We start from the raw sequence: 72089 nt of genomic DNA on the forward strand, positions 1-72089 counted from the left end.
TTATCAGTTTTGCTAATTCTTTCAAAGAACAGGCTTCTAGTTTCGTTGATCTGTTCTACCTTTTATGTTGTTGTTGTTTGGTTGGGTTTTTTTTGTTTCTTTATTATTTATTTCTGCCCTAATCTTTATTATTTCCCATGTTCTGCTGGTTTTAGGCTTCACTTGCTGTTATTTTTCTAGTTCCTTTAGGTGTAAGGTGTGTACTTGAGACTTTTATTGCTTCTTGACAAGGCTGTAGTGCTATATACTTCCCTCTTATGGACCGCCTTTGCTCCATAGGTTTTTTGGACTGTCATGTTTTCATTTTCATTTGCTTCCACATTTTTTTTTGTTTCTTCCTTAATTTCCTGGTTAACCCATTCATTGTTTAGTAGCATGTTCTCTAACCTCCATGTATTTGTGGTCTTTCCAAATTTTTTCTTGTGGTTGGCTTCAAGTTTTATAGCCTTGTGGTCTGAAAATATGCGTGGTATGGCTTAAATCTTTTTGTAGTGGTTGAGGCTTGATTTGTGGCTCAGTATGTGTTCTGGAGACTGTTTCATATGAAGTCAAAAAGAATATGTATTCTGCTGCTTTAGGATGAAATGCCCTGAATATAACTGTTAAGTCCATCTGGTCCAGTGTGTCATTCAAAATAATTATTTCCTTGTTTATCTTCTGCTTAGATGATCTGTCCATTGCTCTGATTGAGATATTAAAGTCCCCTACTGTTATTGTATTATTATCAGTGAGTGTCTTTGTTATTAATTGATTTATATATTTGAGTTCTTCCAAGTGGGGGCATAAATATTTACAATTGTTAGATCTTCTAGTTGGGTAGATTCCTTTATTATGATACAGTGTTTTTCTTCATCTCTTATTACAGTCTTTGTTTTAAAATCTAGTTTGTCTGATATAAGTATGGCTACTCCAGCTTCTTTTGATGCCCATTAGCATGATAAATGGCTCTCCATCCCCTCACTTTCAATCTTTGGGTCTAAAATGAATCTCTTGTAAGCAGTATATCGATGAGTCTTGTTTTATTTTTTTAATCCATTTTGATACCCTTTATCTTTTTATTGGACCATTCAGTCCATGTACATTCAGAGTAATTATTGACAGGAATTTAGTGCCATTGTATTACATGTAAAGTCACTTTTCTGTGGATTGTCTGTTCCTTTCTAGTCCTTGTGGTTTTTGGTCTCTCTTTCCCCTTCAAAGTGTCCCTTTAATAAGTCTTCCAGAGCTGGTTTAGTGTTCACAAACTCCTTTAGTTTTTGCTTGTCTTGAAAACTTTTTATCTCTCCTTCTATTCTGAATGACAGCCTTTCTGGATGAAGTGTTCTTGGTTGCATATTTTTTCCAATAGCACATTGAACATATCATGCCACTCCCTTTTGGCCTGCCAAATTTCTGTGGACAGGTATGCTGCTAACCTTATGTGTCTACCCTTGTGGGTTAAGGACCTTTTGTCCTTAGCTGCTTTCAGAATTTTTTCCTTATCTTTGCATTTTGCAAGTCTTACTATATGTTTTGGTGTTGACCTGTTTTTGTTGATTTTGAGAGGAGTTCTCTGTGCCCCTTGGACCTGAATTCCTGTTTCCTTCTCAAGATTAGGGAAGTTCTCAGCTATAATGTGTTCAAATAAACCTTCTGCCCCTTTTCCCTGCTCTTCTTCTGGGACTCCTATGACACAGATATTATTGCACTTTATGGAGTCTCTGAGTTTCCTATGTCTACATTTGTTATCTAATAGTTTTATTTCCCTCTTCTTTTCAGTTTTATTATTTTCCATAATTTTATCTTCTATATAACCTATTCTTTCCTCTGCTTCTTCCATTCTCATTGTGATTGTAGTAATCAGTTTTGCATCTCAGTTATGGCATTTTCCATTTCAGCCTGATTAGTTCTTAGGTCTTTTGTCTCTGCAGCAAGGGTTTCTCTGGTGCTTTCTACACTTCTTTCAAACCCAGCTAGAATCCTTATGATAGCTGCTCTAAATTCTTACTCAGATACATTACGTACATCCGTTTTGAGCAAGTGCCTGGCTGTGATTTCTTCTTGATCTTTCTTTTGGGGAGAATTCCTCTGTTTTGTCATTTTGTCTAGGTTTCGGTCTTCTGCATGTTGTGAAACTTGTTATGTTTCCTGCTCCTGAGACTAATGCTATATTAAGAAGGGGTCATACACTGTCCAGGGCTAGCACTTCAGGAACTGTTTCCAGTGTATGCCATGTGCACAGTGCTCTTGTGTTTTAGCTGCTCTCTGCCACAGGTCAGTCCTCTAAAGAGCTCCTCCTTGCTTGCAGTCGGGAGTGTTTGAAATTTTAGCTAGGTATGCTTGGATTCATTTGTTAAAATAAGTGTTATACCTGCTATGTTCTCCTCCTCCAATTGTGCAGATTGTTCCTTAATTCTCAGATCGATTTCCTAGGTGTTCAAAATGATGTGATGTGTATCTAGATATGTTCAAGGGACAAGGCAAGCTCAGGGTCCCCCTACAACTCTGCCATCTTAACTCCGTCTCCATTCCATTTTCCAGAGCGTCTGCACCAGTTTGCTTTCCCATCAACTGTGCAAGAGGATTCCCCTTTCTCCATATCTTTGCCAACACTTGTTGTTTCTTGTGTTGTTGATTTTAGCTGTTCTCACAGGTGTGAGGTGATATCTCATTCCAGTTTAAATTTGAATTTCCCTGATGACCAGTGATATTGAACCTTTTCACGTATGTGTCTATTGGCCATCTGGAAGTCTTTTTTGGAAAAATGTCTATTCATGTTTTCTACCCATTTTTTAAATTAGATTATTCATTTTTGGTTGTTGAGATTTAAATTAGATAATTAATACAAAGTTTTTAACATTTATGTGAGATATCCAATATCCAATAATTATTACATTGTTATATGTAATTATTGCATTGTTACATATTATTACATGTAATAATTATTACATTATTATTACATTGTTAGTAGCTGTTACTGTAGAATAAAACACAAAATGTGCATGACTGAGAAATAATTGAATAAATAAATTTCATGTGCATTTATTCTATCTGTAACTATGGTCACACTCTCTTTTGCTTTTCAACTTTATTCCACCCTTATTTTGACTTCCCTATGAACAGATCAGTGATTTTCTTTATCATTGTGTATCATATCAAGAGTTATTTCTGTAATGATTAGTTTGGATTTATAGTAATTTTGGGTTCACAGAAAAAAAATCTATCTTCAATGGTTGCACTAATTCATATCACTGTACTCTTATTCTGGCCTGTGAGGGATTTCGAGAAAAGTAACTCACCTCTAGGCAAAGGAAAATGAAGAAGATTAAGGCAACAGGAAAACAGAAAACAAAACAAAACAAAACATAATCTGTATCACATAATCTTTTCCTGCCTGTCATTTAAATCAAAGCCTGACTATGGATTGGTGACGATGTCTTTAAATTTTTCACGTTTTTGACAGTTTGTTTATTATATCCAGCTCTTAATTTTGTTAAACTCATTTAAATGATTTGGGGAGGTGGGGTTTCTGAGGTGAAGTTAGTTCAAACGGCGGAAAGACCAAAGGTACATGTAAGGATAAGACTGAAATTCAAAAATATTCCCCCAAATCCTAATTCATCCATTAGTTTCATTTATCTGCTGTTTCTTCTCTCGTTAGCTTGTTATGAGTAAGTGACGTGCTTTACCAATAGAACTCTGTGTGTTTCCTCTTTTCCCTTACCAGCCTGTACAGGCCTTTGCATAAGATGCTGGGCTAACAGGAGGGTTTTGGACTCACGATTTGTGAAGTATTTTACTTCCAGCTGGGAGCGAATGTCTCATATCTTGTGGCATACAATTACATTTATAAGAATGATTTATCTTCTTTCATTTAGACAGTAAGAATCATGACATCATTGTGTTCATACCAAAGCTCACGGAATTCAGTAAGGGTGTCTGGAGATGTTACAGTTTCAGCTGTGATCGTTCTTGTGCACAGAGATGGAGAAAGCCTGTGAAGCAGTTGATGTGCCTTCATGCGGACTCTGTGGGGCTGAGCTTTGGAGCGACTGCAAGCCCCCACGGGAATGGCATTAGTAAGTCTCTGCGCACTCCCAAGAAGGTGAGATGGCGGCCTGCCATCGCCTCTGTGCTCACTTTCCACTGAGCCGCTCTGATCTCTCCTGAACTCACCCACTCTCCCCTAAAATCCTGCATCTCAAAATACGGGGCACACTGTGGAGCATTCCCTGAGTGAAATAAATAGGCATCTGCAAACTAAAAATAATAGATAATATGGCATGGTAATTGTCAGCCTACTCCATCTTCTCTGTTCTCCATGGCTCGTGTGTGTGTGTGTGTGTGTGTGTGTGTGTGTGTGTGTGTGAGATGGTTTTTCTTTCTGCTATCTGCGCTAGTCCAGTAAGAGCGTTTCCTGCTGTGCTTCTCCTGCTCCTGCAAGTCCTCCCATGCCGGCTCTCTGACATTCTTTCAGATCCTTCGGCATAGCTCCTTTTTGTTCTCCGGTGCATCTTCTCTCCTCTTTCACGGCTTAGCATCACCAACCCACGCTCCCCGCGTTGCAGAGGTGTCCAGTGTTTTCAGGATTTGCTACTGGCATAATCCGATAGTTACACCACCAAGCTGGTACGTTGTTGATAATAAAATAGGATTATCAGGCAAAAAAAAAAAAAAAAAGCAAAACAGCAAACGAGAGTTGAAAGTAAGATTCCAAACCAAAAAATGAAAGTAAAATTGTAAATTGTATTAGTCACAAAGGCGGTAGAAAGCATTGGCCTGTGTAATTGCTCTTCTGGAAAAGTTTTCTGGTCTCCCCACTCATGGGCTCAGGTGTCCCTGGTTTTTTTCTTTTTTTCTTTTTTTTAATGAAATTTATTGTCAAATTGGTTTCCATACAACACCCAAGGCTCATCCCAACAGGTGCCCTTCCCAATGCCCATCACCCACTTTCTCCTCTCCCCACCCCCCCTCAACCCTCATTTTGTTCTCAGTTTTTGAGTCTCTTATGATTTGGCTCCCTCCTTCTCTACCTTTTTTTTCCCCCATTAGACTCCCTGTACACATATCTGTTATAATATTTATCACACGGACATGTTCTTGAAGGTTTATTTATATCTCTCTTTCATTAGAGTGCAAGTTTACTGTGAGTAGAATCCCTTTATTCATCGTTGGTGCTGGTACATAATACATATCCAGTATATGTTTTTACAATGAAATAAATTACAGGAGACTATTTAATTCTTCTTTAAATTTTTTTTAATGTTCATTTATTTTTGAGAAAGAGAGAGACAGAGCATGGGCGGAGGAGGGGCATAGAGAGAGGGAGACACAGAATCCGAAGCAGGCTCCAGGCTCTGAGCTGTCAGCACAGAACAGAGCCCAACGCGGGGTTCAGACCCACAAACTATGAGATCATGTCCTGAACTGTCCGATAAGTCGGACGCTTAACCAACTGAGCCACCCAGATGCCCAAGGAGACTATTTCATTCTTGATGTAATGTGTGGAAGAAGAGAAGTATATAATACAAGTTAACTTTATCTCAGGTTTAAAAATTCTACTACTGATATAAAAAGGGTTAATAAACTTATGAGGTAAAAAAGTAAATAAGAATTTTTTTCCCATTATATGTACTAGCACATAACAAGTCTACCACCTGCCACTTACATCTTTCCTGGAACCTGATAAATTTAGATGCCTGTTCTTGGTAAAAAGGAATTATATAGAAATTATCGCAGGGTTGATTTCTTAGTTCCAAAATACTTACTGCCAATTGACTAAACTGAGGTATGTCCTCAACTTGATTGCTCTCTGATATGAAAGTCTTTTGTACTTAAATTTTACTATCTTAGATGTCAAGTTGTCTCATTTTGTGAAAATAGAATTAACAGGGTAAGTTTTGTATAGGATAAATTCTTAGTTGATTTTTAAATGACAAGTATGAAATGACCTATTTTCTTAAAAATAATTAGTAGTTTTAGTAACAAGTTTTTTTTTAAAGTTCAAAAACTACAAAGGGTATACAAAGAAAAGTATGACTTCTCACTTCAGAAAGGTCCTATTCTCTCTTCAGAGATACCCACCCTCTTTTATTTATTGTATTTATATCAGAGATGTTCTACACACATTAAAGCATATATTTATGTGCAATACTATGTTTGTTAGCCATTGTTAAATAACACATAAATTTGCAGCTTAAAACAATCCACATTTATTATTTCACAGTTTCTATGTGTCAGGAATATGGAGATGGCTTAGCTGAACCTGCTGATGTAAGACTTCCCACAAGGCTTCCATCAGTGTGTAGGTCAGGGTTGAGGTCTCATCTGAAGACTCAAATGGTAAAGGACATTTCTTTTTTTTTTTTTTAAGTTTATTTATTTTGAGAGAGAGAAAGAGAGAGCATGCACAAGTGGGGGCGGGGGGCAGAGAGAGAACCTCAAGCAGGTTTCACACTCAGGGCAGAGCCCAATGTGGGGCTTGATCCCACCACCATGATATCACCACCTGAGCCCAAAATCAAAAGTCAGATGCTTAACAGGCTGAGCCACACAGGCGCCCCTGGTGAAGGACATTTCTAACCTCACATCTGTTGGTTGGATTTAGTTTCTTAAGGGCTATGGGACTGAGAGTATCAGTCCCTCGATGGTAGTATTGAGAAGCCACCCTCAGTTCCTTGTCACATGGACATCTCTAAGACAGCAATAGGGAGAGTCTGTGACTACAATAGAAGTTGAAATCTTATGAAATTCTAATCTTGTTATAACCCCTGAAGTCTGTGGCACTCTATTGGTTAGAAACAAGTTACTTAAGGGCAGGGGTTTCCACAAGTGTATGAGCAGCTGTCATAGAAACCTGTCAAAGTCTGTACCCTGACTCTGAAGTATGCACATCACTTTCCCATGCCAAACACATTAACCTGCCCATCCCAAAAAAGTCCTTAAGGCCTATTACAGAATTTGCTCCAAGTCTAAAATCTCATCTTAGGGATCAGATTCAGGTGCAGACGAGTGTAGTCTGTTAAGTAGAGCTCTTGGAACACGATTTCTCTTGATCTGACTTGTGAAATCAAAGCGACAAGTAATCTCCTGCCTGTCTTACCAGTATACAGTGGTGAGAGAGGTGAAAGGGAGCAGCTACACAGCCCTTTTCCAAAAGGTGCAAATTGGGGAGGAAATAAGAATCCATAAAAATTTGGAAATCCAGCTGACCAAACGTTGGAAGGTCCTTGATTATATTCAAGGCTTGGGAGTAATCCTTTGAAACTGGGTTCTTAGTTTTGTTGTTGTTGTTCTGTTTGTTTGTTTTTCATTATTTTTTAGCAATTGATGCATCCAGTTTTGAATTTATTTTTTTTCCCAGGAGTTGTTCAAAGATGTTAATTGCTGTACTACATTTAGTACCTTTCAAAATCCCAATAGCAAATTTAGAAGGGGGAAAAATAACTGCTAGTGAATGGCTTTTTGGCTTTCAATTGGCCATCTCTTTAAGATATATCCCCAAAGCTAAGACAGCTTATGGGATACACACACCTTTGCAGTTTTGAAGCTAGTCAAAGACTTCATTTCTGGCTCTAAAAACTTCCATCTGTGCCAGTAGGAGAAGTGACAGTCATTTACAGGCCACCTTCTTCTTGAATCCTTTTACATCCATTCTAGACTAGATGAGTATATACTTGTGAGTATGTACTTTAACACAGTGTTAAATACTGCTCTTACGATGATGGGTATATGGGGCCCAAGTGCAGAATGCAAGTCTTCCCTAGGTGTGTTTATTTCTTCTGGTCTTAGTTTTGAGGGCTCCTGGTTCTGTGTTCTGCACTCCTGTTTTGGTCCTTCAAATCTCCCTGCTTTTCTTTGTGAAAAATAGCATGTGTTTTTCACTGTGTGAGAACTCACAGTTCTCTCAGTGTGCTCACTGCCAGTAGAAATTTAGGGGAGACCAGCAGTGTCTTTTCATTTTATATTCTTTTTGTTTCTTTTAGTTAAAACTGCCAGTGTTTTTGGTGCCAAGATTTTCTTAAAAGTTTGTGGGCCTTCTGTGACTTTAATTGGGATTCAATCCATTAGACAAAAGCCGCACCCCAAATGTCTTCTAGATAAGCCCTCTTCTACCTTGGGCTCCTGTAGAGGCTGAAGAACAATGCTCTGAAGGTCCCAAATGCCTTATGGTCAGGCATACCATTAATCTCTCTAAATGACTCATGTTTGATCACCAACTACTCTGATAATTTATCTTTTGAAGTTTTAACAAAGACACTCAACTTTACCTCTAGACCAGGCCTTACTTCTAGAATACATCCTTCTGAGAGTGCCTAGAAGTCATTTCTCAATGTTAGCATCTTTTACCATCTGAAGAGGCTGAAGACTTTGCAAATCATCAGTTCTGGTTCCTTTTTTGTCTGGCAATTCATCCTCAGTTTTTTCCTCTTGCACTTTACTATAAATAGCACAAAGGAATGAGGTGGCATATTCAATAGCTTGCTTGGACATTTTCTTAGCTAGATAACCAAGTTTATCATGTAAATGCTTTCCACATAACTGAGATAAACATTTTGTTAAGCTTTCTACCACTACATAATAAGGATTCTCCTTCTTCCAGTCTCCAGTAACATATCACTCACTTCTTTTTAGCCATCATCAGCAGTGTCCTTAATGTTTACATTTCTACTAACAGCCTGGTCAAGAGAGTTTAGGTTTTCTCTATCTTTCTTTTCCAAATCCTTTAGCCTTCAACTACTGTCTGGTTGCAAAACCACTTCTTCCCTTTGTCATGGGTGCATCCCACTACCAGGTGTCAAAATATGTATCGGTTATCTATTGCTGGATAACAAAACATCACTTATTAAGCAGCTTAAAACAATGCATATTCAGTACCTTAGTTTTTCTTGGTCAGGTGCTCAGACATAGCCTCACCAGGTCCTCTGCTTCTGGACTATTCAGAGACTTTAATCAGGGGGTCATCCAAGCATGGGTTCTCTTCTGAACACTCAGCTTGGAATGAATCCACGTATAAGCTCTCTTCATGGGCTGTTGGATTTAGGGATTCAGTTCCCAGCTGAGTGTTGACCCAAGGCTGCCCTCAGTTCCTTCCCATAAGGACATCTCCAACAAGGCTACTTGCTATATCAAAGCATATAAGCCAAGGAAACAATTTGCTAGCTAGATGGACATTCTTATGTAACCTAAATTTTGGTCATCTCCCATCACCTTTCTCATAGTTTAAAAACAAGTCAGTTTCCATGAGACTCAAGGTGTGGAGATTACATAAGGGTGTAATTACTGGAGGCAAGAATCTTTGGGGACATCTTAGAGTCAGCCCGCTACAAATTCTCTCCATCATTTTCTTCCCACCATATATATAACTTGACAATTATTTCATATAAGTGTATACAGACATGTTTCTTTCTTTAAATGGCTTCTTATTATTTTTATCTGTAAATAAGTCTTTCTGTATATTATATCCTTGACTGGTATTATTTTATAAAGGAAATGCAATGTGAAATGAAGATCATATAAATCTATTATGAGTAGGCTTCATAATTCTATAATATGCAAGTGGGCATATTTTACTGAATTTATTCCTTTTTTCAGAAATTCTTATGGTCTTCTCCATTCTAAAATCCATAGAGCAGTAAAAGTGACAAGCCCTTTGTTACTTGTCATTTATTATGTCTTTTCTCCCAAACTGTGATTCATCCTAGTGGAAAGAATTGAAATATTGGCAGTATTCTCAGCTTGATTTGTAGCTTTCTAAAGGCTTAATCCTATGACCACAATGAAGTCAGACCTGAAAATGATAATAATTGTATTAATCTAACAGAACTATTAGGTACTGTGAATCTAAATGTAGAACACCTGTCACTTAGTAATGAAAAGAACATGTAGAAATTTCTGTTGATCAAATGTATTTTTAAAATGTTTATTTATTTTTGAGAGAGAGAGAGAGCACGGGTGAGGGAGAGGCAGAGAGAGAGGGAGACACAGAATCCGAAGCAGGCTCGAGACTCTGAGCTGTCAGCACAGAGCCCGATGTGAGGCATGAACCCATGAACTGTGAGATCATGACCTGAGCTGAAGTCAGACATTTAACCAACTGAGCCACCCAGGTGCTCCATGTGGGTCAAATGTTTGAGTGAAATCTCTTTGAAACTATGATAAGGGGAGATAGAAAGCATTGTACTTTGAATACTTTGTTGATTCATTTTATGTAGAAACCTGTTTCTGTATCACTGCGGTTTTTTGTTCATCTGATTTCCAGGCTCTGAACCTTTGTATGACCACTTGTTTCAAAAACATTCCTATTAAATTAGGTAGAAAAATATGGCATTTAAGACATTTTATTTCAAGACTTTCTTCCTGAATCTGGAAAAATTATATTTGACTCAGAATCAGGGAATTTACTAAATTCCCAATATCACATATCACCCTCCAATAATCATCCTTCAGTAATAGAAAATGGTGTCTGGTAAATAGAAATGTTGAAGAGAATCTCTAACGTGTAAAAATGACACCTTTGAAAACAAACGTTCATTGGATGTAAGGGGACTGTTTAGTCCCATGAATTTCCAAGAAAATCTGCCTGTTGATAGATATAATAAAATTTCATAGGAAGTTACCCTGCATTTTCTTTAATTTGCTCAGTTGGTTTACCTCAACTTGTGGGTTTTCTCCTCCAAAGAACACTATGAAGTAAGAATGGGAGACACAGAAATGAACTCTGATGACAGACTACCACACTGATATTTCTGCAGAAAATAGGTGTTTAGTTGGATATTTCGATTTCTCCTATTTAATCAGCATATGGGTGTTTCAAAATTCTATTATATTCGTATCTGCATAATCCAGTGGTGGAACACTACAGAAAAACTGTCATGTATGTTGTTGCTTCAAATCAGTTTCATTAATTGTTTCCTAGTTTTCAATAAAATAATTGCATTCCTTTTCAAGCAATGCTTTTTGTTCTCCTTTTCTCTTTCTCTCCTGCCCTCCCCCCACCATTTTTGGATGATTTTGGCCAGTGATACAATATAAATCATCTTGCCTTTATTTGGCTATTTTTGTGCTATTTTTTTATTTGTTTTTTGTCCAGAAATGAGATTTAATGTTTAGAGGTATGGGGTGCTGCTGGTTTTGTTAGTGGTTGTAAGCAACTACAAAAATAGCAAACACTTATGTTAACAGTTCTTATATGCTAGTACTGTTCCAAGGACTTTAAATATATTAATACACATAATCCTCACAATAACTGTATAAAGTAGGTATTATAATTATAATGCTGATCTTACAGGTGAGGAGATTGAATCACAGTATTTTTTTTACATTATCAATATGGTATACATGCAAATGGTAATGTGTTTTACAAGTGTTACAAAGCTGCAATATGTTCAGTCCTAATTTCTGGTAATTGCTTATATTTCACTCCAGAAGATAGTTGCTCGGCAAATGTTTTCTCTATAAAGATTCAGACAGTAAATATTTCAATCATAACTGGCCACATGACCTGTTACAACTAATGAACTTTGTCATTGAAAATATGTAAATGAATATATATGCCTATATTTCAATAAAACTTTATTTATAAAATAGAAAGGGGGCAGATTTAGTCCGTGGGCCATAATTTACCAATTTCTGATCCAAAGTATTTTTAAAAATCCTTTATGTATTCATATATTCTGAAATTGAAAAAAAAAATTTACCAAGCTTCTACTTCATGTGATGAATAGACTCCTTTTCTGTAGAGAATATTTCAAGAATCTCTTTAAGGGAATTACTTGCCTTAAAAATAAAAGACTTTCTCAGTTTTTAAGTTGAATGTATATGGTACATGCATTTGTACTCTGGAAAGCAAATGTAATAAAATGTATTTTTCCATCAGTTCTAAGATACACAATTTTTATAGTGCCTTACATTTGAAGAAATAGAGAATTAGCTCTAAAAGCAAACCTATAGTTGAAAAAGTTGTTTTTGTTGTTCATTTCAGAGAGGGAGAAGGCACCCAGTACTAAAATGGTGCGGAAAATGACTTAAAAGATTTGGGTTTAAGGGCACCTGGGTGGCTCAGTCGGTTAAACGTCTGACTTTGGCTCAGGTCGTGATCTTGCAGTTCATGGGTTTGAGCCCCATGTCGGGCTCTATGCTGACAGCTCAGAGTCTGAAGCCTGCTTCAGATTCTGTGTCTCCCTCTCTCTCTGTCCCTTCCCTGCTTATGCTCTGTCTCTCTCTCTCTTTCTGTCTCTCTCTCTCTCTCAAAAATAAATAAACATTAAGAAGTTTAAAAAAGATTTGGGTTTGTATCAGCAGATGTAGGGTAGGGTTTATAAACAAGAATGTTTGTTCTGGATTGGATGTTGTCAGGAAGCATGGGTAATTTCATGACTGGGTATCTTAATAAAGCTCATCCAGAAGATGAGAGGCATAAATCAAGGCTAAGTTGTAGTTGGTAAAGGGGCAATGGTCATTCACATGATCGAGGATAGATATTTAGTCTATTCTTGTAGCTTTGACAGTGTTCATAAGTACAGAGTGGTCATCCTTTTTGTCTCCATTCATCATGGTCACAGAGTGGCCTTGTCTGATGTTAGTGTTCCTTGAAAGTGTTTAAGTTCAAGAGCGGGATTCCATGGCCTCCCTGAGCATGCCAGGCCAGCCTCTGGACACCATAGGCGGCTTTTCTTTATCTCAATATGATGTTACATTAACCAACTTATCATATTTCTCTACACTTTCAGTAGATATCAAACATCTCTCTAGAAAGTGTTTATTCTTAGAATTTAATATTATTTAAAGTAATTAACTTTGAACTCTAGTGGCTAACACATTTCCCTGAATATATTAGGTCAGTTGTTGAATGAATTAATTCCACTTGTAAGGTGTAGTTTTTCCCATGACAATTGATGAGTGAATTCCAAATAAAATGTATAGGCACGCTTGGCTCATGAACATCTATTATTTCATTGAAATACTGGATATTTTTTTATCTGTTTTTCTCACTGTCACCTAAGGTAATACCACTTTCAAAGCAAAATGATTTACAGTTAGGCCAAAAGACCTCTGAAACATGCAATGGCCTTAGCAAAATATGTAAACTATTCACTCAAATGATGAACTAAAAAACTAGAAGTGATGCCAGTAACCTTGTTTTAATTCTTCTGACTGGAGAATTATTGAGTGATTTAATGTGTTTCCTAAAGCTTTCCAAGTCTTTGTCCCAGAAATTATAAGCTCTGTGTAATAAGTGCTGAAAGACTCTATTGCCAAGACTTGGCGAAACGGGAAGAAACAGAGTTAGAAGAAACATAGTAAACCAAGCACCTTAGATGTTGTGCAGTGTTAAAACTCAGCACTGATAATGGGCTTGTCGAAATCCTTTAAATTCTTGTCGTTCTTCTCCAGCAATTCTTCAAATGTCATCTTTTTCACAGCAACATCATTCTCATAAATAAAATGAAAAGGAACTTGTTTCTGAAAGTGTCATTTTTTAACACCAAGAGTGGAGAGTTGTAAAATGTGTTTTTTTTTTTTTTCACATAAGTGGGGGGACTCATGGAATCATTTAAGCCAAAAGTTTTCTGAAAAAATTTCAAGAAAGTGCAATGTGTTAGAATGGAGGTTAGTTAGAATAGGGTTGAGTTAGAATGGAGTTTAGTTCTGACTTATATGATCACTAAAATACTCATTAAACTATCACTCTGAGGCTGAGGAGGAGAAAAAGGGATTTTTGATTTTATCAGGTCATTGGAACTTTGTAGTTTAATAGTGAGGGCTGTCCACATGTGGACAAGAGTGCATATGATTGCTGTTTTTTCTTAAGAATTTCTTCTAGTTTATTCTATTTGAGAGAGAGGAAGAGAGTGGGGACAGGGCAGAGGGAGATAGAATCTCAAGGAAGCTCCATGCCCAGTGCAGAGCCGGACATGGGGATCAATCTCACGACCCTGGGATAATGACTTGAGCCAAAAGCAAGAGTCAGGTGCTTAACTGACTGAGCCACCCAGGCGCCACTTAATTTTATTAAATTTAAGCTGATGATACACCGAAAACAAGGTGGTTAGATACAGGCTATGGTTCAAGTTCAAGCTTTTGTTATGGGTGATGATTTCACACATAATAATATAATATAATTAGGGGTGTATGGTGGCTCATTCAGTTAAGCATTGGACTCTGGATTTTGGCTCAGGTCATGATCTCACAGTTCGTGACTTTGAGCCCTGCATCGGGCTCTGAGCTGACAGTGCATGGAGTCTGCTTGGGATTCTCTCTCTCCGTCTCTCTGCCCTTCCCCTGCTCACTCTTTCTTTCTCAAAAGTAAATAAACTTAAAATAATTTTAAAAATATATAATTAATATAATACATTGTAAGTTTTAAAACTAGATAACATTAAAGTGGCTATGCATGGACTGGTAATGAGAATGTGTCTTGATGTTAATGTGTAATATTTGTTATAGGTTTCCAGAATGGCATTGGCCTTAAAGGAAATGCTTGGTTAATGAGTCTGTCTTAAAATTAAAACTTTTTATAATCAAAGATCATCTTAAAAAAGGGTAAAAAGATAAATTACAAACGAAGACAATATATGTGCCCCTGATTCTCCTTTTCTCACATAGGTGGGAAATCATGAATTAAACAAAGGAGTGTTTACCCCAAATTCAGGTTAGTGATCAACTCTAGACATAAGGAAGGAGGCCACAACGAGGGGAGACACAATGGAGGTTTTAAGTCTACTAGTAATAGTCTTGGTATTAAGCTTAGAGGTGGATATATAGCTGTTCTTTCTTATTACGTGACTGTTATATATGATATTTTCCATCTATATGGTGTTAATATATATAGGCTCTGTACAGACTCACTGAGATCATCTGTTTTCACTAAAATATTTTCTAGTTGTGTGAGGTATATGCTTCAAAGTGATGCTAGCATAAAATAATTTAATACATATCGATAAATTAGAGCAGGGTCTAGCACATAGTAAGTCCTCAATAAATACCAGCTGCTATTTTTATTCCAAAACCCCATAAAAGCCATTTGCAGACTTACGTAATCAGCAAAACAATCTTCTGAAGTCAGTATCTTTAACAACATTTTAAAGAGAAGCGGATTTACGCTTCCCAACTTAAACGCCGTTCTCTTGGTCATACAGGTAGTGCGGGGAGAGTCAGAAGTCAAATTATTGCACTCTAAATCATAGTTAGTTTTCTATAAAATGCTTACAAAGAACTCAATGTCACAAAGAAGACACTGAACTTTGGCCAAGAACTTACGTGGCTTGGCCTTCAGGAAACCTGCGTTCAGTCTCTGTCCCGCTAATCTAGGCTGTGACTGTGGCCACTTTTCCTCTGTGGGCCTGTGGATGGGATATAGGCTGGATAAGAGTATATCTTAGGCACAATTTTAGCTCTAGGATTATGTCACATCTTTGATAGTTTTTTTCTTATTACCGCTGATATTTTTGTAAGGTTTGACAAGAGAGTAGGTGGTGTGGGGGTACATCCAAGTTAATTCTCCGAGATAAATTTGGCTTCCTGTTAGTCTATTTCTTATTCTTTATTTGCTTCACTCTTGCTTTGTTTTCTTGTCTCTTTTTCTTTTTAGGTGTGTCAACATAAAACCCATTTTATTCTTTTTCTTTTCAGACTTTTTTATTAGGAAAAATAAAATCCGTGTCTTTGGTGTAGAACTGGAGCTTTCTAAAACTACGCGTCAATGATAGCCATAATCTCATAGAGAATATAACATACCCTTGACCAGGTTTATAACCCAGTGGTTCAAAAGCAATATCATGTTGTCCATCTTTAAATTGTTGAAAATACTTTACTGACTGTTATGCAATCCATGAAGCTGATGCTGGAGAAAAACAGAAAGAAGATATGGAAGGTGCTCACGTTTCTATTATTACTTGGAAAGTACTTAGATTCTCTAGCATATAGGAAGCAATAAAATCAGTTAATACCATTGCTAATACTACTAAAGTATAATTAGGCCTAAGAAGTGAGACACTTTAAGCAGTCAGTCAGTTACCCAGGAGGATAAATAAAAATTTCAGTACAGTTTGCAGATTGTTTTTGTAGGATTATCAGACAAACCCTGGGTTCCTAGAAAGAGGGGGAAAGTCTCCAAAAGCAGTTGCTGGGGGGCTGAAAACACACTTCACTGATTTTGCATTTACCTAGGGATAGCCTTTGAGTAAGGAACCACACACTTGGGTAAGGATGTGAAAGCAGCTTTTATGTTGATAAACAAGTGTTTAAACCCAGAGCTCTTAATTTAGGTGACCCACTTTGGAAGTACTAATAAATATTTTCATAAATGCCATTTTTCAGCACTTCACATACATTAGACAGCCCTAAAATTATCCTGTAGATGGAATAACCAGAAGAATCCAAATACAAAAGACACGAATGTTACTGGGAATGCTGGATGTTATTTGTAAGACAAATGTGCAATGATTACAAGAAAATTGTGTGGATAATGAGAAAAGAAACTGTGATTTAGAGGGAATTCAACATCTCTTCAGATAGCATCAATTCTATACTTATTCTGAGTAAAGACTCTGTTTCATATTGAGCTTTATGGTATTAAAGACAACAAAAAATATTAAATTAATTTTTATAGGAAATGAAGGAAGATTTTTAGAACCACAGAAAAAGCCAAGTAGCTATTGCTCTTTTTGCCACTAATACATTTGAGTAGCAGTTCTTTGTTGTTAAGATATCAGAGAAAAAAACATACAGCTGCCTTGGAGTGAAGCAATATGCATGTTTTCTGAAGCTTCCAAAGATCGCCTCCAAAGGACTATCTGTGTATGTTAATACGTCATCCAAAATGCTTTCACTATCATCAGAACCTTTTCCTTTTCTAAGCAAGTGTTTCAATGAAAGACTTTTTTTTCTCCAAAAACATATTCTACTATAAAATGATGACACATTCAGATTTTTTTCTGAGACAAAATAATATTCTATTTGTAGCAATTATAAAAATATAGGTGTATATTTGCAGATAATAACAGTAGCTTTATTGATATACTTTCTGAATATCTCTTTTCAATAACATAATTCGATGAGCTATATTAAGTAGCTCATCAGTTGTCAAGTTTTGTAAAGGAATATTGATTTTATTAGGCCAAATATGAAGAATATTTATATATTCAACATTTTGCACCAATTTGGAGCAGTAGTATTGGACTTGGTACAATGTAAAATATTAAAATAACTTTCTGGGTTTTTTTTTCTGTTCCCTTACTCATTTTTCTCTGTATGAAAGTAAGCATATGAAATAAGTTGTTCTGGAATCTTAATGTCACTTGAAGATTGAATGGCAGTCACACGTTTTCTTAGGAAACTTCCAGAAGACTGAAGTACTTTGAAAATGAAGATTTTAAGAGTGCTATATTTCAAACCTATTATTTTCTAACATTTTATTTTAATTTTAAACTTATTTCAGTTTTGAGAGCAGAAAGAGGAAGAACTGTGAAAAAAAAACCCACAATAATTTGAGTTAGTTCTTTCCAGAAACTACTTGGTCAGTTCAATGAGTCAATATAAGTTTCTAATAATAGTCTACATTTTAACTCACTTTTTGGCTGCATACTAATTTGAAATTGCAGCATTCTGGGAAAAATTACACCCTAAGTACAATAATGTAATTTTCTTTTTTTCAGAAGTTGACTGTGTGTGTGTGCGTGTGCGTGTGTGTGTGTGTGTGTAAGTGCATACATGCCTGTGCATTGGGAATATGAAGGAGAGGGAGAAATATGATTTACTAATTAAATTTGCTAATTTAATTACTAACTAAATCCGTAAGGACATGGTGAGGGATCTCTAATCTGTGATTAGAGACATGCCATCTGCCTTCATGATGGGGCAGGTGTAGGTATAAGGAGAAGAGTTGGTGTTTGAAGAGCAAAGTTGCCTATCCAAGTAAGCCTAGCACAAACAACTCTACCTTGATGTGCTCAGTAACTGGGGTTACCCAGTATTTTCTTAGTCATCCGTTCATTCATTTATTTGTGCTCATTCATTTTACATGTATTTGCTGAGTATCTACAATTTGCCAGGAACTGATACAGTGGGAATAAAACAGACACGATTCTTATCTTCATGGAATTACCAATTTGATCAGGATTGGTGTGTTGGATGTGTGGTGGTAGGAAATAATCACATACAAAAATATATTTTCCTTCAGGGTAACATACAGAAAGTGAAGAGACTGTAGCAAGCATAATATGGCCAGAAGATGTCCAAAAAAAGCTTTCCTAAGGCAATGACATTTGAATGAACACTGGAAAGTTGAGTAGGAGTTAAGTAGCTCAATAAACAAAGGACTTTGAAAGGGCATTCTGGGAGAAGAAACAGCATTTCAAAAATTCTGGGGAACAAGGGAGCAAGGTTCCTTTAAGGAACTGAAATCTGGACAATTTGTTGGAATGAAGAGAAGGAAGAAGACTTGCACACCATGATGTCAGAGGGGTTGACAGTGACCAGACTTGGTCCTTAATGCTAAGGGAAGTTATTGATTGAAATGTTAAATGGAGGGGTGGTGTGATTAGATCTGCAATGCATAAAAGGCTGCTGGGATTTCAGGGTGGAAAATGGAGTAGAGCTTACCAAGAGTAGATGCACAGGACTATTAACAGATGACTACCATCGCCAATGAAAAATTGACAGTCGATCGGACTAGAGACAGTGAAAAAAGATTTATAAGATATTTTATACACAATATATCAGGTACTGGGATGAGATAGTAAATTATGGAGGACTACCAGTTGACTTCAAGGGGATATTTGTATTGGATATATTGAGTTCGAAGGGCATTTAAATTGTCCAAATGGAGATTCAAAACAGTATTTGGAGTTGTGTGTAGTTGGAAATGTCGATTATATCTTGAGCTAGACACTACATTAGGAGCCAACATCATCTATAAGTGACATCTGAAACCTTGTAAGAGTTAGCCAGACACATGCAGAAATGAGAAAGAAAAGAAAACTACCATAGCAGTTTGAGGAACAGAAAGAAGAGTACATAAAAGAGATTAGAAAGCAGAGTCAACAAAGGTGAAGAAGAAATGAATGGAAGGAGAAGAGTAGCACGTCTTTTCATTGGAATGATATGGAAAGCCACTGAGGCAAAGGCAGAAAATGCTCCTTATTAGGAATATGGAGGGTCATGGAGTTAGTGGAGTTTTTGACAAGAGCAATTTTAGTAGTGTGGCAGGCATGAGAATGAGGTTATCTTGGGTGCAGGAGTAAGTAGACTGTGAGAAATGGAGAGGGAGGGAAAATAGCGTTGTACTGGGAGACAGGAGAGGGAAGTGGGAGCCATGCCGACAGGTAATAGTTGAGAATGTTGAAATGCTGCTGGGAAAAGAGCCAGTTGAGAAGGAAATGTTGAATAGGGAATATAAAAAAATAGAGAAAATAATAAATGCTGAACATGGAAAAGCAGTAGGAATCAGTGGGATCACCTTAATCCAACCAGGCATATGACTCAAAATTGGGGTACAATTTTTAGCATGGCTTCTTCTACCTCTGCTTTGCCCCATATTGTTGGGCGTAGATTTCAGGATATCAACTGTTTTATAAGACCCCTGCTATTTAGTAGTACCCTATCTTCATCTGTTAATCAGCTTGTGGCCGGCTCTGCATTTTTGGTGGCTTTATGTTTAGTTTTTAACATCTTGTTCTTTTCTGGGTAAAAGTTCATGCTGGGGAGACCCCAGAGTTTGGCATTACTTCCCTGCAGCTTCCATTTCAAGATTCTGGCTTATTGAATCATGAATGACTGGCCAGCAGCAAACTCCCAGTTTTGTCTCCTTTCCCCTTAGGAGACTGTTAAATCTTGCCTTGCTCCACTGCATCTTTGTTCTTTGGAGTGGTTTACCAGCCTCTAGCTACATGCTACAGATCAGCAAATATCCCGGGTAGAAAAGCCGCTCCCGTCATACCAGCTCACATTTGTGGGGTTTCCTGTTCTTTAAGATCTTGGCCTCTCCAATGATAGTCTCTTTAGCAACCCTGCAGTGTATTCAAGCAAATGGTATATTTTATCCGACTCTTCTGATTGTTTTTGGTGGAACATGGCTTTGCTGTAAACAACTCTGTTGTATCCCAAAGTGGCAGTGTTGTGCTTCATGTAACCTTAAATGCAATGATTAATTCCATGAAAATCTCATAAGCTCTGCTCAAGGTGTTCTTTTCTTTTACACACGTATGTTAGGATAGTAGTGATTCATTCTCAGTTCTGACTTTGCATAGAAACCTTTAAAATTGTTAGCATTCAATGCCCACCGTAGAAGCAAAGTTATTTTAATTAAAATACCCTTTTACTCTTAGTGGCAGTATATGTTTTTGTAGAGACAGATAAACAAGAAGTAGGTTTCAGGTTCATGATTTTCAGGCCATGGATTTTAGAATGTTCTCTGAAGGCGGAAAGCCTGTATTCCTCATTCCAATGATTTCAGAGAGGTGGAAGGTAGAACTTTGAAGGCCAACAATGTTCTTTTTAATCTCTATTGTTTCTGACAAAGGTTTTATTTTGCAAAATTTTAGAATGAAATAATGAAACAGATTTTTTTTACATGCTGAAATTTATTCCGTAAGAATTTCCTCTTCTAGAGCAATATGGGCAGTAACTAAACAGCATCATTCCTGTATAAAGTTGTATTGAAACTCAATATATGGCACGTTGTCAAATTCCAGCCCTACCAAAACTCTCCTCCTTCCATTGCCCTTTGTCTTACTAGCGACTGGACATAGCCCCTCCCTGGTTCACTGTAGGTATGAACTGCATACTGATTCAGGGTCTTGTCTTAGAAGTTTTTGTATTAGCCTTCCAAGTGTCCACTAGAAGTCAAGAGCAAAATTACTTCAACACCAGGAGGGAGCTAAGCATTTGTTTCTCTACAGTATTCTCAGAACATATTTTTAGGACACCAGACAGAAGATCATTTTTTAACCTGCTTAAATAACCTGAACAGATCTTTCTAGAACAAGTCAGATTGGTTAAATCTCACACAGAGTTCGAATAATTTGGTTCTTAACTTCTTGCTGTGTGCTGCTTTAGTGTTTAAGGAAGGGGAATCAGTACAGAAGTGATATATGCTTCTTTTGAATATTGAAATGATGTTTAGATTCTTCGGAAACTACAATTTTGGGTGCTTGTGAGGATATGTCTATATAAGTTGGTGTCAAGAGTTAGACGTGATATAATGTCATTAAGAAGAACCTTAGAGTACGAAGGTTTTGGTATTTCCTAACCCCATTCTTGAGCAAGTTTGTTAATTACTCAGCTCCATAGAAATAGAAGCATGTAACAATAATGATACCCTCCTCAGAGAAATTTCCTAAATTACAAATGAAAGAAAATGTGAAATCTCTTTATAACCACAAAACACTAAGTACATGTTAGATTTGATAACAATTAATAATTAGTAGTAAGAAAAATATCAAAGGTACAAACTTCCAGTTAGAAAATAAATACGTCCTGAGGATGTAATGTATAGCATGGTGACTGTATAGTTAATATAAATTAATGGTATTATATATTGTAACTGTATTGTATATTGGAAAGTTCCTAAGATTGTAGATTTTAAAAGTTCTTATCACAAGAAAAAGAAATCTGTAACTATGTGTGGTGATGGATGACCTGAAACTAATATAATGTTTCGTGTCAATTACATCTCTCATTTAAAAATTTTTAAACTCAATAAAGAGATTAGCTTAACTCTGTACTTAAAGAATATGATAAATTCCAAACTACAGTCTAATACTTTTTTGAGTAAACAATGAGATTTAAATGGAGAAAATGAAATTTGGAAAATAGTATTTCCTTAAGATTTTAGTGCTATAAAATGTGGTTCTTATTCTTATCATCATGACTTTTAAATACAAAATTAGAATTGTCATAGTGTGTAAGTACTTCCAATATTTTAATTTGTACATGATCAGAGGCATCTGGTTGGCTGTTGGTAGAGCATGTGACTCTTGATCTCAGGGTTCTGAGTTTGAGCCTCATGTCGTGTGTAGAGATTACTTTAAAAAATAACATCTCGAAAATAAGAAAAAATAAAATAATTTACAGATGATCAGTCATCCAGTTTATATGACATGCATGAAAACTTGTGGCTTCCAAATAACTGTGAATTTTTTTACATGTTTATTTATTTTATTTTTGAGACAGAGAGAGAGTGCATGAACAGGGGAGAGGCTGAGAGAGAGGGAGAGAGAATCCCAAGCAGGCTCCACACTTTCAGTGCAGAACCTGATGTGGGGCTCAAACTCAGGAATAGTGAGATCATGACCTGAGCTGAAATCAAGAATCGGATGTTTAACCAACTGAGCCACACAGGCACCTCAACTGTGAATTCTATAGAGAGGACAACATGGGTAAGCCGAAGAAAGGTATTAGTATTGTGCAGTGTTTTCATTTTGGTTTCTCATTCCAATCTGAGTTAACATTTGTAAAGCAATTATTCTGCACAAGGCTCTGGCCTAGGCTTGGTTTAGTTTAGTTTTTTTTTCTTTCTTGGTCTCTATTTTCTGGACCAGTCATGTTACAAACTACTTCATAGAACTTGTGGCACATCCCATTTTTTCCAAAACACATCTAATGGGATATTGTGTAGAATATAGCATAAGGATAGTATGATTTTAAGGATATACAAAAGACAATAAAAAGAAACTCAGAAATCACATGCTCCTGGGGAAACCAAACAATAAGATAGTAGTGTCTAACAATAAGCACAAAGGTATATTAGGTAGGTGCTTTCATACTTTTAGGATGGAAATGTTTCTATTCATTTTAAGATAAAAGCAAGGGTAAATTAAGAATAAGAATAAAGAAGTTGAGTCTCCCCTGTTAATAAAACATGAATTTAAGGATAATTTACTTCCCTTGGAAAACCTGCTTCTCTGGTCACTGGGATGTGAATCCCAGCCGGATGGCATCACACAATGGTGTGTGATGGGAGAGCCATGCTCCCCAGCAGGAAGGGACCCCAGGGTAGTGTGCTTTGCCTTCCTGTAGTCAATTGCTTTGTGGAATTTCAGTGGAGAGATTTGTGTCCTTTTTTCCCCTCTTCTCCTCTCTGTGTCCAGTTTTCGGGGTGAGTGGGTGGCAGGAGTAGCTGACAGCAGTCAGGGGACAGCTGCAGAATACGTGCTAATGTTTGTGCACAAACACACATAATAGATATGCAGATTACCAGGAAATACCAGGGAGCCAATAACAAGAGCAGCTCTCCCTTAGCTGTCAACCCAGCAAAAGTACAACAGCGACCCTGTTCATTCTGGACATTGGTGTGTGATTGCCTTTCAGTTTCTATACGTGTTCCTTTCGTCTCACGTGCTTTGGAATTCCTTGGCTCAAAGATTTCCCAGACTCTTACTACTGTCTCTGACATAGCACATCCACTAGGTTATCTCTGTATCATACTATTGTCTGTGGGATAACACCCCCAGGTGAGTTCTCTGGGGACCCCATGTGACAGGCGAAGTCTCATGCTTTAAAGTTCTCTTTCCATTTCTTTTGTTGTTGGCTTCCGTGCTTCTGCATTCTGTGGGCTTACACTCTGGCACAGATCCCGCCTGGTACTGAGTCTCAGTATGAGAGATTGGATGTGTCTAAGGAAGTTGCTAATTCTATTGTGTTACTGAAACTTACGAAACTGCAATCCACCTGGGGGGGGGGGAGACCCATAATATTTTGTCACAAAAGAATACCAGAACTAAAAATATAATAATACAATAAAAGGTACACAGTGCACATATTGATATGGACCCAATTTCAATGGTTTATTATACCCCTATAAACTAATAAAGTCTTTAAGAAAAAAAGACAGATAGAAATGCTCAATCCTTGTTTTTATATAAATAAAGTGTAATACACACACAAATGAACAGTTTCATAGAAATTAAATGTGTTATTTTTGTTGTGATGGAGTAATAATCATGCTGAAGATGAAGAAATTATTTTGATTGGCAAAATAAGAGAAAACTTCATGCAAGAAGTAACAATTGATTGGAGATTTACACAATTTCAGCTAATAGAATTGACATTAGGAGGGCAGGTTGTTTGACATAAAAGAAAAATATGAAAAAAAAAGCAAGAAATAAATGATCAAAGGATTGGGGGAATCATCCATGTCCTTCATTTTTTCCTTCAACCAATAGTTACTGAACATTTGCAAATAATGTTGAATAAGATAGGATGAGCCTTACTTTAAAGGGGCTATAGCCCAGCATTTACAGTTAAGTAAATGAATAATTGTAATTGTGATAAATGCTATGAAAAATATTGTGACTATTGTCCTAGGTCCTTACTTAGTTCAGGGTGGATGAGTGGACTTTTGATGAAGTCACTTTTGACTTTTCAAGTCAAAATTGAAATGAAGTGACTTTTGAACTTGTATTTTAGATCTAAAAATTGCTTATATTTTTCCATATTTATGTCATCCTTTGCTAAGTTTTTGAAATCAAAATAGTTACTTACTATTTTCCTTTATTTAGTTTAGTAGGCATCTCTAAAAGAGCAGAAAATTTTCTATATAATCTTAAAATCATTACTAAGAGGAAACCATCATTTCCCTAATATATAATTCCCAGTCATATTCAATCTTCTCAAATTGTTTTTTTAAATGGTAAAAGTTAAAAAAAAAAACAGGCTAATTTCAAGGCCATGCATTGCATTGGTCTGTTTTAATCTATAATATTGTCCCCTTCACGTGTGTGTGTGTGTGTGTGTGTGTGTGTGTGCGTGCGCATGTACACACACATGTGATATTGGCTTGGGCAATATTCTACCTTCTGGATATGTCTAAATTATTTCGTTTTCATGTATTTAACTTGTTTTTCTATATCTTGTATTTTCTGTAACTTTAAAGTTAAATCTAGAGACTGGATAAGATTCACTGCATAGATAATGTTGTGTACTTTTTATTGTATCATTTCAAAAAGCATATCATGCATAATGTAGGTTTTTTCATTATTAATTATTTTAAGTTTGATTTCTGGGTTAACTTACAGCTGGCAAGATGTCTTCAGTATGAGATTATAAATGTATCCAAACCCAACAAGCTAGCTAGCATAGTACCTCAACTTCTTGCAAAATGTCCAGTTACTGATACAGTTTTAGTGTCCAATGGCTATATATGATTACCTTTACACCACCATGGTTGCAAAATTAGAGTTTTCTATCACTCAATGTATTTTTGTTAGCTAATAATGTTTGAAAAAGCCCTTTCCAATATCAATTGGGGGTATCTGGTAAACTTGAAAGACAATTTTTACTGACAAGACATCACAAATGCCTATTTTCCCCCCGGAATTACCAATCCTCTAAATGAGTAGTTAGGTTCCTAATTCATTTGATGAAACAGTTTTAAACTAGGACCAAAAAGAAGAACAAGAAGAAGAAAAGAATTTTTCAGACAGAGGACCAGTATTTCAGAGTCTAGACTGAAAAGGATATAGTTCGTAAAAGTAAACAGCAGATGAAGTGAGGATTAGAAGAGGAAAGTAAAGTAATGCCAGAAGAGAGGCAGTCCTAATTGTGGCCTTACCACCAATAGTAATGATTTTGATCTCCATTTCTATGTAATTATGAAATCATTCAAAGACTTTTTTAAAAAAATGTTTATTTATTTTTGAGAGAGAGAGACAGAGCACGAGTTGGGGAGGGGCAGAGAGAGAGGGGGAGACACAGAATCCAAAGTAGGCTCCAGGATCTGAGCTGTCAGCACAGAGCCTCACATGGGGCTTGAAATCACGAGCCCTGAGATCATGACCTGAGCTGAAGTCGGACATTTAACCAACTGAGCCACCCAGATGCCCCAAAGTCATTCAAATATTTCAAGCAGCAGGTAAAGGTGTTCATATATGTACATGTTTACATAATCCCACTGCTTTCTTCCTTTATGTCTATATTTTAGATTGTGGCAAATCATATGTAGAATAAAGTGCACAAATCCTGAATGCACAGCTTGATGAATTCTCATATAAATACATTCGTGTATTCCCTCATGTCCTTTTTCAGTCAGTAGCCCTGTGACAGACAACCAGCCTCAAGATGGATCCCAATGAACCCCGCCTCTGGTATCCATACCCTTGTATAGTCTCCTTGCACAAAAATAAGGGTGTTTTTCTTACTACTATTTTATTTCAGACGAGATGGTGTGCTGTCTTTGAGACCAGGTCCACAAAAAACATGTGTTTTTTCTTGTTTCTCCTGGATTATGCATTTTGGGGAAGCCAGCTGCCACTTCATGTGGACATTCTAAGCAATTCTATGAAGAGGTCCAACCTGATGAGGAACTGAGTTCTCCTGGCAGCAGCCATCACAAAAGTGATAGCCCTATGAGTAAAACCTTCTTGGAAACACAACCTCTAGCCCTAGTCCAGCCTTCAGATGATGACAGCCTTGCTTGATAGCATGGCTGCAAGGTCATGAAACACCCAAATTTATGACCTGCTAGGGTGCCCCACAATGTATGACCCAGATAAGCCATGTGACATTAGTGTCCCTTATTGTTTTAAGCTATGGAGTTTTGAGACAATTCGTTATGCAGTAATAGATAACTAACACAACCTCCCTGACGTTATCACCTAGACTGACCATCTGCCCTGGTCTGCCTGGAAGTGAGTTTCCCTGGATGTGAGACTTTGAGTGCAAAAAATCAGAAACAGTCTTGGAAAACCTTAACGAGCTGGTGGATTCTAATCACAAAATCCATCTCCGCAGATCAGATTTTTCTGCTTGTTAACTATATTAATGGAATCTCACAGAATGTGCTTCCCCCACCAACCATATTGAGGAATAATTGACAATAATGATCATATATATTTAGAGTGTACAACACGATGATTTATATACATTGTAAAATAATTACCAAGATCAAGATAATTAACATACCCATCACCTCACAGGGTTAACTTTTTGTGTGCTTGTGGTAAGAATACTTAAGATGCACTCTCAGCAATATTCACGTATACAGAACCATATTATTAATAGTCACCATGATTTATGTTAGATCCTCAGGACTTACTCTTCTCAAAACTGAAAGTTTGTACCCTTGTAGCTCCCCACAAACCCTTTCCACAGCTCTTAGTAACCACCATTCTATTCTCTGTTTATGTGAAATTGGCCTTGTAAATGACAGGATTTCTTTTTTTTAATGACTGAATAGTATCTATATCTATATATCTAAATATATCTATATCTATATCTATATCTATCTATCTATCTATCTATCTATATATGTATATTATGCTATATATATTCTATATATCACATATTCTTTATTCATTTATCCACCAAAGAACATTTAGATTATTTCCAAACCTTGGCTGTTGTGAACAATGCTGCAGTAAACATGGGAGTGCAGATATCTCCTTGAAATGATTTCACTGTCATTGGGCATATACCCAGAAGTGGGAGTGCTGGATCATATAGTAGTTCTATTTTTAACTTTTTGAGGAAACTCCGTACTGTTTTCCATAGTGGCTGCACCAATTTACATCCCCACCAACGGTCTACAAGATTTTTCTTTTCTCCATATCCTCACCCACACTTATTATCTCTTGTGCTTTTGATGACAGCCATTCTGACAGGTGTGAGGTGATATCTCACTGTGATTTTGATCTGCATTTCCCTGATGGTTAATGATGTCAAGCACCTTTTCATGTACCTTACACGTGCTGATTGCGTTATTAGGGTGCTTTTGTAAACCATGAGTCATTGTTCTCTTGCTACTTTCAAAATTCTATTTTCTTTTGAAAAACCTTTAGCCCACTTCAAGGTTATGAAGATAATATCCCATGTTTTATTCTAAAAGATTTATAATTTAACGTCTCAAGCTTAAAACTATGATCCATTTCAGATTAACTTTTGTATAGTGCATAGAGGAAGGTCAAGTTTCCTATTTCTCTACAGTAACCAATTGATTCAGTGTCATTTTTTTGAAAGGAAATCCTACACCCTGTGGATTGTAGTGGTATGTTATCATAATCAAATTACCATATAGAAGTGAGTTTTTATGCACTGGGTGGATCCTGGAACAGAAAACAAGCATTAGTGGAAAAACGAGTGATTCTTCAATAAAACCTGGAGTTTAGTTAAGAGCAGTGCACCAGGGGCGCCTGGGTGGCTCAGTCGGTTAAGCGGCCGACTTCGGCTCAGGTCATGATCTCGCAGTCCGTGAGTTCGAGCCCCGCGTCGGGCTCTGTGCTGACTGCTCAGAGCCTGGAGCCCGTTTCAGATTCTGTGTCTCCTTCTCTCTCTGACCCTCCCTCGTTCATGCTTTGTCTCTCTCTGTCTCAAAAATAAATAAATGTTAAAAAAAAATTAAAAAAAAAAAAGAGCAGTGCACCAATGTTGGCTTCTTAGTTTTGACAAACGTATCATGGTACTGTAAGATGTTAACATTCAAGGAAACTGAGTGAAGGTATATGGAAACTTTCTGTTTTATCTTTGCAATATTTTTCTATATTTGAAATCATTCCAAAATAAATAGTTGATTTTATTGTTAAGCATTGGGATCTGCATATTTGGTTTCTTTTTCTACCTTTGCACCAATAGCACAGTGCCTTAATTATTGTAGCCTTATAGGAATCCTTGGTATCTCTGATGGCTTTAACCATTGAATGTGGTGGAAATGAATTTTGCCAGTTCTGGCATCGAGCCTTAAGAAAAGCTGTCAGATTCTGTTTTTTTTCACTTTCAGGACTCATGAGTCTTCAAGTAAGTAGTCCTATCTGGAGAGACTATATAGAACTATGCCATGGAGAGATGACATGGGCAGGAAGGGAAGAGAGACTCAGCAATGCTGGCATCTCTTGCTTAGCCCAGCCTTCAAGATGTCCCTGTATGTCAGGCTTGGGATTCCAGCATACAGAGGCTACTGTTAATATCATATGGAACAGAATTTTCCAGCTGAGCTCAATTAACCTATTGAATTATAAACCACATTTTTAAGTCACTGAATTTGGGATGGTTTATTATGCCACAATTACTAACAAAAATAAAAACTCTAATGAAAACCTAGGCTAGAGGTGGGGCAGCTGGTCATTGAAGTTAAGAAAGAAGATGCCAGTGACTGGGGAAGGGAGACATGTAGATGTATAGAATCAAAGGAAACCAAGTAACGTACTGTAGTTCTCAGAGAGATACGTTACATGCCTCTTTCAGGAGGTGGGTGACAGGAAGAAAAAAGAATAATGAGTAAACACCCCTACCCCTAGATCTGAGGGGATTCAGGGATAAAGTTTTCCCTCCTTACACAATAAGATAAATATGAAAAAACATAATAAAATTTCTTGTCCCATATTGGACAATAAGCAGTGTAGGACTAATTCTAAGGAGAAGAGAAACAAACACGGTTAACCTCATGATTTCATCAGATTTCTACTCATAGGCAATTTCTGAATCACAGGTAAGGATGAGGAATTGAGACAGAGCCAATGGCCTTGCTTAGTCGAGGAGACAGAGATCAAAGTTGAGGAAAACTGCGGCAGGCAGAATTTGCAGGACAGGGCACTGAAAAGGAGGGCACCCTGAGGAGAAAGCTCCAGAAATCAGAATAGGGGTCCCATTAAATCTTTACTTGAATACCTATCCCACATACATGGGTAGAACCTCATAAAGGAAAAGGCATGTTCGGATTCTTTTTTATTTTTTAAGTTGGTTTATTCATTTTGAGAAAAAGCAAGAGCTAGCCTGGCGAATGCACATGAGTGGGAGGAAGAGCAGAGAGAAAGGAGAGAGAGAATCCCACGCTGGCTCTGCACTGAGATCATGACCTGAGCAAAAATCAGGAGTCAGATGCTCAACCTCAACCACCCAGGTGCCCCAGGATCCAGGACTCTTACATGGGGACAATTCCAAGTCTTCATCACACTTGGGGAAAGCTTGAATTCCAGCTAGTGTGGAGACTACTTTGAACAATTTTTATTTGTATATTTTGAAAGTTTATTTATTTATTTTGCAAGATAAAGAGAGCACAGGGGAGGGGCAGAGAGAGAGGGAGAGAGATAATCCCAAGCAGGTTCCATGCTGTCTGTGCAGAGCCCAGCGTGGGGCTTGATCCCATGAACTGAACCATGAGATCTTGACCTGAGCTGAAATCAAGAGTATGACGCTTAGCCAACTGAGCCACCCAATCATCCTGCACAATTTTTAAAGAGCAATTAGTAGAGTCCCAAGAAGGGTCAATCATTAATAAGGCCAATTTAGTCCCGAATAAAGGCTGCTGTGGGTCTGCCCTGCAAATCTTAAAAATAAGCCTCCAAAAGATCAACTTGATTTGCAAGTAACTTAATTGCCTACAAGAGCAAACTTCGTAACTGTATAAGAAAGAAAAGAAAATCTAACCACCCAAAACTCTTTAAAGGAAGAAAATAAAATCCAACACCCTAAAACATAAAAATAAAAATATCATACATCTAATTAAAAAAATATTAAGTGCATTTGGATACAGGTTATTCAATAAAAACTGCCAGAAATAATAAAGATGATAAAATTAGCAGACCAGGGTGTTAAAGAATATGTTTTAAATATGCTCAATATGTTTAAAGATATTTTGGGAGCAGAGTGAGGGACGAAAAGAAACACATGGCAAAAAGAACTGAAAGGAACTTCTAGAAATGAAAAATATAATATCTAAAAATGCAAGATTCAGTTGGTAGAATTAGAAGTAGATTAGTCATTGCAGGAGATAATATCAGTGAACTTGAATATACAGTAAAATAAACTACCCCAAATTAAGACAAAACAAAACAAAACAGAACCTTATTACTGACCTGGGAGCATTTCTCATATAGCCTGGTGTGACTGACCAAACCATATTTATGAACTACTGGAAACTTCCATTCAATATAGGACAATCCTGATGAACTATTTCAGTCCAGAGTTCTCTGTGAGGTCAGGGGAAGTACTCAAGTCTATATCACATCTGACTTCTTTCTGTGCCTAATCCTTCTTCCTCTATCACTGGTGTTAATCCTATGGGTACTCCCTAATAAACTTTAAATTCTGTTTCAGAAGCTGCTTCTTAGAGCACTCATGTGTGATAACAAACATCAAAAATAAACAAATACTTAAGATAAAATGGAATGCAAAAAAAATACACCATTAGTTTTTAATAGGCAGGAAAAAACATGAAAAAGAAAAGACATGAGAGAAATAGAAAAGAATTGGAATGTGGTTGATTTAACCCAATCACATTAAAAGTATTATCAAAGAAATAATCTAATCATTCTAACTTAAAGCAGAGGTTTAAATACCAAGATACCAATCACTGTAAAGAAAGTAGAAATTATAAAATAAGGTGATCTTTATTATATATAATATATAACATATATTTATATCCCACACTAATCATAATAAAGCAGCAGTGGCGGTATTAATTTCAGAAAAAGTGGACTTCAGGGCAAAGAATATTTCCAAGGATGCAGAGAATACTTCAAAATGATGAGGAAATCAATTTATTAAGAAGAAAAATGGTTCTACCTGGGCTATACACTTAACAACAAAACTTCAAACTACATTAAGTAAAAATGGGCAGAACTGAAAGCAAAAACAGGCAAGTCTACATACAGTGGGAGTTTTCAACACTTACAGCCTAGTAATTAATAGAACAAGTGCAGAGAAAATCTTTAGGGCTGGGGGGAATAGTATAAAGGCTATCAACCAAAGTGTTCTAATATATTTTATAGAACATTCCACACAAAAACTTAAAAAATGGACATTCTTTTAACTGAACGTGGAGAAATCACCAAGATATACCATATGATGACCTATAAAACAAGTCTCAGTACATTTGTAAGAGTAGAAGTCATTCATAATGTATTAACTGATAATTGGAATTAAACTGGAAATTACTAACAGAATGAAAAATTGCTAAATATTGGAGAAATTATAATGCACACTTCTATATAACAGATAGATAAGAGGAAATTAAAAGAGAAAGTAGAAAATATTTTGAAATGAATAAAGATACTAAGAAATATATCAAAATTTGTGTGGTATAATGAAGTAGAGATTTCAGGGAAATTTATATCTTTGAACACAGTTGTTAAAACGAGAATGTATCTAAAATCAATAATCCAAACTTTCACTTTAAACCATGAAGAAGCAAAAAAAGATGGGGGAGGGGGAGGGAGGAGAAGGAGTGGTGAAAGACAAGGAGGGAGAGGAGAAAGAAGGAATTGGAAAGAAGAGTGAATTCAATCCAAAGTAAGTATAAGGATGAATTAATAACAGTGTAGAGATTAAAATCAGAAAATGGCAAAATGAAATGTGGGAGGCAAATTTAAAAACTCAGTTAAACCAGTGGAGGGAGCCAAGATGGCAGAACAGCATGGAAGTTTTTTGCATGTCTCGTGTCCATGAAATGCAGCCAGACCAACACTAAACCATCCTGCACACCTAGAAAACTGATCTGAGGATTAACACAACAATCTGGTGACCTTGGGGAAAGAGAAGCCGTGGAGGGCAGGGAGCCGCTTTTGCATGCAGAGAGAGGATGGAGGTGGGGGGGGGGCGGGGAATATGGGAAAAGCATCCCTCCCCAAAAGCAGCTGGAGAGAAAGTGGAAAATTGGAAACAGCCACAGGGACTAAACGAAAAAGGGAGAAAGGAGAGGGTTTCAATTCCATTAAGACTGTAAACAGGGGGAACGCAAAGGCTGCAACTCTGCAGCTCGATACCTGGTAGTGCTCTGGTGGGAAGGGCGAATCCCCAGGAGCAGAGTGGGGTCCGGGAGGTTCTCGGGCCACCCAGGGAGAAGTGGTTCCACTGCTGGAAGGACATTTGGTAGAGACTGTGAGGCCACATGGACCCAGCAGACCCCAGAACAAGGGTCATTAAGGGTGCTGGAACAAGGTCATTAAGGGTGAAGGCTGGTGCCAGATGTGTGTTGTGATTTTCCATAATCCCTGACATGCTGCTCCTACACTATCTTGCAAACTTTTTCTGGGGCAGGCTGGAACCTGGCCCCAGTCTCCAGGATCAGCAGCAGCATGGTCCTGTGAACTTTCCTGGGTGCAGCTGGCATTTGGCCATTGCTCAGTGAGACCCTCTGCAGAGGGGCAGAACGGGTCAAGTCACAGTCCCTTAGAAGTAAGGGGCCAGGGAAAACAGCCGCATCTGAGACAAAACTCAGGAGAGAGGTCCTACCTGGGGCTTGGTCACAGACAGTGTAAAAGTGGGGAGTGGACGAAAGGCTGAACACAAAGGACAGGTGTGTGATTACTGACCATGGAGAACAGAGTTCCCATACTAGAGACCGGGTAGCTGGGTGACACCATTTTTACCGTTCCCGCCAGTGCGCATACGCACCTAGGAGCGCCGCAACGATCCACCCCAGTAGGCGAGCAGCGCCATCTAGTGGAGAATGGAGACATTACACCTAGCCCCGCCCAACTGGGCCAACCTCGCTCTTCAAGAACAGAAGTGTCATAGCCTGCTTAGTTCATGGACAACAAAGCGCTTCATAGTCTGACTTCTAGGGGAAAACGAAGTAATTTCAGTCGTATTTCAGTCTGTTAGCAGGTCCATCTATTCAAGTTTCTTTCTTTCTTTTTTCTTTTTTTCTCTTTATCATTTCTTTTTGTTTTCTTGAATACAGAAAGAGAAAAAATACATTTTTATTTTTAATTTTTATTAAAAATAATCTCTTTAATTTTTTTTTACTATATTCTTTACTTTTGTGTAAAATTATTCAAATTCTATTTTACTTCCATCATTTCAATTTAGTCTACTTCAGTGTATTCATTTTTTCAAATTTTCAAATGATTTCCTTTGTTCCCCCCTTTGTCTCTAATCTGTCAAGCCACTTTCAACACCCAGACCAACACACCTAGGATCTAGCATCATTTATTCGATTTGTGTGTGTGTGTTTAATTTTTTAATTTTAATATTTTTTTAAATTTTAATTGTTTTTCATTTTAATTTTTTCTACCTCATTAGTCCCTTTTCTCCATTCAAAATGATGAAACGAAGGAAATCACCCCAAAGGAAGAGCAGGAAGAAACAACAGCCAGGGACTTAATCAAAACAGATACAAGCAAGATGTCTGAACCAGAATTTAGAATCATGATAATAAGAATACCAGCTGGAGTGGAAAATAGATTAGAATCACTTTCTGTGCAGATAAAAGAAGTAAAAACTAGTCAGGATGAAATAAAAAATGTTATAACTGAGCCGCAATCACGGATGGATGACGCGGCAGCAAGGATGGATGAGGCAGAACAGAGAATCAGCGATATAGGGGACAAACTTATGGAGAATAATGAGCAGAAAAAAAGAGGGAGATTAAGGTAAAAGAGCACGATTTAAGAATTAGAGAAATCAGTGACTCATTAAAAAGGAACAACATCAGAATCAGGTGTCCCAGAAGAGAAAGAGAGAGAAATAGGGGTAGAAGGGTTATGTGAGCAAATCATAGTGGAAAACTTTTCTAGCGTGGGGAAAGACACAGACATCAAAACCCAGGAAGCACAGAGGACCCCCCATTAGATTCAACAAAAACCGACCATCAACAAGGCATCTCATAGTCAAATTCAAAAAATACTCAGGCAAGGAGAGAATCATGAAAGCAGCAAGGGAAAAAAAGTCCTTAACCTACAAGGGAAGATATATCAGGTTTGCCTCAGACCTATCCACAGAAACTGGACAGGCCAGAAAGGAGTGGCAGGATGTATTCAATGTGCTTAATCAGAAAAATATGCATCCAAGAATTCTTTATCCAGCAAGGCTGTCATTCAAAATAGAAGGAGAGATAATGTCTCCCAGACAAAAATTAAAGGAGTTCATGACCACTAACCCAGCCCTGCAAGTAATTTTAAGGGGGACTCTATGAGGGGAGAAAAGATGAAAATATAAATAAATAAATAAATAAATACCAAAAGCAACAAAGATTAGAGAGGACCAGAAACACCACCAGAAACTCCAACTCTATAAGCAACAAAATGGAAATAAATTCATATCTTTCAGTACTCACTCTAAACGTCAATGGACTCAATGCTCCAATCAAAAGACATAGAGTAACAGAATGGATAAGAAAACAAGATCCATCTATATGCTGTTTACAAGAGACCCACTTGTGACGTAAAGACACCTTCAGATTGAAAGTAAGGGGATAGAGAACCATCTATCATGCTAATGGTCAACAAAAGAAAGCCAGAATAGCCATACTTATATCAGACAGTCTAGACATTAAAATAAAGACTGTATCAAAAGATGCAGATGGGCATTGTATCATAATCAAGGGGTCTATCCGTCAAGAAGACTTAACAATTGTAAACATTTATACGCCAAATGTGGATGCGCCCAAATATATAAATCAATTAATCAGAAACATAAAGAAACTCATAGATAGCAATACCATAATAGTAGGAGACTTCAACACCTCATTCTCAGCAATGGACAGATCATCTAATCAAAAAATCAACAAGGAAACAATGGCTTTGAATGACACACTAGACCGGATGGACTTAACAGATATATTCAGAACAATTCATCCTAAAGCAGCAGGATATACATTATTCTTCATTGCACATGGAACGTTCTCCACAATAAACAACATACTGGGACACAAATCAGCCCTCAGAAAGTACAAAAAGATTGAGATCATACCGTGCATATTTTTAGACCACAACACTATGAAACTTGAGATCAACCACAAGAAAAAATTTGGAAAGGTAACAAATACTTGGAGACTGAAGAACATCCTACTAAAGAATGAATGGGCTAACCAAGCAGTTAAAGAGGAAATTGAGAAGTATACGGAAGTCAATGAAAACGATAACACCACAACCCAAAACCTCTGGGATACAGCAAAGGCGGTCATAAGAGGAAAGTATATAGCAATCCAGGCCTTCCTAAAGAAGGAAGAAAGAGCTCAGATATGCAACCTAAGCTTATGCCTTAAAGAGCTGGAAAAAGAACAGGAGATAAAACCCAAAGCCAGCAGAAGACAGGAAATAATAAAGATTAGAGCAGAAATTAATGCTATCTAAACCAAAAAAAAAAAAAAAACCCAGTAGAACAGATCAATGAAACCAGAGGCTAGTTCTTTGAAAGAATAAAAAAAAATTGATAAACCACTAGCCAGTTTGATCAAAAAGAAAAAGTAAAAGCCCCAAATAAAATCAAGAATGAAAGAGGAGAGATCACAACCAACACAGCAAAAATAAGAACAATAATAAGAGAATCTTATGAGCAATTATATACCTATAAAACGCCAATCTGGAAGAACTGGGCAAATTCCTAGATACATGTACACTACCAAAACTGAAACAGGAAGAAACAAAATTTGAACAGACCCATAACCAGTAAGGATATTGAATTAGTAATCAAAAATCTCTAAAAAACAAGAGTGCAGGGCCAGATGGCTTTCCAGGGGAATTATACCAAACATTTAAGGAAGAGTTACCACCTATTCTCTTGAAGCTGTTCCATAAAATAGAAATGGAAGGAAAACTTCCAAACTCTTCCTATGAGGCCAGAATTACCTTAATTCCAAAACCAGACAGAGACCCCACTATAAAAAAGAACTGTACACCAATTTCCCTGATGAACATGGATGCAAAAATCCTCAACAAGACATTAGGCAGTCGGATCCAACAATACATTAAAGAAATTATTCACCACGACCAAGTGGGATTTATACCTGGGATGCCAGCCTGGTTCAATATCCACAAAACAATCAATGTGATTCATTACATCAATAAAAGATAGGACAAGAATCACATGATCCTCTCAATAGATGTAGAGAAAGCATTTGACAAAATACAGCATCCTTTCTTGATAAAAACCCTCAAGAAAATAGGGATAGAAGGATCGTACCTCGAGATCATAAAAGCCATGTATGAAAGACACAAAGCTGACATCATCCTCAATGGGGAAAAACTGAAATCTTTCCCCCTAAGGTCATGAACAAAACAGGGATGTCCACTTTCGCCACTGTTATTCAACATAGTATTGGAAGTCTTAGCCTCAGCAATCAGACAACCCAAAGAAATAAAAGACATCCAAATTGGCCATGAGTAGGTCAAACTTTCACTCTTCATAGATGACATGATACTCTGTATGGAAAACCCAAAGATTCCCCCAAAAAACTGCTAGAATTGATTTATGAATTGAGCAAAGTTTCAAGATATAAAATCAATGAACAGAAATCGGTTGCATTCCTATACACCAACAATGAAGTGACAGAAAGAGAAATCAAGGAATCGATCCCATTTACAGTTGCAAAAAAATCCATAAAATACCTAGGAATAAATCTAACCAAAGAGGTGAAAAATCTATACAGTGAAAACTATTTTTTAACAATTTTTTACAATTTTTAACTTATGATTTATAACTGCATGAAACATGAAATAATTAGGGATTTTTTTTATTTTTTTCAACGTTTTTTTTTTTTTTTTTAATTTATTTTTGGGACAGAGAGAGACAGAGCATGAACGGGGGAGGGGCAGAGAGAGAGGGAGACACAGAATCGGAAACAGGCTCCAGGCTCCGAGCCATCAGCCCAGAGCCTGACGCGGGGCTCGAACTCACGGACCGCGAGATCGTGACCTGGCTGAAGTCGGTCGCTTAACCGACTGCGCCACCCAGGCGCCGCATTAGGGATTTTTTTTTAAAAAAATACATGCAAGAATTGAAATGGAGAATTACAAAACAACGTGGAGCGAAAATAAAGAGACCTATATAAATGAAGAAGTAACATTGAGTGAAAATAAAGAGACCTATATAAATGGAGAAATATGCCATATTGATAGATTAGAAGATTCAGTATTAAGATTTCAGTTATCCCACACAGTGTTGGTGGAAATGTAAATTGGTACCATGGCTTTGGAAGTTGTATTGTCAATATCTTAAAAAGTTAAACAACATTTATAAATATTTACACGGTTAGGCATTTGTCCAAGAGAAATGAAAACATATGTCTACACAGATACTTGTATACAAATGTTTACAGAAGCGTTATTCAGATGGCCAAAAATAAGAGTCAGCCCATCCATCAAAACACAAATGGAAAAACAAGCTCTGGTCTATTCATACCAGAGACTACTACTCAGCAAATAAGAAAGACTCAACAACTGATACCTGCAGAAGCATGAATGAATCTCAAAATAGTATGCTGAGTTAAAGAAGACAGGTATCAAATAAATCATACTGTATGCTTCTGTTTAAATAAAACACCACAAAAGATAGAAAGCAAAGCAGGTGTTGTTGGCGTCTGGCTGGGTTAGAGGTGTACTGGCAATAGGCACATGAGAACATTCTGTGGTGATAAGTATATTCTTTATCATTATTGTGATAGATGCATGCGTGTGTGCACAAGGGCGTATACATTTGCGAACACTCATCGAAATGTACACTCATTAGGCACATTTAATAGTACATAAATTCTATCTCAAAATTTAATGAAAAGCATAAAAAATAGCCTGGAATACAAGATCTGGATTGAAAGTGAGAAGAGGAGTGGAAGAAATATTTGCAATTACATGTAAATTCAGATAACAGAGGGTCTTGAGTTTCAGTCTTAACGTTTTGAGATTTTATTTTGCTTTTCATGCTGTTGTAATAGCAAATCCTCGCATTCAGTATCAGACATTCAACTTTATGAATCATTTTACTATTGTATCACATAATTAGACATACAAGAGACTTATTTAGAAATTTTAGGTATATACTAACAGTACAAGGACCAATAAACTTGGCATGATAATTGAGACTGATTGCATAAAGAATTGGCCCCTTTTTGGAAGTCTACTTATGAAACTATTAAGACAAACAATATAAATAAACAGTATAAACAAAATAGATTTCAGTATTCTAAATGTGGTATTTCTACAGTGGAGTGATACATCTTTTTCTTCCAGATTTAGCAATATATTTTTCTTACTGTATATCCTTTACTGCGATAATGGATGAGGAGAGTTAACTAACTCTCTTTTTTTATGTATTATGATCAACCACCACCTTAACAAATTCTAAAGGGTGGCATAGTGTTCTCGTTTACAAAGAATTTTCAAGTAAAATATATGTTAATTTTATTAATTATCTTGGGAATAGGCCGTGTACTAGCTTAATTTATGTTAGCTTTATTATAGCTCCAGTTTTAGAGATAAAGAAACTATGCTTCCCAAAGTGAAGGGGAATAATACACAAACAGAACTGACATTTATTGAACATTTATTGTGTGTCACCATTATGATATAGAATCTCTATCTGCTGTCTGAATCAATCCACACAACACCCTTGACAGATAAGAAATATATGTCTGTTAATAGATAATGAAACAGAGACTCAGAAGCAAATGTCCAGAATCGCACAGAATTGGGGAAGAGCAGAGCCAGTGACAGAATCCAAAAGTCTGGCTTCAAAAATCTGTATGTTTCACTAATTGCACTGCCTTATGAGAGAGTGTAAAGAAAATATAGCTCGAATACAGCATTTTAATTTCCAAGTTTAGTTTTCTTCACTCTACATCTACAGTGTACAATGTACAAAAATAAGTTGATATTTTCCAACCCGCTGTTCATTTCAAATTAATTTTATAACAAGTTTTAATTAATTCTCAAGCTTGCAGATTGTTACCCATTTTTTATGACCGAAGTCATTAAATTAATATATAATTTCATAAGGAACATGATTCAAACCAAACTCAATATTGGTGATTTCTAAAATGTTTAATTTGAACTCTATTCTTTTCTATATAATTTACAGATTTTTGTAAACTACAGTCATAGAAACATTTTCTGACACAATTATCCTATTTTTTAAAAAAAATTTAACTTTCGATAATTGGCTGTAGTTTTATATTTTGAGATGTGTCTGGCTTAATTACTAGCACATAGTATGTTCTTTCTCCAGATGTCAATATTGACTTTTCTCATGGTGAGAGGTGTTACGGTTTTCCTCTGAGAGTCCACAACTTGAAATTCGTTGCCGAAACTCATGACTCCAAATGTATAGTTCAAAGTTCCCACAGGATATAAACAGGGACTCATATGAAGGCAGATTTTAAAATTTATGCTTAGAATGAATAAATAAGTTTATAACCAGATAGTGCAAAGTATTCTTATAAAAAGTACAGATACATCTAATTTTTTGTGTGTGTGGGCATCAACAGCCAATTAACAAGGTCATTTTCTTCCCACAATGCCTCCTTCTACAGTGAACACTTCAGGGCTCAAATAAAACTTAAGCAGCTTATAATAAGGCTCAGCACCTTATACTCTTTTTTTAAGAATAAGGCAGAACTGCTGGCCTTCAGCCACTGAAGCGTTTTGTTTAAATAGAATTTGAAAACACTTGAGGGGCGCCTGGGTGGCTCAGTCAGTTAAGTGTCCACCTCTTGGTTTCAGCTCAGGTTCAGCTCACTGTTTCCTGGGCTTAAGCCTCACACTGGGCTCTGTGCTGGCAGCACATTGACTGCTTGGGATTCTCTCTCTCTTTCCCTCTCTCTCTACCCCTCCCCAATTCACACTGTCTCTGTGTCTCTCAAAATAAATACAACTTAAAAAATTTAAAAAAAAAGAAAACACTTGATCTCTCATCAGTCACTGAAATATTCTTAATTTTTAAAACAATGCACAAGGCTAATTAAGTAATGTTTAAGAATGTATTTCTTTGGGATTTGTTCTCATATCAATAAGCTGACAACCCTTTATTGTTTATAACTAAGAGAAGAAAACAATTTTGGACACTGTGGACCTTAACTATCACTTTTGAAATAATTTCTTATTAGTTTAGGAATTGCACAAGTCTTAAAGTATTCTTTTCTTTCTTTTTGGTTTATCATTCATGAGATTGCAGAGTTAAAAAAAAATCATACACATTCAGCCTTTACGTAAGTGAAAAACCTCACTAATTTATCTAAAAGTTACCCAGATTTGGGCAAGACTTGTGTCATTTCCTAGAGTTTTGTTTTTGTGTGCCTGAGCTCACAAAGGTTGTGATCTTACAAATTAAATTCATTGCAGATGTTAATGGACCCTCGTGAGAATTGATACTTTCACCCATTTTGCCTGAAGAGGGCAGTGCTTCACCAACGGAAGGAATCTTTAAGGGTAAGATTTTGGAGACTGCAGTGACTCTAGAAAAAGAACCAACGATAGCAGACTCTACTCAGCGCACCTGAACAAATAAATAGACTTTTTGCTTGTTACCAGTATAGTAACGTATTGCTGATGCATCACCTTGATCTATCTTAGCCTTGTCGGTAATTTCAGAAAATAAAGTCTTCCAATTGTAAACATTTAAAAACATTATTACAAGAATATATTTCTTAAAATACTATTCTTGTAAAGGCATGATTTCCAGCGGAAGACTGAGATTCTTCTCATGGACAGAAGGGTCTTTATTTAGGAGAATTCCTTAAGGAATCTTTGAAGGCCCAAGGTGAGATCAGATGGCGTGGGTGTGAAGGAAGATTAGGAGGAAATGGTCCAACTTTCTGTAAAGGAAGAAAACAAACAGAGCTGGGGACATTGAGGGTGGCTAGAGTCAGGAGAGAGTCTATGTTCTGATTAGTTGAAATGACTGAAATGATTTAAAATGTGGAGTTCCCTATTTTATTTTTAAAATATCCACTGTATAGTCTGGTGAGGTATGTCTCCCACCTGTCAAGAATTTTCACAAAATCCTTGTTTCCTTTTGCCTTGTGGTTTTGCCACATAGGGTGAAGCAGGGACATCAACAGACAAATCAGTTTCATGTGTTTCTCTCGCTAAATAAATGAACAACTGAGTAAATGAATCAATGATTAATTATACTTACATGCATTCTCTGTGACCACCGTTCATGACTGTACAAGTTTATGTTCTAATTTTGAAAGACCACTCAGGCCCTAGAGATACTTAGACTGGTTCACACCTCCATTGAATGGCCCCTGATGCAGTTTTCCATCCCAATCTGTCTGAGGGGTTGCCGTTGTACTTCTGCCTTGAGCTGCTATATCTATAGCATAAACTGAGGGGGGAAAAGCCAGCATCATAGATTCATGAATACTTTATTCATTATTTTACTGAGGACTATAGCCTAGAGACAGTCTTTCAGATTGCTCTGGAAAACTCCCAAGCTTGTTAGTTTACAGGGGATTCTATGCAAAAAGGGAAGCTTGCAAGCCACTCTCCAAAGTATCTCACAAGATATAATGTGTTGGGTTGGAAAATGAGGGGTTACTCGTTTCCATGCGGATATGTGGAAGGACCCTTAGGTCATCTTAACACATGATGTTTCTATCATATCTTATTGTTCCAAACTTTGCGTGCATGCCTCTACTTGACTGGTTTTCTGGTTCTTCTTATTTTTGATGTGTCCTTGAGGTCACTTGAGGTGGTCACAGAAGGCTGACATTAGTCACCTACTTTAACGCTCTGAAGCTACAGTGCACACTAGGCTGTGTCTAATTTTCTTCAGTGTACTAAAATTACCTGTGTGAGCGGAGAACCGTAGAGCTGGTCATGACAAGTAATGTAAAAATCTACTGTAGAAGTCAGAGACTGTGACTCCGTAATTAATTTGCATAAACTTTGGCATTTGATTTCAGTTTCTCAGGTGGCCATTTTTTTTCTCTTCTGTTGTCTTTCAGATGTGTTCTTAATAGTTGAATTTACTAAATAAGTAGGAAGAGATGCTATTTGAGGGCACTTTGGAATGAGGCAATTAGAAAGAGGAAATAAACAGTTTGGGTATAAAAGACTGGGGAGGGAAGAAGTCTTGGAAAATGAAGATAATAATGCTTTGCATAAATAGGAAATAAGTATTAATAGTATATGTATACTAGTATAAACTTTACTTCAGATTAGTAGAAGTATTTTGGAATGAGCCATATGTGTGCAATGAAAAGAACTATGAATGCTATTCTGTGCCCCAGCTAATATATACAGGATTATTTAATGGGTGTTGAGAAATGTGCTCTCCTGAAAATGACACTTTGATTATTTTTTTCCTTAAAGATATCACTGCCAAAATGAATGTTAAGGAGGAGTAAATTCAGTAAAAGTGAGCAGAACAACACATTAACATAAGTCTCAAAAATAGTTCTGCGTGTGGGAGAGAAGATGGTTGCTCTAAACTTCATTAAGCCAATTGTTGAGAAGACATCTGGAAGCTGATACTAGGGGAAGCCAGGCAATCAATGCGCAAGGCTATTTTATGTTAAAATGCGGCAGTTTAAGTAGGATTTGTTTGAACGAGATGCATGTTTTAGTCCTTGCCCATGCAGTTGTCTTGGCTCGTCCATGGGTCCTTGTTGTCGTGGGGAGAGGACGTGTGAGGCGGGAGATGAAGAAGAGGGGTTCAGGCTCCACCCCAGGCCAGAGGAAGTAAGTGATGGGCTGTCTGAGACCTGCTCCCCGGACTGGATCGGTCTAGATCTGACACACGTGAGCAATTTACTCTGAGTAAATTACTCTGAGTGAGTGTTATAAACTCATGTGTTTTCTATCTCCCCATCAATGAAAATAATGGATATTTAATGAAAAGGAATTAATGAATAGTTTATTGCCCAAGAAGTAAAATATGAAAATTTTATTGAAAGAAAAATCATTCAGAATTAAAATGCAGTGGGCATTGAAAGAATTGATTTTGTGCAATATCAAAAAGTTCATGAATGTTTGCATTGTTTCATTTAATGAACGATTAAGCCCCTGTGTGGTAAAAGTGAGGAAGACACAGCAGCTGCTTCGAGAAACTTAAAATCCACTGGAGCCAAGCTGGAAATGAGTAAACTCACATTTTTTCCCCCATGGAACTTCATATCTAATATTCCCTTACATAACATTAATTCATTGCTTAAGCATGGAAAATGAAGGCTTATATTCAATGAAAAAGTGGTTGCAAAGTACACATTCAAGGACATTTTCACGGACCCTCATTTCTCCTATTATGATATTGCCAAAGACCCACTGCAATGATGGTTTGGGGCCGTTGCCAGATACACAGACTGCTAAAACTAAAAGTACCAAACAAACGAACAAACAAACAACAAACAAAAAAGAAGACTTTCAAACCAAACCAAGAGAAGGAGGCTCATTTAAGAATCTTATGCTGACCCTGTAATCTTTGTGGTAGCTCTATCTAAATGATAAGATTTCTTTCAACTGTAGTATCGGCAGCAAATAGCTCGTTTTTAATATATGTTCCAATTCATTGGTTATTTTGTTGCTTTATTTTGTGGGCATTTACTGAATACTAGAGGCAGCAAGTGTTGTGGACAGCGGTGATTGAATGAATGAAAGAGACAAACTGGATTATGTTCTAGTCCTCTAAGAGTCATATCTCCCTTCCTATACCGTTTGTACAGCCATTCTGTGTCTGTTCTCTCTATCTATCATCTGTCTATCTATCTATCTATCTATCTATCAATCATCTATCTATCTATCTATCTATCATCTATCTATCTATCATCTATCTATCTGTCTATCTATCTATCTGTCTATCTATCTGTTTCATTCTGTATATTTCTAAATCTGTGTATCTTGTCCACACTGGTCACTTTTCTACATCTAAGTTCACTTATTTGCATCCCCAGGGATTTTGAATATGCATGGGTCCTTAAAGCCACCACCAACTCTTGCCTAATTCTGGTTAAGTCTCAGTTTTTATTCATTTGTCCTCTCTGCATTGGTATTCTCTTGCCTTCATCAGAGAACCCTTTAAAAGGGCTAAGACTTTTTTTTTGTTATTTTCTTTTTTAATTATTTCAAAGCATCTTTTTAAGGATATATACAAATGGGTTTCTTTTAAAAAGTATTACCAAGGATTGTACTCAGTCTAAGTCCCCTTGCCCTTGACACCCACGTGTTACATGGCACTTCCACTGTCTGTTTTGTACATCCTGCCAGTGTTTGAAGCCCCACAAGCATATATTGCTTTTTCTATTCTGGGAAAAAAAATAAAGATATTAAAATGTTGAGTAAATATCTGAGGGGATGTGTCAAATACATCGTCCAAAGAGGTTTTCAGACATTCAATATAATTTTTGTGAACTATTGAGAGAACTGTAGGAAACTTAATGGAGTTTTTCTTATGCAGAGTAGAGAGGATAAGAATAAATATTTTCCCAAGCCCACCTCCTACATAATTAGGAATACCATGAAATGTAGATGTGTTCATTCTCCAGAATAAATGGAATACTGAACATCTCCCCTCTTCAGTGTAGACATTTATTTGTTGACTGAAATAAAGCACTGAGATCCAAGACTTTAGGATTTAAAGGAGGTCATTCAAGATATAGTGAATAGACCTTAGTTGTTCAGTTATCGATGAGTCTCTGACTTTGACTTCCTTTTTCATTCCTCATACTCACTGAGTCCTCCATAAATGTTTGCATATGTCCTTTATAATGTTTCTCCCATTGATGTACATTTTTTTGTTTGTTTCCAAATAGCCCTATACCACCCACATATGAGATATTTAAAAACATTTTTGTAACCCCATTCCCAGAAGAGCGATTGTTACCTACTAGGGGATAAATGGATCTGTTGAAAATGTTGAAAATTATTTCACTGAATTTTTAACATGGAGAATCAGGCAGCGATAATGCTATAAGAAAAGCAAAATGCTGGTTAAGCAACATTAATCTAAGCCATAATGCTGTAAATGGAAACAATGTAGCCTGAGAATATGTTTCCAATGCTTTGCTTTTTGCTGTCCAGTTTATTGGGGGTACACAGAAAAGCTTGTCAGTGGTTCTAAAGTAAAGATACATAGTTGTGGTGGCCCGCTTCAAGGCTGACCCCCAGTGATTCTCACCCCCTGATATGCATGCTCATGATTGAAGCTTCTGCTTTTTTTCCTTGAGTCATTTTCTCTGACTGGAACAGCTGCTATGTGACGAAATTCCTCAGGTAGTCACGTAGTCTTTTGGAGAGATCTGTACGGCGAGGCATAGAGTCCTCTTGCCAATAAGTTGACAACTCTTGACAACAAGAGTCCTCTTGTCAACTTGCCAGGCGTGTTGAGTAGGCCTCCTTAGAAGTGATCCTCCAAGGATAGTCAAACCCACAGATGACCACAGTCCTGGCCAACATCTTAGCCACAACCTAATGAGAGGTCCTGAGCCAGAGCCGCCCAGGTAAGCCGTTCCCAGATGCTTACGCACAGAAGATATGATATAAGAAACATCTAAGCCTCTAGGTTTTAGAATAATTTGTTATGCAGTGATAGCTAACTAGCATAAGCATATTTATTAAAGAAATTGCTGTAACTTTTAAAACTCCAACTTTCGTTCTATTCCATTATAGCTAGAAAATCTATTTAAAATCAGAAATGTTTTTCTGACAGAATTTAACCACTCTATGTGAGGTTATAACCATGAAAACACTCTACGACAGGCATATTTAAATATATCTTGTTCCTGATCTTTTTTTTTTTTATTTTTAACAATGCCAGCAGTCAACATAACAAGTCTTATTAGTGCAGAGTTATGGAAACTTAGTCTTAGAAATAGTTTTACAGCTTTTGATTTTAAAATACCATGAATATTTAATTCAGATGGTGTTAAATTAAAATGTATCTCTTAATTCTACTATTCCCAACTTAACATAATTTAATTTTAATAAGGTGTCCTTAAAACTAAAAGAAAATAAGAACCATGAATATAGGCCTATAATTTATCTGAAAACAGAGTGATATATATTGCTAGTTTTTGACTGGCTATGCTTTATCTTTTTTTTTTTTTTTTTGATACGCTTGCAAATGGTGACTAAGATACATAGCATTCAAAGGTAAGAATCAATCTTGTTCTAATTGGAATGATAGGCTGACATTCTAGTTCATGTCTCCCTTAGCCTTTCTACTGCAAAAGAAATGCAAAGAGAGAGAATAGCTCACCCATCCTCCCAGTAACTGTACTCTCTTATTTTTATTGATTATTCAAATAAGCTTCTCTAGTTTTTTTTTCTTCCAATGTAGAGCCCACTGGCATCATCTGTTCCACACTCCTCCGAAAGAATTTAACATATCCCTCATAAAAGAACTATAGTTTATGCCTCATTTGAATAATTGTATTTTTAAGAAATTTGAGCACCAGTATTTCAGAGGTACAGGTGGTAACTGGGGTGAAGTGTGACTCTTATCAAATCAAGAAGAAACTCAAACTATGAAGCCTGACCTAGGCAGGCCTTGAACCTGTTTCCCTTGATCAGAATTAACAGCTCTCTCCTGGAAGCTCATCTCCCAACAAGCACTAATATTAAGTGCTGCTGTTTCTTAGGTTGGTAGGGAAAGAGTAAACATTTTCTACAGGAATAAATGGTTTGTATGTCTCCAAGATTACTTGCCAATAGAGGGAAGGGAGAAAGAGCATTGTTTTCTTCATCTGACTTCCTTACTATTAAAAAACCATTTGGGTCTCTTCTTCGTAATGAGGTATGTTGAAGATGCTCAGTGCTCCCAGAGTAAACACAACAGGATTTTTTACATTCAATCATTTCTGACTATTTTCCCTATGATGCTCAAGATATTTAATTTTAACCACAATTAGGTACAAATCAGATCAACTTGGTTTTGCTACTTACCAGCTCTTTGATATATTTCTTATTTATGTTATAGTCATCATAGTGCATAACTTCCTTAGAGAGAGAGAGAGAGCACACACCAGCATGGGAGAGTGAGAGAGAATCTTAAGCAGAGCCCGACATGTGGCTCGATCCCACTCCCCTGGGATCATGACCTGAGCTGAAATCAACAAGAGTCAGGCGCTCAACAGACTGAGCCACCCAGACACCCTAGTGCTTATATTTCTTAATCACTCTAAGCCTTAGTGTTTTCATCCACCAAAAGGGAACAGCAATATTTCTATTATTTCTAAGAGATAAGACTGTGATTATTTTACATTGAGAAAAGAGAAAGTGAGACCACATGAAAAGTACATTGGTTTAGAACACATGATTCTGAGTAAATGAAGTGCAGAAAACTTTGAATGGGGTAGTGTCGCCAGGCTTTGGTGGCAGTGATGTCTTCTTTCTCGGGATGTCCGTTTTCCCTGAATAAAGTAAAGCAGGTAGCATTGATAATCATGCCCCCACTTCTCTGAGTATGTCTTAGGAAGACATTCACTTGTCTCCCGGACAGGTGTTAAACGGCTAGTCTTCTGAAAGATGTTGAACTTCACATATTAGTACAGGATGCACTTGGAACCAGGGGTGCTTGTAATATGGATTTGACTTGTTCACCAAATGCTGAAGCCTCAGGGCGTTTCCGTCTAAAATAACAATGGATGATCATTCACAGTATCAGAATATCATAGCTTACCTCAGGTCTCTGGGGGAAACTGTTCAGTCTGTGAGCAATTGTCTTGCATTCTGAGGCAGGACGACGGCAAAAATGGGAGGTCGGTTCTTCTATTGTGCATTGAAACTTATCGGTCCTCATTTTTCCCTTGCCTCATCCTGAGCGCTCAATGCCAAAACCCATTACTGTGATTTCCCTACCTAATTCAAAAGCACACAGAGCACCAAAATGCTCACAGTAGTGTTGATGTTTAAGTAAAATAGGAATGAACATATACAAGATATCCAAGGTAAAAGAGCTGGAATATACTAGGCCTCCAGCAACTCATATGTATTCCCTTGCTCTATGTTTTGTATTCATTTATCAACAGATTTACTTTCTTTTTTAAGTTTATTCGTTTATTTTGAGAGAGAGAAAGAGAGAGAGATACCGAGAGAACACACGAGCAGGGGAAGGGCAGAGAGAGGGAGAGAGAGAATCCCAAGCAGGCTCTGCACCATCAGTTTAGAGAGCCCTATGTGGGGCTTGAACCCGTGAACCACGAGATCATGACATGAGCCAAAGTCAAGAGTCAGAAGCTCAACCAACTCAGTCACCCAGGTGTCCCTCAACAGATTTACTTTCAAGGAGATTCTTTAATTACACATTTTCTCTTTTTGTCTTAGAAAGGTTTAATCTATGAAGAATCTCATCTAAGTGTGCTGAATGCGGTTGTGGGTGATAAGAATTATGCTCAGATTTGAGATCGGTTTAGTGTTTTAACGCTAAAAGACATCTTCCTGTCAGTTTTAGGTGGAATGATGCTTTGGTGCTTATTGGAGCCGTGGTCAGTATCTCCTGCCACATATCAGTAGACCTTGGGTATGACACGGGGTCACTGAGCAGCCAAGTGCAAGAAGGAGGGAGCTAGACGTGAGGAGGCGATACTAACAGGACTTTGCGGACAGAACAATACGAGCACAGCGTCCAAGGTGCAGAGCACCTCCAGCACGATTTCCAAAGGGGCCTTTTCCAGGATATCTAATAAAGTGAAAAGGTATGATATGTCATGGTAATCCAACCGGAGATTAAAAATTGGGGGGATTAAAAATTGGGGAGTGGAGGCATGAAGACCATTGTGACCACATCCGTACATAGATACTGGAGTGTTTCTGACGTGTGCTACGTGCATTACCCAAGGTGCTGGGGGTAAAAGCTACAGAAAGAGTGCTACAAGGGTCAGATGCATAAGGTATACGTTTGTTCAACCTATGTGGATAAATACATGATCCTGACCCACCCACGTACTAGAACCTTCCTCCTCACAGCTGCACTAATTTCATTCCTATATAGTATTATCTCTGCTTTGGGCAGAACTAATATTAAAATCACTCATATAAATAACACTTTGGTATATTTTAGAAATAATATTCACTTTGGTCCTTAAGTTCTTTTTAAAAAGGTCTTCATGAGAAATTTGTGCATTCTTCTTTTCAGGGAGAAATTCTTCAAAGATTAATTTAAGTTCTCTTTTAAAAAGTCAGGTAATGATGGATAGCTAAGCAAATTTGCTTTCATTTTTACTAAAACATTTCTTCTTCACCCCAATAAGAGTTTAAAGTCAGGGGTACTTACAATAGGTTCTAGTTTGCTTTTCTTTTAAGCATCTTAAGTTTTTCATTATCCCCAAACAGTTATAGATTAAATGGGATGAACTAGACATAAGAACAACTAAATACATTATCAAAAGGACTTAAATATAAAAATGTTGATTTGGACAAAATTTTCACTTTCTATAGATTTTCTCATGGAAGAAGCCTAAAAAGTCTTGTTTGCAGATTCAGATATTTGAGGTTAAATTAACAACATATTCTATTCACTTTTGCATTTCTTCAAGGGCAAGGTATGATCTAAATTTATTTTGAGATTTTTAATATTTAAAAGTCTGTTAAGCGGTGGCTGGGGGGGCTCAGTCGGTTAAGTGTCTGACTTTTGATTTCGCCTCAGGTCATGATCTCACGGTTTGTGAGTTTAAGCCCCAGGTCGTGATCTGTGCTTCCGGTGCAGAACCTGTTTTGGATTCTCTCTCTCTCCCTCTCTCTCTCTGCCCTTTCCCTGCTTGTGCTCTCTCTCTCTCTCTCCCTCTTTCTCTCTCTCAAAATAAATAAACTTTAAAAAAATTAAAAAAATAAAAGTTTATTACTAATATTCAGCAAAACAATTGAATGTGCATTGAGATGTCCTCTTGAATCAGCAGGAAAAGAAAAGCAACCTAGTATTGGGCAAGAGTACTGAAATCTGGATCCTAATATATTCTGGATTTTTGTAAGACTCCACATCCATTTTTTTTAATGAATAAAAACAATGGGTGAACTTCTGTGCCAGGTCACAAAGATTCCATATATTCCAGGCTTCATGAATCATGCAATCTAAGAAGACAGACATTAAACAAATTAATTACATTTGGACAAATGAAAGCTTTTATCAGGAAAAAAAAATGTTACTGTAATCGGAAGGGCCACAGAACTGTCCCTTGAGAAGGTGCTTGTAGGTGAGCCCTGAGGGGGTGAGGAGGAGTCTCACAGGTGAGATGGAGAAAACACAAATCAAAGTCTAGAACAGCCACACTAGGTTTTGACGTTCAGTTAGAGCAGAGGGCTGATAGGAGAGGCTACCACCGAGATAAGAAGGAGGGGAAAAGACTGGAATTACTAGCAATGAGAAAGTCTAGGGATGAAAGCCTAAGATGAAGGCCTTGTTCAAAACTGTGATTGTAGAAAGTAAGTTGGAGCTGATAGGCAACCATTCCTTTTGGTGGCCTGGACCATCATCTCAAACCTCAGCATCTGTGACTTACTGTTGATTGAGGGGTAGGTAGTGAAGAAGGGAATTAAGAGAAATACACACCACTCTTAAAAAGTTTAGCAATGAGAAGATTTTTTAAAAGCCATTAAAAGAAAATAAGCGTAGTAGGAGCTTTTATTCTGTGTCATGTTGCATTGTTCTAAGAATGTGGTGCCATCGCTGTGTTCCGTATAACACAATGAGGTCCCACAGTAAGGAAAATAATTTGCACATGTTAGTAAAAGTGAAAATGTGTTGAAAGTGAGCCTTCTTTCCCATGAATAATTAATTTATAAACAGAAATGCTGACAATATAAAACTTAAGTAGAATTATAAGTGTGATTGTATCTCAACATGTTAATGTCACTTAAAGTCTAGAATATTTTCAATAGTGCTTAAATCTTCAAAGCTAACTCCATTATTCAAATTGACTTTAATGGTTCACAGCATAATGCTTCATTATTTTCTCTGCTTTCACTCAAGAAATGTAAGGCTACTAAATAAAACCAAGTGGAAACTAATTCTCTTTAAGAAGGGAGGCTTTGTCTTGTAATTGTGTCAGATTAAATGGGTTAATAACTTTGTCTTAGCTTCAATATAAATTCTGGATTTGGGTGTTGAGAGAGAATAATTTTCCAGACTGATCTCTAAAAGAATAGAACTTTTTTAGACTACTTAACAAAACCAAGAATAAAAACCAAGAACAGTGTGAAAACATACTTAAGACTTTTGGATGAAAAGTGTGCCAAGATTGTTCATGTCAATTACCACGATCATTAAATTAAACATAATTTGAAGTTAACTAGGAAGTCTCTTTCATCACTGTGACCTACAATTGCCAAATTTCTCAAAGTTCAGTAGCATTTATGTTTTGGATTAAATGAATGTCTTCCATTAATTATTAAGTACTTCCCATTTCATTAGATATTTAGTAACCACTGTCTTATCATTAAGATAATTTCATGGCAGTACTGGATTAGTCCATGAGATATATAATTTTCTGTGATCATGATTCTTTCTATTAGAATTCTGTTTTCAAAATCAGATATTGTAGCAATAAAATAACCGATAGGGTTCATGAGTTCTAATATTAGAATTATTTGATTCAATTCAAATAGGAATTCTGAATACAATAAAGGATATAATAAAGGTGACAATTAATAGCTGGCAATAAAAATGGATAACTTAATAAATGATATTGGAAAGACTGAGTAGCTCAAGTTAATAAAAATCAAATAAGATTCCCCCACTTCATTATTTTCTTATATCAAAGTAAATTCCAGATGGATCAAAACTTTTAAAACTAGAACTAAATCTAATTTTCTGGTTTTAGCTCCAATATATAAAGAGCTGGGAAGTTTTGGGGCACCTGGGTGGCTCAGCTGGTTAAGTGCCAACTTCAGCTCAGGTCATGATCACGCATTTCATGAGTTTGAGCCCCGCGTCAGGCTCTGTGTTGACAGTTCAGAGCCTGGAGCCTGCTTCAGATGCTGTGTCCCCCTCTCTCTGCCCCTCCCCTGTTCACATCTCTCTCTCTCTCTCTCTCTCTCTCTCTCTCAAAAATACAATCAACATAAACATTTTTTTTTAAACATGGAAAGTTTTTATTCTCATCCTTACAACAAGAAAAAAATTGGACAAAAGGCAAATTGCCAACCTTGCTAGGACCCATCAGATAACAGAAATCACGGGCAGAGTGATGTTCCTGGCACATTCTGATACAGACTATCTGCATCGGAATCCTCTGAAGTCATAACCTGGTGGAGCAAACAAATGGCCACTTAGATTAATTGCTAGAGACTGTGTGGGCTTGAGTGAGAGCCGCTATGTGTGAGCTCTCAGGGGCCCCCTGACACATCTTCACATTGAAGATCTGAGAACATTCCAGCTCTGACTGGATGGAGGAAGAGCACTCATTGTGAAAGAAGCAGAGAGCACTTGCACCCACCTCTCAAAGGGTGTGTCATATAGGAGCAAGGAGAGAAAGGACTTGGCCTGAGCTCAGTTCTGAAACCTTATCTCAGCTGGGACAAGGGATGTGCTCTGTGCTCACACATCAACAGTGTACAGGGATTAAAGAAAATAGATTGGAAAAGCCACAGCCAGAAAGGGCAGTAGGGGGCAAGGAGAAAAGGCTGAATGTCTAAAAGAAGGGAAAAGTCCCTTGAGAAATCTGCAGCACAGACACAGATACAATAAACAGCTGAGACTTACTCAGAGGATTCTAGAGGGCCCTGCCTTTCTCCATTCTGCCAACGCATCAGTAGGGCTCCTGTATAATAATAATTATTACAGGTGAAGAGCAGAAGGTACAGACTTTCTTTGGGAAAGAGTATTGAGATAAGCCCAAAGTCAAGAGTAGAGACAGAAAAATATGAAGTGTCTGATAGAGCTATAGCAAACATGAAACACAGGCAGACTGCTAGTCACATTAACATAATACTCACACTGAGGACTGTTTGCCAAATTTGTCATTTGATATGAGGTGTCTAGCTTTCAAAAAGCAGAGTGACACAGCTTGACAAAAGGCAAGAAAAAGCACACTATGAGGAGATACAGCAAACATCAGAATCAGACGTAGATATGACATTTTGGACTTATCATACAAGGAATTTAAAATAACCATGACTAGCATGTTAAGAGAAGTAAGTGAAAAGGAAGACAACATGTGAGAGCAGATTGGTAATGTAAGCAGAGAGATGGAAGTTCTAAGAAAGAATCAAAATGATATATTAGAAATAAAAAATAAAGACTAACAGAAATGAATACCTTTGGCTTACTCATCCGTAGACTTGACATGACCAAAGAATTAGTGAACTTGAACACAGGTCAATAGAAACCTCTCAAGTGGAAACATAAAAAGAAGGAAGAATTAACACAGTAACCACAGCAAATACCCCCAAACGTAATAGCACATCTAAGAACTGTGGAATAAGGCTAAAATGTGCAATTTCTCTCTACATTGGAATAGAGGAAGAAGGAATAATGAACAGAGCAGAAAAGGTATTTGAAGTAACAATGGCAGAGAACTTTCTAAAATTAATTATGGACACCAAACCACCAATCCAGGAGTTTGAGAATACTGAGCAGAATAAATACCAGCAAAGACACAACAAATCGTATACAATTCAAACTGTAGTAAACCAAAGAAAAACGCAAAATGTTAAAAGACATTAAGAAGTGGGAGAACATTTTACCTATGGAAGAACCAATAGGAATGATGCAGACTTCTCAAAGAAAACAATGCAAGTCAGAAAACAGTGGGGCAGCACCTTTCCAGGACTGAAAAGCATAAAATACCCCCCGCAATTCTATCAATTTAGGATTCTATACCAACAAATATATGTTTAAAAATGAAGATGAGCTCAATTGGTTAAGCATCCAACTCTTGGTTTTGGCTCAAGTCATGATCCCAGGGTCATGGGATTGAGACCTGCATTGCAGTCTGTGCTGAACATGGAGATTGTTTAAAATTCTCTCTCTCTCCCTCTCCCCTTCCCCACCTCTAAGTAAATAAAAAATAAAATGAAATCATTACATATTAAAACATATAAAATCTGAAATAACTTATTACCAGAAAGCCCACATCAGGCATAAATAATGGCCAGAAGAGGTCCATCAGGCAGAAAGAAAATGATACCTGTGGAAAATATGTTTCTATGTAAAGAAAAGAAGAAGACTGAGAACACTGGAAATGATCTACATTTGGGGAAACTTGTTTGCTTGCATCATTTTCAATGGTTAAAGCATTTCTGTGAAAATTACAGAACAAATTGTGAACACTATGAGTGATCACCAAATGGGTTAGATGGTATTTTTCATTAGTAACTGCTAGACAGGGACCACAGTGTAAGAATTTCTATTGCCTGATTTTTTTCTGGTGTAGCAGTAATTCTTTTCTGCTTTTTAAATCTTGTTTATTAATTTTTCATAATAGTTTATGTAAACTGTATTTAGAAAATATACTGTAGCAACATAAGTATTGTTTCCCCCCACCTACCCCCAGCCCTCACCAACTTTGTTGTAGTCTATTGTTATTTGTTTAGCAACTTACTGGGTTACTTAGTTTGAATTTATTCTACTTGCCACAGAGTGAGTCTCTAATGTCATTTGTTGAGATGTACAGACTTGGTTATGCCCACAGTCACAGTGACAATGGCCTTGGTATGGTTATCCTTCATCATCTATTGATGGCTCTAGAGTTATCAACCTTGTCCTGGGGCATAATTCCTCAAAAGACTATACCAGTCATTTTCAGACTCCTTTCAAAAGAATATTTTCCGAGAGTAATGTTTGAGTTGTGTTTGGACTCCAGTCAGGCTCTTTCCTCCTGTGTCTTTCCCAAGTTCTCACAGATGAACTAACCAGCCTACCGTTTCGTAGGCTGTTATGTACAATGACTCCCCCAAGCTTCTCCTTGTTGTCCTTCACTATAAGCTCCACTGTCTTGAGAGGCATCTTAGGAACTTCTCCCCCTCTATTGCAAATGAAGTCACCTCTTTTTTTTAATGTTTATTTATTTTTGAGACAGAGAGTGTAAGCAGGGAGGGGCAGAGAGAGAAGAAGAGAGAGAACCCCAAGTAGGCTCCACACTGTCAACACAAAGCCCAATGTGGGACTTGAACTCATGAACCATGAGATCATGACCTGAGCTGAAAGCAAGAGTCAGACGCTTAACTCACTGAGCCACCTAGGTACCCCAATAAATGAAGTCAATCTTTGAGGTAAACATCAAGAGCTATCTGTGTTATACACTTGTGCTTCCCCCCAGGAAAATAAAAGCTCTGAGACTTGAATCTAGAGCTAGGTTTGAGGACAGTAGTGCACTTTTCACTGAATAGCATCACTGCTTTAGGAGTAAAGTGCTCAGTGGAGGGAAACAGATGTCTCAGGACTCCTCCTCCTCCTCCTCCTCCTCTTCCTCCTCCTCTTCCTCCTCCTCCTCCTTCTTTTTAATTCCAGAGTAAACTCTGCACCCAACAACCCCAAGATCAAGAGTTGCGTGCTTCACTAACTGAACCAGTTATGTGCCCCAGCCTTAGGGCTTTCATGCTTATCTCTCCTGGCATGGAATCATTGCTATAGGAAGGGTGACTGGGGCCCAAGTTTTCTCAGTTCTATGTCCAAGGTAGACTCTCTGTCCAACAGGGAGGGATGGGTGAAAGAAGAGAGTCTCCATTATTCACCTGCACTTACCCACAACTTACTCTCAGGAACAGGTATTGGGGGCAGGATGTTGATGTCCTGCTTTTCCCAGTAAGTTGGCCCTCCATCTAGGCACTGGCTGGACAGGGAACCCTGTGTTCTTGGCTGGACCAGACTGGGATTTTCATCTGGCTGAAATGGTAAGAGGAAGGGAGGAAGCAGGTGTTCAAATACAATAAACTCTCACTGTTCTTACCAAATGCTAGTAGAATTTCTTGAGTCAGTGTTTCTTCATTTGCTATATATCTATGGGACCATTTCCAGACACGTGTGTGTGTGTGTGTGTGTGTGTGTGTGTGTGTATGTATGTGTGTGTGTATGTATGTGTGTGTAATGTATACATATATATGTCTATGTATAATTTTAATGTGTAAATGTGTATAATTTTAATATAATTTATATTATATATATGTATAAATGTAATTTTCCCTAGTAGCACTGAGGAATGGGTTCATGGAGCACCTCACACTGTCATACTAGACTATAATACTGCAATGAAATTCTTAACAGCATCTAGTATCCAATTCACACAAAAATTACCAGAAGAAATACAAACTCAAGGACCTGAGTTTTAATCTGACTTGAGGAATTACAGAATTAACTACAAAGAAGATAAAACGAGGAAACAAAATGGCTCTTATTCCTCTTATTGTTTATTAAAATCCATCTATTTGGAGCTCATGTATTTAACCCAGTAGCTTTATTTATTTTAAAGGCAAAAAATAAGCAGATAATGAATAAAAAAGATTGATGACCACCTGTAATACATGTATGAAATCCATGCACATACTTAAAATCGGGTCTTCATTCAGAATCCATTTACGTTCAATTTACACAGAATTCTAACTATCTAAGTTATCTGGTTTTGAAGCCCAAAGCAGATTAAAAGTAGCTTCATGAAGCTGAATAAATTCTACTGCTGCAAAATTTAAAAGCACACCAGAATAGACCCATGTACTGTAGGGGAAAATAGTCTGTAGAAATACAGAAATTTAGTCAGAAATGTTCATCTTGACATAAAATGACTAAAATGTATTTTGTAGATGTGTATGATACATTTTATAACAATTCCCTGAAAAACTTTGAAAATGTGGGTCTAGAGGAACGCATTCCCCCCAATCCCAGCTAGCCAGAACTTACTGAATTATCCATGCGTTTTTAGTACCATCCCACTAGTTCTAGAATAGATACACTGGAGAACAGACCTGAAGTCACATAGATAGCACTGTAAATTTTGTGTGCCTCATTTTGAGCAATTAAAAACAATGAAATTTTTAGCCCTTCCCTGAAATAAACACAATTACTTATTGACGACACACATAAAAATTATTAAAACCCATTTCTCTTTCAAAGACTGAATTCATTAACAGGGCTGTAGAAACACAGAGACATGAATACATGAAACAGAATACATTTCACGCGATAATGGATACATTAACAGGCGAGTTATATGGCAAACACATGCTCAGTTCGGTACTTTGGCAAGTAAGAGCGAAGAGGCCAACACAACAGCAAACGCTGATACTGGTATTACCCATGCAGTTTACTGACGGTCTCCTTAGCCATCTCTGAGTTTACTTATTCTTATTTTAGATACAATTATAGAAGCTTGGCAATGCAGTTTTTCAGTGCACAGCAGATTAGAAAGCAAATTAGGGGCCTTTTTCAGGAAGCAGACACACAGGCTGCAGCAAAAAGTGACAGTTGATTTAAGAGGAGATAGAGAAACTTAAGAAATATTTGCATAACTTGAAAAGCACAGACATTTTTGTACATGTTTGAAAAGGGTAAATGGCATTACATACCACAGTATCCCCAGAGGACACGTTTCTGTTGTATTACATTGTTTTGGTCTTCATGACGACCAAGAAAAGTTTAATTATATTCAGTAGTCTCAAGGACAAATGAGGAAATAGGAAGTATGTTTTTTATTTTTTTTTTTTGCCAAATAAGTTTAAGTAAACTGGATGAATAAATGAATTTGCCTAGTTTGCCTGAAAAATTAATATACATAAGTTGATTGCTCATCAGTGATAATAAGTAAGTGAATTGTTACTACGTTTTGGGTATTGCTTCTAGATCTTTTTCAAAATTATTTCTGTCTTTATTTCTTAATATAAGGGTGAATTGCATAGGTATGTTCTTAAAAATCGAAGTGGAAAACAAATTAATATATATGCTCTTTAAAAAAAAAAAGACGGGAAGTTATATTTTGGTTCCTTTATAGAAAAACCTATCTTTACCTTACAGAAAGTAAGGTAAAGATACACCATCACCTTACAGAAAGTCCAAGATTTGGAAATCCCTCTTTATAAACATACAACTTCTGACCAGGATTTTAAGGTCTCTCTTAATTACTAGATCACCTATTTATTGTAACTTAATTGGCAGTGAATATTTTTCTTTTTTTTTTAATTTTTTTTAACGTTTATTTATTTTTGAGACAGAGAGAGACAGAGCATGAACGGGGGAGGGTCAGAGAGAGGGAGACACAGAATCTGAAACAGGCTCCAGGCTCTGAGCTGTCAGCACAGAGACCGACGCGGGGCTCGAACTCACGGACCATGAGATCATGACCTGAGCCGAAGTCGGCAGCTTAACAGACTGGGCCACCCAAGCGCCCTGGCAGTGAATATTTTTCATATGCAACCTTAGATTTTTATGCCTTAATTAGACAGTGAGAATCAGCACAGAATGGAGGAAAATCTCTAGCATGAAAGAGAGAATCCAGAATAAACAATGACACAGAACTAATAGAAAACAGAAATAATGTCTGAAACAGAAAAAAAAAAAACTACAAAACTAAGAGATATGGGGAAAATGTATAGAATGCAAGGAAAAGAAGAAGAAACAGCCTTTAGAAATGTATTAGATACACGTTCTGATTTCAAATGTTTCGTAGCAAGTTCGAAATGCAGGAGAAGAAAATGTTGCAGGAAAGGAAAGAAGAAAAAGAATAGAGAATATAATTAGATGAGAACAGAATTAGAAGATCCATCCAGGAGAAGCAGACAAAGAAAATAGAAAATGCCTTGTTACTTGAAGGATTTTCACGAGGGACAGACCAGTGGCCTTTTAAGCAAAGCAAACCTAATCCCTGAGGAAGTGACTTTGTGGCTCCCACATCTTGCCTTTTCCATGGTACAGGAAGAAATTTAATGGTTAAGAATTCTATTAAATAACATATAATTTTAGAAAGCTTTCTAGACTGGCATATGATATTGTATTTTTATAGATAGAGACAACATATAAGAAGGAGTAGCTATTTCTGGAGTGTTGTTACAGGAATGTTACTCAAATTGTCACATCAATGTTGTTGACATGAGAGTACTTGATGTTAACAAGGAAAAGGAAATATGGGGGAAATGATCTCTGTCTAGAGGAAAAATATGTAATTCTGCAATGTTCTAATACATTAATCAAATAGATTACATGTTTGCTTTCATTTCCCAGTGGTATGTTAGGTGAAGTTGATTAGTGCTGTGTAAAATATATTATTCAAGTAATTGAATGTTGTGGGAATTTTTTTTAATCTGTTTCAGTAACATTCTGAATTTGGTATTAACACAGTAAGGCGTTGTTTCTGGGATATAAATTCCAATAAGGGTTTTTATTGTGTTGTCATGTGTAAAGCAAAAATTGTTGTTTTTTTTCAAAGAATACTTCCTAGGAATTATGTTTTCTCATTGCTTAACTGAATGAAAAATGATCTAATTCAGGCCATCCCTTCTATCGTGTAAGAGAAATAGAACGACCAGGGTATAAAGTAATAGTCGTTAAAAGTAAGAATAACTTAAAATATAAAACTAATTGTTATAAAAGAAATGTTTCTGAAAACTTTGCACTCATTTTAGTATTTGATATACATTTTAGGAACAGGTCTCCTGCTGTTTTATTTTAAGCAAAAGTAATTCAGTGCCTTCTTAATAATAACTCTTTGTATAATGTTAAATTATTCCATCCGTTCTTAGATTAGAGATTGGGCACAGGAGCAAGTCAGTTAACTAAAAACTTCGCACAAACCCAGAGTTTAAACATGGAAGCTCTTTGTTATGTTGAAGCTTTTAAATTAACAATGAATAAAAACCCTCTTAGCATCATTGACCTGAGTCATTGAATTAATCAGTTCTCTGAATGATCATCTCTTGTTATTTGGTGAGTACAATGCTAGGCCCCAGGAGTGAACCAGACTAGCTTCCTGGCCTCTGGAGGCTCACAGTCCAACTGCAAATAGAGTAGAAAAAGAGATTTATTGTAGCACTATGACTAGATGTGGCTAGCAAAATAAACTAGCTCTGGTCTCCCTTAGAAGAAATGGCATTCGTGGGAAGAACACTGGCAATCGCAGAGATGTGGAGGGAAGGCTGAAGACCTTAACTTGTGAAACGCAAAGGGACAGACAGAGGTTGGTGGTTGCTGTGGCTTCTGGGTTTTGCCGGAGGCATCGTCACCACTTGGTAGGCGCCTCACCACCGCTGGACTTTCGTTGGGTGGGCTGCTACTGCTGTGAGTGATTTCTCTTCTGCCTTCGCAACTCTGTGTTACTCGCCCGAGATTCAAACTCACGGTAGAGTATGGGTTTGGCTGAATTTAAATAAAGCATATGCTTTACGGTCTGGCTTCAAAGAGGAGGGAGAAAGTATTGGCCCCGTGTGGTCCTGAATTTGGATCCCAGGCCAAATTTCTAGTCTAAAGAATCAAGAGGAGGGAGCATAGGCTGACAGAGCTCGCTGAAGGGAGCAGTTAAGTCTCTGGATGGTTCATGCTATGTTGAGGCGGGCCCTGTTCTCATTTATACAAGTTTGATAATGAAAGGAGAAAAATATAATTTTCTGTACCTGCTTCAAGCCTGTTTCCACCTGCTCATCCTTTATATTTATCTGTGTAACTACTATTCTTGACTTCTGTATCTGTCTAGATTTTCTTTTAATATATTGAAGTTGATGTGAATATGGAGTCATATTTTCTCCCCATTTACACATAACAAGACATGTTAAAGCACTGTTGTACATCTTGTTTTTTGTATTTAGTATATTTTGAAGCTTCTCCCCTATCAGGACGTATTTCCTTTTTTTTTTTTTTTTTTTTTTTTACAGTCCCATATATCATTATGGGTTAGCAAAATTTATTTATCCTTAATTTAAATTACTTAAAATTAGAAATAAACTCATTTAAATTATTTTAAGTTAAATTATCAGAATTTAGACAAATCAATACCTTATTGATGTATATTTGAGTTTTCCTTCAATCTTTTGCCATCACGATATTTGCAATGAATATTCAGAAGCCATTTTGCAAGTATGTATATATATCTGTAAGTAAAATAAATTTGCATATGTGAGACTTTAAGGTTGGCAATTACATGTATTTGTTGTTTTGAAAACTATTGACAAAATTTCCTCCTTGAGTTGAATTTTCACTCCCATCTGCAGTATATGAGAAGAGCCCAATTCATCATAGCCTCTTCAAAAAAGAACCTGACATTGAACTTTAGTATTTTTGCCCATAAGTTATAGTTTCAAATTTTTTTCACTTTTCTTTTACATTTGTTTATCAAATTTTGCCAATTTTAAGTTTCACTTTAAAAATTTTTGTTGTTGCTGTTTATTAGTGTAGCCATTTTTTTCTTTCCTTTCCTATTTCCCTTACTGATATATCCTACTTTCCTAGTTATAAAGTCTTCCCCGCCACATTATTAAAATGGAAACTAATTATTGGTTGTTTTCAGATTTAAATCTTTGATCCATTTGGTGGGAATTAAGTGTATTGTGTATGATGGAGCTCCAAATACATTTTTTTTTTTTATGAGAGAGAGAGAGAGAGAGAGAGAGAGCGCCAAGCAGGCTCTGCCCTGTCATGTCTGGGTGAAGCCTGATGCAGGGCTCCAGCTCACAAGCAATGAGATCATGACCTGAGATCATGATCAAGAGTTGGACACTTAACCGACTGAGCCACCCAGGCACCCCTATTTTTGTTTGCACAGAGATCCAGTTGCCCATTTATTGAAGTCTATAATTTGCTTGCTGTCTTGCATGTCAACTTTATCCTACACTAAATTACAGTACATACTTGATTTACTAACAGATTTTAATCTCAATACAATGATCCATTTGCCTTTCTTTCCGAAAGAATGTATTTCCGATCCACTAGGCTGATGATTTACTTCTTACAGTAGAAAAGAAGACCTTGACATACATTGTTGCACTGGATTTAATTTTAACTCCTGAAAATAACTGGTAACATGAAAATATAAGGAGTCCTGAGAGAAAGGTAGACACAGGCAAAGTTTCTTTTTTGCCAAAATTCTGTCCCCTGCCAGCCTTTCCATAACTCTTAAAATTATCATACCATGTATTCTTTAGGGTTGCAGCATTGACAGATCCCTTTCAAATGGAAATATTAAACTGCTTAAAATATTTTTTTTAAACAAAATAAAATGTAGCTAGAGGTGAACCCTTAAACACAGTAGTCCAAACCCAGGATAAATAACATCGTAACAGAGGCAATGGAGAATCCTCAGAGGTCTTCTGGTTTGAAAGATTTTATACCTCTCTGTTCCCTGCCCATTTATTTCCATAAAACCATATTAGGTTAATCCCATAGTCAGAAATCTGCTACGTACCATATCAGGAGCTTAGTAAAAATTCAATATATGCTTCTAAAGCGAGGAATTTTTTTTCTCCAAAGTAAGTATTGATGTTACTGCTACCAGTGCAACTCTGTTATGCAGGCATATTCCCTTTGTCATCCTTACATGTTACAGATGCGACCTGAACTTCATTCCCAAAGTCAAAAACATTCCCTAAAGCAGAGGCACAAACATAGGTACATTTGATGGAAAACCATTAGCTTCTTGACCGCAGCCATTACAGTGACTTTTAAACATGCTAGAATACATGAACCACCCACTTGATTGAATGCTGGGTCTCAAGCCTAACAGATCTGAAGGGCAAAGCCTTCTGGTCTTGAGCCAAAATTCACATGCTCATTGGTCATTTATAAGGTTGTGTGTGGTATCTAAAACCTTAAGAGAACACCTAAGGGACATCCTTAATTAAAATAGATACTCATTGTCGTTTTGATCCCTACTGTTTATTATACTTTACTATAGTTTTCTGTACACTTTTTATTGTTATAATTTATACAATGAAACACAGGTACACTTTGCTTTAAAATTAATTTTATTAACATGTGATATCATAAAACAAAGTACACCCATTTTAGTAGCACATTTATTGAGTCTTAACAAATATATACATCGTTTAATATGCCTCCCCCCAACACACAATTACTCAAAGCCAAGAAAGAGAATATTTCCATCACTTCCACCAGTGCCCTGATGATCCTTTGTCTTTGTAGCTGTTTGTGCATTGCCTTTTCCTTTTTCTTGTCCCCAGGCAATGGCTAATCTGCTTCTGCCAGCCTAGATCAACTCTCTTTTCTAGAATTACATATTAATGGGAACAGAGCAGTATGCACTCTTCTCAGCCCATCAACAAATGTTTTTCTCTCAACAAAATGTTTTTGGGATTCATCCATGTGGCTCATTATCAATTTGTAAATCTTTTGTGAGGGGCTTGGTTATACCTTTTGCCCATTTAAATGCAGGTGCTGCCTAATGTTGCAGACCTAAATATTGTATATATAATTGCGTGATGTAAATTATATATTCTAGACACCAGCCTCTTCTGTCAGATATATGTGTAGGAATATTTATCTAGTCTCTGGCATGCCTTCTCATCAGAAACCAGAAGTTTCTATTTTTGATGAAGTCCAATTTATTATTTCTTTTCATCTTATGACCCAACTAAGATATCTCCACCTATCTTAAGAGAGAGAGAGAGAGAGAGAGAGAGAGAGGAGACAGAGATTTTCTTTTTTAATTTTTTTTTTAACGTTTATTTATTTTTGAGACAGAGAGAGAGTATGAACGGGGGAGAGACAGAGAGAGGGAGACACAGAATTGGAAGCAGGCTCCAGGCTCTGAGCCATCAGCCCAGAGCCCGACGCGGGGCTCGAACCCACGGACCACGAGATCGTGACCTGAGCTGAAGTCGGACTCTTAACCGACTGAGCCACCCAGGCGCCCCGAGGAGACAGAGATTTTTCCCTATGTTTCCTTCTAGAAGTTTTATAGGTATAGATTTCAGTTTTAATAATCCATTTTTAGTTTCCTTTTCTATATGCTGTGAAGAAAAATATTGTAGCTTTTTTCCCCTTCCAAATGATAGCTAGTTGTTCTAGCCCCATTTATTGAAAAGTCTTTAATTTCCCCCATTGAAATACCTTGGCACTTTGTTAAAAATCAATTGCCCATGAAGGAATAATTTTCTACCTGTATCCTTTCTGATCCATTGTTCTATATGAACCCATATGCCTTCATAACTTTAGTTTGTTAATGAATTCTGAAATAAGGTAGTATAAGTCCTGTCTAAATAATGTTGTACTTTTGCAAAATAGTTTTGGCTATGCTAGGTTCTATTTATCCCCATATAATTTTTCTTTTCTCTCTTTTTAAAAAAAAGTTTTTAAGTTTATTTATTTCTGAGACAGAGACAGAGAGAGTGAGAGGGGGAGGGGCAGAGAGAGAGAGGGAGAGAGAAAATCTCAATCAGGCTCCACACCGTCAGCGTGGAGTCCAATGTGGGACTCGAACTCACAAACCAGGAGATCTTGACCTAATCCAAACAAAGAGTCAGATGCTTAACCGACTGAGCCACCCAGGCGCCCCTACTTTTTCAAATCCACTTATAAATTTTTACGAAAACAATCCTGCTGGGATTTTGCCTGGGTTTGCATTGAAGCTATAGGTCACTATAGGAACAATTGATATCCTGATATTTTCCAAACAGGAGCACTGTGTTTATCTCTTTATGTAGGTCTTTAATTTCTCTCAGCAATATTTGGTAGTTTTCAGTGTACAGATCTTGCACATATTTTGTTAAACGACCCTTCAACATTTCATGGTTTTGATGAAATTGGAAACTGTTTCTTAGTTGTTGTTGTCACTGTTATTTTGAAATTATTCATGGCTTCTGTGTAGGAATGAAACTGAGCATTGAAAACTAAACTTGTAGCTTGTTAAATTAACTTAGTATTTGTAGTAGTATTTTATAGATTCCTTAGCAGATCTGCATACCCAGTCATGGCACCGACAAATAGCAACAGTTTTACTTCTTCCTTTCTAATCCATATCCCTATTTATTTTTCTTGCCTTGTACTGATTGAGATCTTGGGTATGATGCTGAAGAGTAAGGATAAGAAGGAACATTCTTGGCTTGTTCATTATCTTTAGAGGGAAGCTTTCAGGCTTTCATCATTAAGAATACTGAGAGTTGTTTTTTTTTTTTAATGATCATTATTTTCATTTCATTTTATTAAATTAAAAAAAATTTTTTTGTCAAGTTAGCTAACATACAGTGTAAACAGTGTGCTCTTGATTTTGGGAGTAAATTCTCATGATCCATTGCTTACATACAACACCCAGTGCTCATCCCAACAGGTGCCCTCCTCAGTGCCCATCACCCATTTCCTCCCTCCCTCGCCGCCTCACCCCCATCAACCCTCAGTTGGTTCTCTGCGTTTAAGAGTCTCTTATGTTTTGCCTCCCTCTCTGTTTGAAACTATTTTCATTGGTGGGTGTTGAATTTTCTTAAATTATTTTTCTTCACCTATTAACATAAGCATATGGTTTTACTACTTTTTTTTCTCTTAATAATGTGCATTATGCTAATTCATCTTTCCATGTGAAACTCCACTTGGTTATGATGCATTATCTCTTTATATATTGTTGCATTCTATTGGATAAACTTATTTTTAAGGATTTTTGCATTTATGTTTGTTGGGGTATTAATATACAATTGTTTTCATCTTCACAGATTTATCATGTTTCATTTTGATTTGTTTGGAAATTGTCTATATCCATGTAACAAGTACTAAAAAAAGATATAGGACATTTCAGTCACAAGAGAAAATTCTGTCATGCCTCCTCACCCATGGGGAACCACTATTTTAATTTCCATCACTATCAACGTCATTTTGCTTGTTCTAGAACCTCATATCAGTAGGACCATAGTGAATTCTTTTGTGTGTGTCTGTGTGTGTGTGTGCGTGTGTGTGTGTGTGTTTTATTTATTTTATTTTATTTTATTTAAATTTACATCCAAGTTAGTTAGCATTTAGTGCAGCAATGATTTCAGGAGTGGATTCCTTAACGCCCCTTACCCATTTATTTAGCCCATTGCCCCTCCCACAACCCCCCTAGTAACCCTGTTTGTCCTCCACATTTAAGAGTATCTTATGTTTTGTCCCTCTCCCTGATTTTATATTATTTTTACTTCCCTTTCCTTGTATTCATCTGCTCTGTCTTAAAGTTTTCATATGAGTGAAGTCATAAGATTTTTGTCTTTCTCTGACTGACTAATTTCGCTTAGCATAATACCCTCTAGTTCCATCCACGTATTGCAAATGGCAAGATTTCATTCTTTTTGATTGCCGAGTAATGCTCCATTGTGTATATATATATATATATATATATATATATATATACCACATCTGTATCCATTCATCCATCGATGGACATTTCGGCTCGTTCCATACTTTGGCTATTGTTGATAGTGCTGCTATAAACATTGGGGTGCACGTGCAGCTTCAAAACAGCATACCTGTATCCCTTGGATAAATACCTAGTAGTGCAATTGCTGGGTTGTAGGGGAGTTCTATTTTTAGTTTTTTGAGGAACCTCCATACTGTTTTCCAGAGCAGACGCACCAACTTTCATTCCCACCAACAATGCAAAAGAGATCCTCTTTTTTCCGCATCCTTGCCAACATCTGTTGTTGCCTGAGTTGTTAATGTGAGCCATTCTGACCGGTGTGAGGTGGTATCTCAGTGTGGTTTTGATTTCTATTTCCCTGATGATGAGTGATGTTGAGCATTTTTTCATGTGTCAATTGGCCATCCGGATGTCTTCTTTGGAGAAGTATCTATTCATGTCTTTTGCCTATTTCTTCACTGGATTATTTGTTTTTTTGGGTGTTGAGTTTGGTAAGTTCTTCATAGATTTTGGATACTAACCCTTTATCTGATATGTCATTTGCAAATATGTTCTCCCATTCCATCGGTTGCCTTTAAGTTTTGCTGATTGTTTCCTTTGCTGAGCAGAAACTGTTTATTTTGATGAGGTCCCAATAGTTGGTTTTTGCTTTTGTTTCCCTTGCCTCTGGAGACACATTGAGTAAGAAGTTGCTGCAGCCAAGATCAAAGAGGTTTATGCCTGCTTTCTCCTCAAGGATGTTGATGGCTTCCTGTCTTACATTTAGGTCTTTCATCCATTTTGAGTTTATTTTTTGTGTATGGTGTAAGAAAGTGAGGACCATAGTGAATTCTTACATTTAAGTTTTTTTTTTTTTACTCAATTTGATACTCTTATGACTCATTAATGTTTTCCCACATCGTGGATTTTTTTCTTTGTATTACTGAAGAGTAGTTAATTTACTCAACATATTGCAATTATTTTATTCTTTTAATATTTTTAAAATTTTATTTTAGAGAGGGAGAGACAGAGAGAGTGAGAGAGAGAGAATTTTAAGCAGGCTCCATGCTTAGCAGAGATCCCAACATGGGGCTCGATCCCACAACCCTGGAATCTTGACCTGAGCCAAAAAAGAGTTTATCGCTTAACTGACTGAGTCACCCAGGCACCCCTGCAATTATTTTAAAACATTGTCTTGTTGAAGGACATTTGGCTTATTTCCAGTATTTGATGTCTATGAATAAGACTCCTAGAAATTTTCTTGCAGAAGGTTTTTCTGTTGGGTAAATACCCAGTAGTAGAAATACTAGATCATAAGATAAGTGTGTATTTAAAATGTAAAAAAAGGCTACCAAAAAGTGTTTCAAAGTGGTTATACAATTTGCATTTCTACCAGCAATGTATGAACATTCCGCTTGCTCCCCATCCTCATCAACATTTTGTATTTTCAGTCCTTTTGATTTAAGTTCCTTTACTGGGTATAGCATGTATTTACATATTGTTTTAATTTACATTTTCATGATAACTAATGATAAGAATATTTCTTTGTGGTTATTAGGTATTCACTTACTTTCCTTTTTTAAAATAGTTTTTAATGTTTACTTATTTTTGAGAGAGAGAGACAGAGTGCAAGTGGGGGTGAGGGGCAGAGAGAGTGGGAGACACAGAATCCAAAGCAGGCTCCTGGCTCTGAGCTGTCCGCACAGAGCCTGACGTGGGGCTCAAACTTACAGACTGAGATCATGATCTGAGCCGAAGTCGGAAGCTCAACTGACTGAGCCACCCAGGTGCCCCTCACTTACCTTCCTTTTTAATAATCTTTTCATGTTCTTTACCCATTTTTAAGTAGATTCTTTTTCTTTTAATATTTTAGTGTTACTTTACATTTTATAGATATTGGTCTTTTACCTGACTTTGGCCTACAAAAAAGTAGAAGCGGAAGATCTTAATTCTGATGAAGTTCAGTGATTTTTCTTTTCCTTTGTAATTCATCATCTTTATGTCTTATATTAAAAAAAACAAAACTTTGCTTATACCCAGTTTGCAAAACTATCATCTTATGCTTTCCTTTAAAAACTATGCCGTTCTAGGGGCGCCTGGGTGGCTTGGTCGGTTAAGTGTCCGACTTCGGCTCAGGTCATGATCTCATGGTCCGTGAGTTCGAGCCCCGCATCGGGCTCTGTGCTGACAGCTCAGAGCCTGGAGCCTGTTTCAGATTCTGTGTCTCCCTCTCTCTCTGCCCCTCCCTTGTTCATGCTCTGTCTCTCTCTGTCTCAAAAATAAATAAACATTAAAAAAAATTTTTTTTTAACTATGCCATTCTAGCATTCATATTTATGCTTATGATGTACCTGAAATAATTTTTGTATATGAAGCATGATAGTGATAGAGGTTCTTGTTTTCATACAGATACCCAATATTACAAAAGTTCTTAATTAAAAAGATTTTCCTTTTTTAAAATGTAATTGAGGGGCACCTGGGTAGCTCGATCAGTTAAATGTCCGACTCTTGAGTTTGGCTCAAGTCGTGATTTCACGGTTCATAAGTTTGAGCCCTGCGTTGGGGTCTGGATAGACAGCATGGAGCTGATTAAGATTCTCTCTCTCTCCCTCTCTCTCTGCCCCTCCCCTTTCACATGTATGTGTGCAAGTGCAGTTTCTCTCTCAAAATAAATAAACTTAAAAAAAATTCAATGAGCTATATAGGTTTGGTTCTATTTCTGGACTATTTATTCTGTTCCAGTGATACATTTGGCTGTCCTTTAACCAATGCTCTACTATCTTGATGACTATAGCTCTGTAGTAAGTTTTGAAAGCAGATAATATTGAGAGTCTTCCAACTAATTTTTTTATCTTCTCCTTTCTCCTTCCTTTCCTTCTCCTCCTCCTCCTCCTCTTCTCCTCCTCCTCCTCCTCCTTCTCCTCTTCCTCCTTCCTGTTATTCTAGATCATTTGCATTTCAATATTAATTTGAGAAGTAATGTGCCAGTATATTTTTTAAAAGGCTGTGGGATTTTGAGATTGCATTGAATCTGTAAATCAGTTCCATGAACATTGTATATGTTTCTATTAATTTGTCCCCTCTGATTCCTCTCAACAATTTTTAGTAGTGTGTAGATCTTGCATATCTTTTGTTAAATTTATTCATGTACACTTGATGGGATATTTTTAGTTATTTGGTTAATTTTAAATTTAATTTCAAATTGTTTATGACTATTATAGAAATATAAAGTTAATTTTATCCTGAATCGTTATTTTAATTTATTAATAATGATAGATTTTTAAAAAAATTTTTTTAACGTTTATTTATTTTTGAGACAGAGAGAGAGCATGAACGGGGGAGGGGCAGAGAGAGAGGGAGACACAGAATCGGAAACAGGCTCCAGGCTCCGAGCCATCTGCCCAGAGCCTGACGCGGGGCTCGAACTCACGGACCGCGAGATCGTGACCTGAGCCGAAGTCGGACGCTTAACCGACTGAGCCACCCAGGCGCCCCAATAATGATAGATTTTTAAATAAATTGCGTAATGTGGCCTACATACACAGTCATGTTAACTGTGAATACTGACAGTTTACGTACTCCTTTTCACACTTTGTCATTTTTTTTCTTATTATCCTTATGAATCACTTTATTTTTTAAACTTTTGTTTTGATTAAAATGTTTTCTTTGTTTTTTTCTTGATGGCTTTAATAAAATATAATTGCCTAAATAAACTGTACATATTTAAATTGTACAATCTGAAAAGTTTTGGCATATCTGTGAAATCATTGCCACAATTAAGATAATTAGCATACCAGTTACCCCCAAAAGTTTCCTCTTGCCTTTTGTAACCCTTCCCAATTGCCTCTCCCCCCACCCATCACTATTCCCCATTACTGTTGGGCTGCTTTCTGTCACGATAGATTTTTTTTTAATAGGATCTACACCCAATGTGGGGCTTGAACTCACAACCCTAAGATCAGGAATTGTATGCTTTACTGGCAGCCCACCAGATGCCCCCATCCCTGCAGATTAATTAGCATTTTCTAGAATTGCAGTTTAATTAAATAGTACAGTATACACGTTTTTTTGTCTACTTCTTTTACTCAGCAAAACTGTTTTGAAATTCATCCATATTATAGTCTGTATATGTAGTTCCTTCTTTCTTTTTTTTTTTTTTTTGCTGAAGAGTATTTTATTGTAAGAATGTGCTACAATTTTTTGTCTCTCACTTGTTTATAAATATCTGGACTATTTCCAGTTTTGGGCTATTAGTAATAATGCTTCTATGTACATTTGCATGAAAGTCTTTGTAAAGGCATAGTTTTTAATGGCTAGATCACATGGGAATATACATTTCCAAACTATTTTCCAATATTGTGCCTTCTTATATTCCAATAATGTATGAGACATCAAATTTTACCAAATATTTCTCAGTATTTGGTATGGGTAGTCTTTTAAAATTTTAGATATTCTAATAATGTGTGTAGTGATAATTCATTATAGTTTGAATTTGTATTTCCATAATGAAATATTTTATAAACTTATATATGACATGAAATCATAATAAATTAGAAAGTTGAAAAGTGACACATTTGTAAGGAAAAAGAGTGACAAAAACACAATTATTTATTCTTTAACAGTTTTGAGTGGAATAATTATTATATATACATTACAGTTGCAATATCTTGGCACTAGTAAATTTAATTTTTTTCACTGTCTTAAGCTGAAAGTATATTTGGATATTAAAATATAAGAATTATCATGTATTATCATGTATTCCAAATACTTCTTTCCCCTAAAAGATTTTTTTTTTCTGAATATTCCTCTAGTTTCCTAGCACACACATACTTTAAAGAATTAAAGGAAGGTACCATTGTTGGAAAACAATGTCAGACTGAAATTTTAAAAATTATTAAAAGTACTATTCTTCTAATACAACTACCATGTGATTTAATATCCTTAGTACATATCCAGGTAGTAGTGAATAATTTATTTCATATGATAGGTGTCCAATTAAATGTAGTACTATTGTCAAAAACTGTGTTGTATATTGTCTACTAGAATTCCTTATAGGACTTAGGGACACCTAGGTGGTTCAGTTGGTTGAGCATTGGACTCTTTATTTTGGCTCAGGTCATGACCCAGGGTCATGGGATCAAGCCGCACATAGGGGTCCACACTGAGAGTGGTGCCTGCTTAAGGTTCTGTCTCTCTCTCCTTCTGTCCCTCTCCCCCAACATGTGTGCTGTCTCCCTCTCTCTCTCTCTCTCTCACACACACACACACACACAAATTAGAAAAAAATATTATAGAAGTCTTTACAGGA

Source organism: Panthera tigris, chromosome D2 (genome assembly GCF_018350195.1).
Source record: "Panthera tigris isolate Pti1 chromosome D2, P.tigris_Pti1_mat1.1, whole genome shotgun sequence".
Lineage (NCBI taxonomy): Eukaryota > Metazoa > Chordata > Mammalia > Carnivora > Felidae > Panthera > Panthera tigris.